Source organism: Phaseolus vulgaris, chromosome 9 (assembly GCF_000499845.2).
Source record: "Phaseolus vulgaris cultivar G19833 chromosome 9, P. vulgaris v2.0, whole genome shotgun sequence".
NCBI lineage: Eukaryota > Viridiplantae > Streptophyta > Magnoliopsida > Fabales > Fabaceae > Phaseolus > Phaseolus vulgaris.
In genome coordinates this window covers 7,300,912-7,361,859 of record NC_023751.2, presented here as the reverse complement: position 1 = coordinate 7,361,859, position 60,948 = coordinate 7,300,912, and the positions used below count along the sequence as shown (strand labels likewise).

Below are 60,948 nucleotides of genomic sequence, written 5' to 3'. Positions count from 1 at the left end.
GGCTATAAATATAGAGAAGAAAAAGGTAATTAAACCAAATTAATTTTAAAGACAAAATAATTAATTACTATATTAATTAAAATAAATACTATTTTATAAATTAAAATATTATTGGTATATAAATTAGTTTCTAAATTGTTATCTAATTAATTAATTGGTATCTAATTAGTTATCAATGTTTTAACTACTAATTTTAGAATCTAAAATAGTGATCAACTAAAACTTTTGTAACTTTCATTAATAATAAAAACAATTTTAGATATCAATAAATTTTTTAGTCACTTAGCCCAAGGATAATGACTTTTATATGGGCATCAATATCAATCAAAGGATACAATATTAATATGCTTTTCAGAATACAAAAGAGTAAGAATGAAGGGGAACTTTACTATAAATTATAAAACAAATTGGAATCAATAAAAAAGCTAATGACAGGTAATTGATGTGCTGAAGTCTCTTGCTCATTTACGGCTACAGACTATAGTACAGGAGAAGTTGAATATTTATTATCACCGACGCTCCGACGTACATTCCGGTTCCAAAAATATCTAAAGCAGCCAATGATCACGGAAAGCCTTTGTAATTGTTCAGTTCCCCCCACACTGCCAGTTCCACTTCTTCCCATGACTTTGCTGACCTCAGTTCTTCCCATAAGCTAAAAAGAGCTCCCAATACATTGTCATGATGCAAGATACAATAACACCTGCAATTCCAAGGAAATCAATAAATCCCAACCACCTACTTCAACAATTGCTAAATGTATTAAATCCACACACAAAGCAAAACATCTTTATTTGTCAAAAACATAATCCTTAATCAATAGGTAGAATAAAATGGTTAAAAGATAAAATACGGGATAACAATTCAATAAAATTAAGAAAATTCAATGCCCCTAGATTAATTGTTAACAAAATTCCTTAAAACAATCGTATCATTGTTTGAATTTTAAGACGCAGAGTAAAGTTTCTACGTCATTGTTTCAAAGAAAACGAAACTATGAGTAATAGCTTTACTAGTGTAGTTCCATCCCCTATAGACATGGGATTGAATGGGACAGAAGAGATTCTGCCATGATATGTTTCAGTTTACACTATTAAACAATCCAAACCGAAAACTAAAGTCATTTCATTTCCATTCCATTAATCTATTGCTTCCACAACTCTATTTTCGACTGTCAAATTTACAATTACCAATTTATCAACAAGTGTTTTTGTTTTAAACCGCTGTTACGCCTTTCAAAAGAATTAAATATATAAATATTCTTATGAAATTATGCAATGTCAAAAATTAGTAACAGTATAATAAGTACTAAAAAAATCCATCTTGACTGAGTAAGGCTATCCGTAAGGGAGCGTGGCTGATTTCATTGACTATAGGTAGACTATTTCATATTTCTAGATAAATTTGTACATTCAAATTGAAATACAAGTTGATAAGAAATTAATTATGTAAGAGAATTATGGAGACCGTTACTTACATGGCAAGGTATGAAAGTCGGCCAAACTTTTGATCACCCTCTGTTGACTCCCACCTTGATACCTCACTAACAAAGGGAAGTTTATAACTTTCTAAAAATTTCTTGAGGAGACGTGAATCACCTCTAAACACATCTAAATAAATTGGTATCAAGTCAACAAGAGGATCACCTGCAAATGAAAAAAAAACTGAAATAATTACCAATAGAAATAACATCAGAATATATCTACCACAGTGTTACTTTTGAACAAACACATCTTCCTGGAGTTAAAGAGTTGATGTAGAAAATGATGAGTCAATCATAAATAATTTTAGACTTAATTATAAATATACTAGACAGACAAATCAGAGGAAGGTAAAATAAGAACTAAACACCATCATCCTAACTGGGTGGGTAATGGCAGAAAATTGTGAAAACAGACAAAAAGGAAGAGGCATTCCACTGAAAGTTTAATGAAGAATGAAGTATGAAAACACAAAAAATTATTTCGGGAAATTGCTACAACAATAACAACATTAGAACAATAATTCTTATGGACAAAGCTAAAATCATAATGATTACTTCTTGCAGAAGAACATGCATTAACCTGAAAACCGTAAAAATAGTGCATGTATAAATGAAGTCATAAATAAATGAAAAATAAATTCTAAGGGGGTGTTAATAACATGTCCTTGTTCATGTATCATAGAAATCACATCAGTTCAACTGTACAGAGTAAAAAAGAGTTTCTTGTAGATTATGAAAGTACATGAACAATTATGATGCCATACGATCACAACATTCCAATATAAGTAGGATACAAATTTCTTGGAAGTAGGAAAGCAGAAGTACTGACCTATGGAAAGATCACTAAAGTCAAGAATGTGACTAGGACACCATGATTTTACTTCATAATTACTCAACAAACCATTGTCCACAATGGTGATATCTTCATTATTCCCAGCAGTGGTAGAGCAAACCATTGATGGTTTCATGCAAATATTATCATCCATAACGTCCGTGTGTATCCAGGAGCAGTGTTTACAAGCATAGTTTCCAAAATTCTGAAGTCAAATAAAAGTTATTTAGACTATAGAAACAAATCAGTCTAGCATATCCACACAAAAAAGTTGATATCAAAATGTGAATTTTAGTTTAGAAAAAACCTCCGCAAAATCAGGTGGGATATATTCATCAATCTTCTCTATCAGTTTGCAAGGAATTGGATCTCCCCTACAAAATAGAGACTAGTATGTTACAGGAGAACATAGGTAGGCAAAAAAAAAAAAAACATAATCATGAATAAAGTTCAAAGTAAGAAGGATTGAGTCAAAAGAAATCTTTAGATAGTTGTTAAACACCGCTACTGAAATTGGCAGTTTTCCTATCTATAAGAACTCCTTTTGAACTTCAAAGTGTTTGGAAGGTTATTAAATTTTCATTCCTATGCATAAAAAATCCCCTCGGTGCCTTTCTTATATATAAACTAATTCCAACTATACTGTTTAACAGGAAGTCATAGGGACAAATTGTACCACTTGGTCAAACGGCTTGACAGGTCTTTCCTCATCTTTGTTAAGGTTCTGGTGAAGAGCCACCATTCTGCTGTAACATTTGATTTACTGTTAACAGTTGCAATGCAACCATTAGCCCCAACCAAGCTTAATTCATGATCAATATCAGAGAAAGATGAGATATTTGGAGGTGGATATGACAAAAGATGAAGATAATTCAGTTGCTCGCCCAAGAATGAGGCCAAGTTTGTCGTATCTTCCCATGTCAGTTTATCTCTTCTGCAAAAACAAAATCCATAATATACGGTAATTATGTTACTTATAGAAATAAGAAACTTGAATTGCTACTAGTTAATACTAAACACCAATGATATGACTTACAATTCTGCAAATATATTCCCTTCACATCGTTTTGTTATCACATACGGCCATATGTTTGAGTTACCAGCTAAGCTACCTGATCCATCCACAGGTATCCCAGCATTCCTATACTCTAATTGTTTCCTGCCCCACACCCCAAATGAGAAATCATCAACACTGCATTTCCTACTGATGATATTGCTTTTCACAATGACATCAGGTACTCCTTTTCCATCCCAACTTAAATTGGTACAAGATCCATTTTCAAGATAAATAATTCCACTGGCCAAAACATCAGGTATATGTTTACTAAGTGGGGAGTTGGCTTCACGCAACCGACTCTGAAACTCTAGCTGTAAAATATACAAAAAATTATTAAAATTAGATATGTACGACAGAAGCAATGGAAACAGAATGCCAATAAAGTACCTCTGTGCCTAAACCATAAAGTGAAGCTTCCAGTCCTCCTTCAACAAAAATCTTAACAACAGAGTTTCCCACTAAATAAACCTGGTTAGATAGCGGAAATATTCCCAGTCAGAGAGCTATTGTATAGTCCAAAATTAATGTTACAAAATTAATGATCACACCAGAAATCATTCTCATGCCATAACTCAAGTACAGAAACTTAGGACCTATTTAGGATGCTCGTGAGTTTTCGTTTTTTAGTTTTTAAACAAAACAAAATGTGCTTGGCTAAAACGAAGTTGAATTGGTTTTTAATTCAATTTCGGAACACTTTGATATCAATTTTTAAAACAATAAAGGTACCTTTAGCCATTAAAATAAATTTAACTCTTCCATTTCTCCCAAAAGAACCAATATACATCACTACCACCATCCACCACAACACCAGACAATGACCATCACAGCCACTGCCACTACTACCTTCACTTGTTGTGGCCATCATGATCATTGTCACTACTAGCCAGCAAAATCATTGTATTGTCACCACCACCATTATCTTGTTGTGGTTGCTAACCACCACCAGTTCATCACCAAAAGTCCACTGCTACAACACCACCCCACTACTGACCCCACACCTAAACCCTAAACCCAAAGAACCTGAATTAGGAATTAGAGAATGATTTTCTATTAAAATTTGAAAACAAAACACAAAAGTTAGAAACTAAACACAAAAAACATGAGTGTTTTAAAAAATTTAAAATTTTCAAAATTCAATGACAACCATACCAAATAGAGCCTTAATAACACGCTAAATAATATATTGTAATTTATAGCAGTTCAACAACCATAGGACGATATTCATGATTACAAGAGGGAAAACTATGACACAAACTTAAAAACATCGTGAAAAGATCAGCCACTAAAATATCACTTGATCTGGTTGTTTACTGGTTTTCTTACTGCAGTCAAAGTGACAAGCTATTCACAAATTGCTGAGGCTAGGTGCTGGTCCTTGCCTATTGAAGATACCTTCTCCAGTGCCTAGCGGAGCACCTCAGGAGGTGCCAAAAGATGATTAAAAATCTGTTTTTGTGTTTTTTCCTCAGATAGCAATCATGGGAGAGAAAAAGGACCCAAACTAAGTACTTTAAGGCAGAATAAATAAAAGAACCCAAAACGCCTAGAGCAGAACATGAGATCAATGCAGTAGTTCATCAAAGATTTTTCTGGTTCATAGGCAGTGAAAGACAAGTCAATAGTGGAAGAGGCATATTGAAATGTGATTTTGTTCCATATGTTTCAAATGAGTATTAACTTCAAAGATTTGGACAAGGGTAACAAAGAAATGAAATGATATGGTTAATATTTCAACAAAGCCCAAACATTTCGATAGAACCAATAAAACCTTTAATGACTCCACTAAAATCTACAATAGTTCCAAGGCCATGGTGGGTTATTTTCAATTTATCAATTTTATTGTTACACTACGGAGTAAATGTTTTTATTGAAACCCAAGAAAAGTCATTGTATTTCAATCTTCAAGAAAATACAAGTTAAAATCATTAACAGAAAACAAAAAAACTCACAGGATTGCTACCCGTACCAACTGGAAGCCTTTCATCGTCAGTGGGAGGGGGCAAATTATGGAAGACACAAATTTTTGATAGGCATTCTAACCACTTGTTGGCGTTTAGTGCAATACATGCTCCCTAGACATGTATAAATAGAAAAAGGTCATAAAATCTGATAATGTAACAATGTGAGCTTAAAGAATGCACAAGTGTAGGAAGAAAATAACCTTCCATATTAGCTCTCTTAATTTTGGTTTTTGAATCCAGAGCTTGGATAGCCATTCTCTTAGTTCTCGTTGACCAATGCTGTTCCCTGAGCTCCACAGGGCACTGTAGTGGTCTCTGTCTTTATCCAAAAACATGGATAAGAAGTTTATATCATACGAAAATCCATCTTTCCATAAATTGTAACTTCTAGATACACCATTTATGGCTCTTTCATCATTTAGACCATCTGCATCTTTCTGAATTTTGGCTCTTTTTTCTTTCCTTAACAAATCATTGTAACTTGAGTTCTTTTCATTACATGGCATGTTCTGTCTGACATTTTCATAACCATCTTCATCAAGAGCAAGCAACCCAACACGGCAAACTCCTTTATGATGATAACCAGGTGCCATATCCAAGCATACAAATTCAAAATTGTTGGAATTCACAAAATTCTGCGTGACAGCAATAGTTGTTTCCAAATTTAGTACGCAGTGCCACCATCCACTCGGAACATAAATTGTTTCTCCAGGTAGCTGTGTACACTCAATTGGCTTGTCTTCTTCAGCAAGAAGAGGATAAAAATCTAGCCACCACTGCAAACAAACACATACGTCACTAACAATAATAACCACGTTGTTAGGAAAATGCTTCATTGAAACATGTCCACATTCAGCTTATGTTGCTTCTATTTATTGCTGTTTTCATTTTAATGTGTTTTGTTATTCCCGTGTGAGTTCATGGTTTATTCGTAAGACCATGTTTTAGTGGGTAGCTATTCTTTAAGCTTTTATAAATTGTAACCCTTCTAGAATAAAAAAATTGAGTTCAGTCTTCATAAATATACGTTTTGTTCTCTTGAGAATACTCTGATTTTCTTTTCACTTGAATAATTAAAACACACATCAATAGATAAGAATAAAAGTTACTATGGTTCACCACCAAAAAGAGGGTATATATCACTACAATTACAACATTGTAGTACCTGCAGTGATGATGGAGTCTCAACATTGACATCACCGTCTTCTTCATTAACATGAACTGTCACACCCAAAGGCACTTTTCCTGGAGGATATAATGCCCACCTATCAAATGTACGGGAAACATTACCACTTTAGCATTATTTATCTAGAACATAATCAAGAAGTAACACAGAAAATCTAAGTACCTCACATAAAATTTGTGTTATCAGTTAATGAATCAATAAAGAACAAGAATTCTAATTTAAGTTAAATAATCAAGCCCATACCAAATCGACATTTTGCTTATGCATTGCGATGACATTTACTTGCTGCATGCTTGGTTCAGTTTATTTAGAAAAACAACTGCTTAATTTTGCCAGCTTGCACAAAAAGTTTTGAAAAATAAGAAATTATTTTTCTAGATTTAAGTTGTACCAAACATGCTAATAGTAATCCACTGACTCCCATGTAAGAAGGATATCTACCAACAGCCCCTTTTCCCAACAAACACACGCACATATGGGTGGAGAGGGGGAGATAGGCAGAGAGAATTAGAGAGAGAGAAAAGACGCAAAGCTTAATTTTGGTTTATACAACATCTATCTACTACATCTAAGACCCAGGAGATTGATAAAACTGAAGTGTGTTTAGAGGATGTAGGTTTCCCGTTTCTAGGATTCTTGTTCAACCTTGGTCTATATAAAATTTTAAGAACCTAGTACTAGTAAAATATTAGATTACATAACAGGAATAGTACTCTACATCTAAAAATGACCAATCTTGATTCTTACATGCTATCTCAGTACACTATCTTGTAAATTCTAGCCAGAAAATTCTGCCATGTAGCCTTAGTTAAAAAACATTGAACTATAATTTATAATGCAGGAAATGGAGTAACTATTATTTTAAATATTATAATACAAACTAAATAATTTATACACCACATAATACTAAAAAATATAAATAAGTTCATGACCAATAATAGGTTAGTTTACACACACAATCACTATCAATTTAAGAGCAGTAAGAACAAAGTAACAAAGTCCAAAAAAATAAAAATGATGGTGAAATTAATACAAAAAGAACCTGACAAATTAAATAAAAATTAGTAGAACGTGAATTGGAGACACGAGGGAAAAGATGTCCTGTAAAGTGTGTAGAAACAAGATCAAAATGGGAGTAACTTTTTGTGGAATGGTCAGAGAAGAACTATATCCAATTATATTTCCGAAATAAATATAAAAAAAAAAACTTAAAAAAGGGAGAGAAGTAATAATTTTACCCAAACAACCTCTAAACAACATTTTTCCGTGATGTAGTGTTTAAAGCAGGTATGAAGTGCTAGCTGTAGCATGAAAAAATCTCTGCTGTTGCAGCTCAACAGGCGGCTATTGAAAACCACTTTGCTATTTCATTCCCATATCAGCTAGGGAACCCTCCCCTCCACTATAGCATGCTGTTGACTACTATGATTGAAAACCAAATGTGGAACTTGTAAACTAAACAATATCTTCGCTCACAACCATTGGGTAGGGATGCATTAGTAGCTAATAAAAAAGTAATATTAATAAGCTAGAACAATGGCTCATCAGCTTAATAGCACCTAGTTTCCTGAAGAAAAAAACAGATGCCAAGTTTAACCCCTAACAAGTCTGACCACTCTCATTTAATCCATTTTTCCTCATTCCTAGCCTCCTATGTAACTTCAAAAAACAAAAAAGAAAGAATTCTAATAAGCTGGAGGACCAATTTATTATTTTCCGGATTAAACTCAGAAACGGACCATGCATATATAGCTTCCTCAAACGCCATGTAAACAGTCACAGACTATGCTACAAGCTACACAGCCAAAATGGAGGCAAAATTTACATGTCTAGAGGCTTAGATCTTTACCTTTTACGCCCACAAAGAAGAGTATTCCATGCGCTGGTAAGAGCTGGATCAACATGCCAAGAGGCACCAGATCTCTCTGGTCCAATTATGAACCACCTATAGGATGGTCTTTTATCTGTATCTAAGATATCAAAGAAGTCTTCTTCAAAAAGATGAGGCACACAATAATCCTTCAATAAGCTAGGTGCAGTTTCACCAAACTGAATGAGAGGTAAAAAAAATGTTAAAAGAACTTGCAAACTCTCAAATACTGCAGAACAAGAAATAGGAAAGGAAATAGTGCAGGGAGGTGGAACGGCGCATAATGAAACATAAATATCTCAAAAGAAGTACCTTTTCATCAAAAATATACAAGGGATCTTCATCATGCTGAACTTTCATGTAAGAGACATAATCCTTGAACTTCATGGAGACCTTTCGGGCACCCCGTTGAGAAATTTTAAATGCTACATCTCCATAGTTTAGCAACAGCTGATCAGTTGTCCATTTATGCCTGGCGGGCCATGTATCAGCCAATCCACTGAGCATAACCTGGACGCGTAATTCATTAAAATTAAACTTTAGTAAAAAAAAAAAACTAAAAATAATTGGAAATTCAAGATTGATGAATTTCAATATATCTAGAACACATAGCATGACCTACAGCCAAAATACTATTATCTGCAAAGGACCCTTATTTAAAAAGATAACGGGTTCTCATCTCTCACTTTCCATCTTACAAGAACAAAAAAACAGGAGTAAAACAACATCACTACTCAAATAGTTCAGATATTAATAGCAAATGTGAATACATGCATAGATAGATATAAACTAACTAACTAACTAACTAATGTACAGCGGTGCTAGAAGGCTCCTATGCAAAGGTATGGGAGAAGGTTATTGTACACAAAACTCACGCTTGCATATGCAAAGAGTCTGTTAATATTAAAACCCAAGACCAATCAAATACATATGTACATATGATGTCAGAAAAAGAAGCTCATTCCTATTCTTCCAAAAAATATAAAAAAAAAAATAAGGAAAGACCGGAGTGATAGAGCTCCAAGATAGCCTTTTCATTGGTAAGACTGCAAGTGAGTCCAAAGATAAGAAGTTGTAAATTAAAATAGAACCATCTTAATTCTCAAAGAATAAAAAATAATAGGGTTCACTATTAAAATTATTTTATCCCAGTACCGGTTTCTTTGCATCATACTCATTATAGAATTCCTTCAATGAGATGTCTTTTATTCTTTGCACATTTCCAGTATCTGCATGAAATGCACCCAATGTGGTATGACAGCGGTATAATCTCCTGTACAAAAATAAAGAGTTGAACCCTGCAGAAAGGTGAGTATTAGTGGTCTATAGAAAAGTCTTCCATATGATTTTCTAAGAGCATATATCCTAAATTTCACCAGAAAATAGAAGATACATAAGAGACTAGTAGTGTTAGAACTCTCACCATCAAAATATAAAGGTCCTCGATGGTATTCTTTGTATTTGTCGGGCAGATTCAAACTGCATTAAAATGCCCAATTCGAAACAAGTTAAAAACGCTAAACAGAAACTAAAATTAAGTGCCCGAAAAGAATAGTAATTCGATTTCAGAACGAGCAATTGCATATGAGGAGAGGCATACTTATGCAGAACAGTTTTCTTCCAAGAGCCTTTGTATTGAAGCGAACCAGACGTTCCTTTTAGGCATAGACTCATCCACAGAGGTTCTTCGTTGCACAGTGTGTACATCACACTGCCAAAATTTAATTTACCACGCTTAGAAAACATTATACCACATGACTCATGAACTATACGGTTTATTTACAATAATAGTGTTGGTCAATGAATCACTGTCACACGAAAAACAAAACATCAAAAGTACAAATGAATGACGAAGCACAATCCATTTCCATCCAGATTCATATAAAAAGCGAATGATAAAGGAGACTTATCGTTGAAACTTCAAATAAATAAGAATCAAAAGTTGTGGGAAAATGAAACGAGAAAAATATAGAACTAGAAAACAGAGAAAGGGAGTAGTGGTAGATAGCATTACCTGCTAACACAAGCAACGCGAGCAACATCTCGCGGAGTGAAACGTTCCAGAATAGCGCAGAGGATTTCATCGGAAAGGACTCGAAGGTCTCCAAGAGCTTCTGTCCTGCGATCTCTCTGAGACTCCATCCAATGTCAAATTCAACTTCACAACAAACCGATGACTATCTTTTCTCTTCACAATTGATTCATTCCTGCGCTGAACCGCGTCTTCTAAAACAAACAAATACACGGTAGGAAGAAGACGAGAAAGAGGCTAAAGCGGGTTATAAGATTGATTTAAGTATTATAATTAAAAAAAATTAATTTTAAAATTCATACCTTAATTTTTAACCATTTTTTATTTATATACACAACACGTTTTAATAAAATTTCATTTAATGAGAATATATTAGAACTTAACTTTTAAGAAACTTGGGTGCTATTTGTGCACTTTCCGTTGTTTCTAAGCCACTGGGTCGGAAAAAAAAAAGGGCAAAAAAAGTGATTTTGTTACCGTAAATTAGTATATGAAAGTAAGAAAATTTAAAGAATCTCAAGAAACAAAATTAAAAAATAAATTGAATGTGCAATTAATGAATTATACTGGTCCAAAATTTTACTTGCATAATACACTTAGATTCATAATATCAAAATATATTATTATTATTATTGATCTGTTAGTTTCCTTTAGCAACAACTAATCTTTATATAAATCAATATTTGTTGACCACTAGTTTTGTACTAGGATTTGCATGGCTAACAAATTATTTCTATAATTAATTACATTGTTGATTATTATTTTATTTATTTATTATGCCTAGACGGTTTATATTTTTTTTAAGGTGCATTCGTTCGTTATGCAGAAAGGACAGAAAGGCGCAAAAACACTGTTTAAAGTAAAATAATAATGAATCCACGTAATAAAAACAAAAGATACACACAAATTGAAAAAAAAAATTCCTACCAAAACTTTCTTTGCAAATGTGCGAAGAAAGTTTATATTTATATATATTTTAATTAATTAACCTTAATTTACTTTTTTACCCTTTTAATTTTAAATTTAAATTATTATTATTTTATTTAATATATAATTCAAATTTAAATATAAAAAATAATTATTATAAAAACATAATTAATCATATTATATATAATAAATTATAAATATAAATAATAATAATAAAAATAAATTTATATAATAATTATATTAATTAAGAAAAGGAAAGATAAAAATAATAACATTATTTAATATAAAAATAAATTTTTATTAAATATTTATAATTATAAATATTTAAATGATATTTTAATTAAAATAATTATAATTTATAAATAAATATTTCACATTAATTTTTAACCATTTTTAAATATAAGGATAAATATGTAAACTTATATTTTTATCAATTAAAAAATATATGATTTCTGTCACATCCATTACATCATTCACAAATTTTTATAAATTTTTCTCACACTTTTCACTTTATTTACCTTAATCCAAACACCCTAACTTTCTTTACACTTTCCTCTGATATCATCTCAAATTCACTTTCTCTTTTCCACTCTCTGATCCAAACAAAGCATTAGTGTATTCATTAGTTATTTTTTATTCTCTTCGGTTAAAATCTCTCTTAAACTATTACCTGTGGTTGATGTTATTTTTTACATTTTTGGAGTAATTAAAATCCCTCTTGAACGGGTTGATGTTTATTTTTCATATGTTATGAATTTGTTCAATTAGTTTTTATACATTTCATTGTTAAAAACCTACAATGTGAATATACTATATTAGAAATGTGAAAATTATATTATGAAATATAAAAGTAGTTCGTTAAAATTTTCAATATTACTGGGGAAAGAATGAAACATAGCTAACTTGAACCAATTGTTCTTGTTATTGATATCTCAAAAGATGAAGGGATGCCCTAGTCAAAAGCCTTCACAGTATTTATATCTCTATATTCTTTTCATATTTATTTTGTATACAATGTTTAATTTTTTCTTAAATTCTTCTTCAATCCTCCTTTTCATCACCTCAATATCTTGCAATTCCAAAATTATTTATTAATTTAATTTTGTCACTTATAATCGTTTTTCTTTTTATATATGTCTATACACAGTGGAACTTGCACTTCTAAATTTAGTTATTAATTTAATGTTGTCACTTATAATTACTTTTGTTTACATACACGCATAGTACATTAATGCACCGTATATATAGTCATGTAAGGAAAACCTTTGATGATAAATTTATTCTGTGACAGTTTTATCTCCATAAATAATTAAAACCTTCCATGTATACACACACGATCACAAGGTTTATCTACTTTAAAATTTCAATTACGAAGAAAAGTCCAAGTGAAAAAAAATTGCATACCTTGAACTGTCTTTCTAGTAACAAAGCACTTGGATCTATTGAGTTGTTAAGAATTATCGTTGCAAATTCATTGAAGAAGATCATAATTGTCATCTACCTTTTTCTTCCAAAATTATTTAATATTATTATTATATGAATGGTAATCTAAGATTTAACAAAGACACAGTGGGTTAACAATATGATAAGATTTAAGTAAAACTGAGAAAATAATACTTTTAATAAAAGAAACTTTTGATCATCTATTCTTATTGAGGCAAATACCAAACAATTTAAAAAGTAAAAACTAGGTAGACAATACCTTTTTTCTTTCTTTCAAGGCAAAACATGAATAGTATAAGATAAATCATAAAATAAACTAATGCAATTTTAGTTGAACAAAGCATTTTCTATTTGTAACCTTAAATCTTAATTATAATGAAAGCACAAAACTCATTTAAGTAAAATAAAAGAAAGATGAGAGTCAACAACGAAAATCGATAAGGTTCATAAACAAAAAGAATATAAATAAGTAGATGTACCATTCGTTTTCATTACCGAATACTCTCACAATATAATTAAAACTATATATATACATAATCGAGAAGCACTCTCCTAAGTAATTATGTAATTATTAACGTAATTACTGTATGGAATAACTGTCTAATATCAATATTAACTCATACTAAACTAAGTCCAATAACATACCCACGTTGAAGCTATAAATATACACTCCAAGACAATGCAAATGTATACATTTATTATTTTCAATTAACGGAATTGAGATCTAACTTAAGCATTGGATAACCTTTCCAAAATACTCTCCTCTCCTTGATCGAAGTCGCAGAGTGGGACCTATTAGACACAGACATTGAGGAGTATTGACCATTATCAAGACAATATCTTTCTAACCTATACAAGAACATATGAATATAGGTCTTGATAAAAAAAATACATAAATTAGATAAGTTAAAGATGAATAAAAGGGAGAGGAAATGGTTAGGGAAAACACCTCTTTTGGAATGGAAGAGTAACTCAAGGTAGTTTTCAAAAGGTAATGATTAGAAAACCTTTGATAATGCTTTGTAAACCAGAAATAGTGAACAATCAGCTATAAAAAAAAACCTCTCATAAGTCCTAAACCCTAAACCCTAAAGCTATAAAAAAAACCTCTGATAATGTTTTGTAAACAAGAAATAGTGAACAATCGGCTACAAAGTATGAACTGAAAACAAAGAGAAAGTAGGATGTAAGATGTAATTAATACGATGAATAAACATGAAATGAATGATAAAATAAATTCATTTTAAAATTACTTGTACAAAACAAAATAAAAAATATTCTTATCCCATCTATTTTCTAGGATTTGGCTCAAACATTACAAATTTACCTGAAATTAAAAAAAAAAAACTCTACAAACTTAATCAACAGTGAAACCCTTCTTAAATATATTCATGACTGGTGGTTGTATGAATAGCCTCCATTAAATTCCAAATTTCCTACAATGATATCATTATTTTTGTAAGGTTGGTCCAACCACAATTAATGATTATGTTGTATCATAGTTTCTCATACCATGAAAATTACATGTCTTTCTTCTTTTATTACCTCCATTATTATTTTTCTTTGTTAGATTTATTGTTTTTCTTTAGGTACGACCACCTATTTGTTGGAATCAAACTCCATTAATCACATTGTTACTAATTTTGCATTAAGGTCCGCATGGTTGATTTATTTTCCGAGTGTCTTCTTTTATCATTGGTTAAGTCCAGCAATTTCATCAATTGTATCAGCTCCTTCTTACTTTCATAAAACTTCATCACATGAACATAATAGCCATATATCTTTTATAGCACACGCAAACTTTTAAATTCCACATTAAAGTAGTGATCACTGAACCATAATATTTCTGTTCTGAACTAATCAAGGTGATTTTCACTCACGCTATATTTTTTTATAAAAAAAAATAGTGACATGCTAAACATGTTCTACCCTGGAAAATAAAATAAAAAAATTATAAAAATCATTTTATAGTTAGTAAACCAAAATTAGGCAAACCAATTTTGTTTCTGTTAAAACTTTCTATGATTACAATCCGATGAAGTGTCTATCCAAATCTAAAGTTAACTAATTTGTCAGGTATTTCCTTCCATATATGTCAGACATATCCACATTGATTAGTTTTCCAAATTATCGAGAAGAATATTAAAAGGACATTTTTATTCCATATACTTAAAAATGAATCAAAAATCAAAATTTATACAATCTAACATTAGATTAAATAATATAAGAGATTCATAAACGAATATAGTCATCATCCTTGACTATCCACTATTTTTTTTCTTAGCCAAGCCAAATTAATTTCACCAAGAAAAAATCACTTCTCACGTGTCCTACGTCAATACCTCATAACGTCTCCGAATAGACTTTTGTTGATCTTTCACCACACACACACACAAAAAGATCAATATAGCATGGCTTTAACCTTTCACCCTCCACATGCTCAATCTTCAAAAGAATTCTACCAATTAAATTCACGTGATCAATAATTCTATATGTTTTTTTAATATTAGTATATATTTACTAGTAAAATATTAAAAGTGTATTATATGTGTTGTAATATTAAAATGATAATAATAATAAGGAATAAATTGATAAATAAATAAATTTACGTAAATATTATTACTGAAGTTTAAATAAACTTAATTCGAAAATGAATATTAAAAGACACATATCTATGAATACTCACATAATAAATAAAGTAAAATATTACTTTAACAAAGACATTGGTTTATAATTTTAGTTTGGCCAATGCAATTTTAGAGTTGTTTCATTTCAATTAAAAGTTATTTTTCTCTTCAATTCTAATCTGGTTCAGAATAATTAACATATCATAACTGAAAAAAGAAAGTGCAGAATAATCTAAATGTTGCACGTCGAAGTTTAATAGCATTATTCAAGGATACTTACTTGATATACACTTACTGATATTTCTTATTTCTCAGTCCTTGAGAGAGTGGCTATTATATATCTCCTTTACTCTCCTAAATATATTCTGTTCTGACAAGTTTTGTTGGTCCATATAATAGAATTTAAGGAAAAGGGAGCAAAACCAGTTTGTAGGCATGGAATAATCCTAGAGAGAAAAGATACTGGCGCCATCCGATCCGATCCTACGCTTCCGGAGGCGTTCAGAAATGATGAAAGCAAGCTCAAGAGATTGTGAAGCATTAAGCCTGGGATCACAGTGTGTGTGGTAACGTGAACCCAGATCATCAAAGGTGACAGTTCTTGATCCACCAATGCACTCAGTCACATTCTGGCCCGTCATCTCTAGATGAACCCCACCTGGGTGGCTTCCTTCCTGTTCATTCACGTCGAAGAATGCTTTCACCTCCGCCTGTTCAATTAGGTGAAAATATACACATAATCAGGTACCAACTATCAAGGTTGTTGCTTTCTCTAACTTGGTTTTGAATGGTTAGAGACCAAAATAGAGGCATCCATAATCAGACATCAAGGTTGGCAGTCTTATGTTGCTTTCTCTGAAGTTGGTAAGACTTCAAATTCAAAACCAGTCAAGGTTGGTTCAATTACCTATTGAAAAAACAAAACCTTACTTGTAATTTCTGTAACCAGCTATAGGAATTCGCTGTACTACTATGAGAGTTTTCATCTCTTTTACTCTCTTGTGCTTTTTATACTCCCCCACTCCTCCCTCCAAAAAAAATATAGACAATAGTGTGTTTAAACTTGAAATTATATAGATTAAAAGTATAATTGTATCTCAAATGACTTGATTGAATACTAAATTAATTTAAGTTATAGAAATTTAATTGGAGATTATAAAGACATTTAAAAAATAGCTAACTATATATTTTGTATGGAGGCCTCTCTCCACATGGATTCTAGAGATTGATTAAGAAATGCAACCCAACTCTGCAATATGATTACTTTAGTTGATCAAATAACCAAATATCAGCTTTCATTATACTTTACTTCGGGACCGCTACTAGCAAATCTTTTCAGACCTATCAATCCAGCTTCGAAATATTATGTAACCTTCAGGTTTGGTAGCCAACCTCTGAACTAGTTCAGACATCAAATCTTCTACTATTGCCACTACCATGCATTAAAGCCACTGAAAATACGCCTACTTCATCAATTACAGACACTGATGTTAATTGTTTCCCAATCTTCTTTATAAAGCCTTTCAGATGATCAGATTTAAGTTTAAAGAAAAACATGATGACTTTACAAAGTGATAATTTTATGCTAACTAAAACGGCAATAACTAACATGATTTCTAAACCAAGCATATCTACGTTTCTAATAGCACCCGAAAGCTTTCTTGTGCAAGATAACCAATCAAATTATAGTGGCAAGAAGATTACCCTGATGGCATCAAATGGACGAGTTTTGAGTCCACACGGAGCCTTTATGGTGTTTCCATGCATAGGATCACTGACCCAAGTTACAGTATGTCCAGCTCTGCGTACTGCCCTGATCAGATGTGGAAGCTTGACCCTCATATTTTCAGCTCCCATCCTCGTGATCACAGATATTCTCCCTGGTTTGTTTTGGGGGTTCAAGATGTTGATCAGTCTAACAAGCTCATTTGGATCCATCTTATCACTTACCTGCCATACGATGCCATTTTATTTCATCAATCATCAATTATCCAACTTCAACGAAGCAAATTAAGACTAAATATACTTCAAAATACCAATAGAATGAAATAGGTTTGCATGCATGTACAAGTTCATAAGATGAAAGGGTACTTGGTTTTAGAAGAAACGTGTCCAAACCTTGATTCCAAGAGGATTGGCAACTCCTCTTAGAAACTCGACATGAGCACCATCCAGCTGCCTGGTCCGTTCCCCAACCCATAGCATATGCGCGGAGCAGTCATAGTAGAGACCAGAAGTTGAATCCAACCTAGTGAGTGATTGTTCGTATGGCAACAACAGACATTCATGTGAGGTCCAGAACTCAGTTGTTTTCATTATAGGATGCTCCACCGTGAGGCCTGCAGCAGCCATGAAACCAAGGGTCTCATCGACTCTGTGTGCAAAGTCTAGGTACCTGCCATACCAAACAAACATAAAGTTAAAATATTAAAACTTTTTAAAAATACATTATTTAAAAAGAATAATTATATATTAGCTATAATTATTACTACTATTAAGAAAAATAATAAATATTATTAATACTAATAATTTGCATTAACAAAATGAATTGCTAATTTTAATTTATTATTATAGTTACTATTAATTATTATAGTTAATACATAATTATTTTTAGGATTCTCAAATGAAAGTATTTTAGTGTTGAGGGTGTCAAGAAAAACTTTTCCTATCATATAACATATATGCCCAAAAGTATTGTGTAAGACGTAAGGTTTAAAACTAAAAGTGTTGAAACTTCAACAACTAAGAAGACTAATTCGTAAACACTGTTTTATGCGAAGGCATTAAGAATATCTTTTCATACACAAACTTCAAAAAAAAAAAAAAAATAAGAACAGGGACTATTTGTTGTGATTTAACAACTTTTTTCCCTTTACTCTTTAGAGAAACCAACAAAAAGATGGGCAGTGCAGATCTTCCCAAATATAAACCGGAAACTGCTGAAGAGGACGTGATTTGGGAAAGGGCAGTAAAACACATTAATCATGGAAAGGGAACATTAACTTAAAAATTGAATGTGACGTAACACTGACATTTAATAATATTTAATAACTTTACCACATTATTTAAATATTTTATAAGGCATGACAATAATGTCTGATGATTTTTTTATTAGAAAAAAAGGAAAAGCAATAAAGTACTTGTATATTTTATTAGTTCATCTATATTTTAGACCAAAAAATTATTTATATTTAAGAATATTTTAAAATAAAAATTATATATTTAAATGGTACTAATAAAGTACAATTAATTATAAATATGAATATTAAAAAAAATAATAAACTCGCAATTAAAATTAAAAGTTCCAAATTGTTTTGGCGAGGACACAAAACTGCTGTATTTCAGTTTAAGGAAGAATAAGTAATTGGAAAGAGGAAGGGAAAGGAAAACGTGGTAGGGTGCGTTTGGTACTTGACAACGTAGATACAATAAAAATTAAAAGAAGAAGAAGACAAGAAGTAAGTTGAGAATAAGTTGCTGGAAAAAAAGGTACAGAAACACCGATTGAAGAAAGAAAAAAAAGTTGTTTTTGGTGGGACGCACCTGTCTCCTTGTTCGCTGTGCTCTGTGAAGTCCAAATTCCATTGACCAACCCTTTGCATAGCGGCGTAGCCTCCCGTTGCGAATGCCCTGAGAAGATTCAGAGTGGCAGCGGATTGGCTATACGCTCTAATCATCCTTTCAGGATCAGGAATTCTGGCTTTCTCCTCGAACGCATCTCCGTTCACGTTATCGCCTCTGTAGCTGGGGAGTTTTACCCCGTTCTTCTCCTCCAACTGCTCCGATCTCGGTTTCGCGAACTGACCCGCCATTCGTCCCACCTAACACAAACACTCAAACGCAACGTCATAACTCTCGTCATTTTATATTTTGAGAGAGTGGAGGAGGTGCGGTGGTACCTTAATAACGGGCATCTGACCACCGAACATCATAACCACACTCATCTGGAGGATGATTCTGAAGGTGTCGCGGATGTTGTTGGCGTGAAACTCCTTGAAGCTCTCGGCGCAGTCTCCGCCCTGGAGGAGGAACGCATTCCCCACGGCGGCATCGGCGAGGCGCTCCTCCAGATTGCGAGCCTCTCCGGCGAAGACGATAGGAGGGAACGTTTCGAGGCTCTTGAGCACCTCCTGGAGCTTCTCTTGGTTCGGGTATTCCGGGAGCTGCTGGGCCTTTTTGGACTTCCAGCTGTCCACGGCCCACTTGGCCTCATGCCTCGGTTGCTGCTGTTTGCCGTCGGTTACTACACTTACGGGCTTGTCGGCCGCGTGAACGGATTGGATGGGCCTGGGCTTGGGCCCGGGAACGGAGTAGCATTGGGTAGTGGAGGAATGCGTGAGAGGGTGGGTTGGAAGAATGGATTTGGTTGGAAGGAGAGAGTTGTAAGCGGTGGTGGCCATTGCGGTTGTGTGTATAGGATCTCTCACGGTGACAGATAGAGACACACACACAGGGTCTAGTCGCAGACCTAGAGAGAGAAAGAGAGAGATGATGGTTTTCTCATATACACTTCCATAAGAGGAGCAGGGCTTTTATAAAGGAGAGAGAGGGGTTGTTGGGAAAGGGTATTTTCGTCTAAAATTTATCAGGGTAGTAGCTGGGCAACTGGTAAGTCAGAGGCTTTGCTACCTGGGTTAGACTGCGGCTTCCATGGTTTTGGATTCAATTATTGTACTCAATTAATTAACCATGGTTTAACACAATGGATACTCATGAAATGTTTAATCCAGAAAAACATTTTTATTGGAAATAAAATTAAATATATGTGTTTTAAGACAAATGTTTTCTTCCTTTTTATTTCTTTAATTTTAAATTTTTTATTCTGATATTTGACAAATAGCGTTTTACAGATAAAAAAAAAATATTTAGATGATGTTTAAGTGAGAAAAATTCTATATTTAAAGGAAACTAAAAATAGCTGCAAGATTTGTACGTAATTAATTTATCTCAAAAGAGAAAAAAGAAGAAGAAAGTAATTACATGATGAAATGATCTATTAATTTGCTTTGTTTTGTACATACATTTAAAAACAGGGTCCCATTCTTATAAAAGAAATATAGAAAGACAAAGTTTGATACTTATAGTTATAGCAATGCAATTAAATAATTTTCAAACAATAATGATTTCTTCTTTTAAGTTTGAATTTATCTTTGATTGTTTGTATTTTACAAAAATATTAATTTGAAAACAGTGTTGAAATTAATCTCCAATAGGGGAATATTGTTCTCAACATACCATTCACGTTTTTTTTTTCTCGGCAACATACAACTCACCTTAACTTGTGGAATCTCAATATCATCCTTCAATAAACTATCACCAACACAACTACATTCTAATTAAAATGTAATGAACTAATAAATTACAATGTAATGAACTAATAAATTACAATAATTATTTATTGTGAGTCTTAAAGTCTCTGGTCACATGTTAAATTCTTACTATGCTCTATTCATGTTTTAAAATTTCAACAACATAACACCTGGAATAATAACTTCCTAAAAATTACACAATATACTTTACTGGAATTATACCCCTAAATATCAGAATGTTTAATAGAATAATCAATGAAAGGAGATAAATATTTAAATAATATTACATACTATAATTATAAATATTAAAGTTCTCAGTCTTCTGTTTTTCCACAAAGCAAATTAACGTAAAATTAATATAAAACTGAAACAAAATTTGTATGTATAAAGAAAGATTATAAATCTCTAAGGTCTCGTTGGTTTATGAGATAAGTAAATCTTTTTACTGTGTACAATGAAAATGTGAAAACCAATGTAAGAAACTTTAAAAAACATGAAAATAAAAAAAAATTGCATTCAAAACTTTCTTAGAAAAATTGTGAAGAAATATTTATTTAATTAATTAGTTATAATCTACTTTTTACCTTTTTATTTTAAACTTAAATTATTATAATTTATATTTAAAATAGAATTACAATTTAAATATAAAAAATATAATCAAAATTATAAAAAATAATTATTACAAAATAACATAATTAATAATAATATATATAATAAATTATAAATAAAAAATAAATTTATTTTTTAATAATAAAGAATTATATTTATATAATAATTATATTAATTGCAAAAAAGTAAAGATAAAAATAATAATATTATTTAATATAAAAATAAATTTTTATCAAATATTTATAATTATAAATATTTTAATTAAAATTACTTATAATTTATAAATAAATAAATAAAATTAATTTTTTAACAATTTTTAAAAGTAAATTTGTAAAGTTACATTTTTATCAATTAAAAATATAATTTCAATCTACTCATCACATTACTCATAAACTTTTCTTATACTTTTCACTTTATTTACCTTAATCCAATCACCTTAATTTTCTTTACACTTCCCTTTCAAATTTTCTCAAATTTACTAAAATATAAAAAGAAAAACAACTAATTGTATTATATGAAGTTTGACCTCGAGCTCAACCATAAATTTTGTGAATTAATTAGTGTTTAAATAAATGGTTGCAAAAATATTGTACTTACAAATATACCCAAGACATTTTGTATAAGTAAAAGGAAAATGACAATTCTAGAATAGCTATAGTTAAAAAATGGCACTTGTATTATATTGTAGTGAAATAAATATAAATATATTCAAAAGAAAAATATTCTTTTAACTGCATGTTTAAAAAGACATCAATTTATAAATCTAATTTAATCTATAAAATACTAAAATATTACTTAATTTTAATAAAATATTATCTTTTTAATTGTAACATAGTACAAAATTATCAATATATCAACATTTATTATATAATTATTAATATATTTTTCAATATTTAGTGTCTAATATATTATCGAAGAAAATCATAAAATACATATTTTATATTAATGTAAATATTATATAATTAATTGCATCTAAAATGTAAAGACCAACGAATTTAGATTAATTTCATTTTAAAGCGTAATTATTTTATTTTATATTTAAGTATAGTAGTTTTAAAAGCTTTCATGCATCAATTTATAGAAAAATGTTTACATAGGGTTTTTTTTTTCAACAATAGCGTAATACATTTAATGGCAATAATAATGATTATAATAATAATAGTGTACAAACAATGATTCCGTGGCCCAACAATTTATGGAGCCCATATTATAAACTAAGGAGGTTACTATTGGTACTGCCATCTATGCTATTTGAACCTCCAACCTATGAAAATTACCTCCCTTGTCCCTACTGCTCTCTCTTCTTAAAGAAGATCTTATTCACGCTGCAATAAAAACGTACTATTCTATGTATTAGGTGTAAATTAAATATGTAAGCAAACATATTTTCACAAGGTATTTTGGTAAATGAATATTTCATGAAAAAATGAGGGTTTTTTTTCCTTGCACCCGTCAAAGTTCTTCCTACACTTCATCATATAGGTAAAATGACCAAAATGTACCTTCAGTCTCGTTTCGAAATATTATACACATTTCAGAATTCCTTTCAAAAAGTGTACCGGTCTGCAGCGGACGACCGAAGGGTGCACATTAAATAATTTAATTAAATAATGAACATGGTTACACGTGAAAAATAAACGGTTACAACTTTTGTTGAATAAGTCAAACACATTTTGTAAAACACTTCCTTGATTTCAGAAAACCACCAGGCACGACCCAGAGACCACTAAACATGTCTCTAGTAATCGGTTACTTGGTCCACACAGTCAAGACCCAAGTCAACCTACTAAAGGAACTTCTGAAAGGGGGAAAAGGTACATTTTCATAATATCAGAGAAACCTAACTAAACACTAGCACTGACTTGAGCGTCGGAGTGCAATCACAGGTACCCCGCCGACCGATCGAAGCACACAAAGAGGAAGAGAGATTTGAAAAATTGGACAGCTAAGTACACGACAACCCTGACATCCATACAAGTAAAAAAAAAAACTTTTTGAAAATTTCAGAAAACGTTTTTCAGAGAATATATTTATAAATTCCAAAAATAAATGTCTGGAATTTTTTGAAATAAGTCGTTTTTTAAAAGGGATAAAGTTGTTTTTTAAGATTGATAGGATGCATAAAGAATTTTGATGGAGTACAGGAAGAAACATAAAAAAAAATTAGTAAAAATTAGTTGTGAATTTAGGTTGGGAATATCAATGGGTCCTAGTAGTTGGAGTAGTGTATCTCATGCAGCCCAAATTACCACTTTTAGCAATTGTTAAAAGGCTATTTCTTTCTACAATTCCATAACTTCTCCTTATACTCCGTAGATTAGGAATAAAAAGACCATTTTATCCTTTAAAAATACATTCTGAATTCTATAATCTAGAAATGTATTTTTTTCTGTTTATACCTCTAAGATTGTAAAATTAAAAAATTATTTTTAGATCTGAAAATATTTTTATATAATATAACAAAAAAAAAAATTCTTCAAAAAATACATTTCTGATTATAGAATTTAGAATGGATTCTCATATTTATCTTTTAGATTCTATAATTTATATATTTTTTTTAAAGGAACCTTCATTTCCAAAATAAAAAAATATCAATAAATAAAATGTATTTTTAGTATTTTAAGAAGTATGGTAATGCCACAAAAAACTTTGGAGGTGCAGGTAGAAAGGGTCTTGCTAAAACCCAGTTTAATTGAAAAGCCACAAGGCTTTATATTATAAGCCCATACTATGTTTACCCAAAAGCAATAAACCCATATGGTGTTTGTACCTATTGTCCATCCCCATTAATATAGATGAATTAACATGTTAAAAACAAGACTGTTTTTTCCTTTTTCTTCCTGCACATTCTTATGTTTTTCTGTCATCCATATAAAATGTGAAAATACATTTTTATCCTTTTCTGTACCATTTTTATAAAGTAGTTTCCGAATTATGTAATCTGAACATGTATTTGAAAAAAAACTTCTGAATTACGTAATTTAAAAGTTAATTTTTTTTTCAGATTATACAATATAGAAACTAATCATACATATAAACAAGATTATATTCTAATTATATAATCCGAAAGCTAATTATGAATTTGAAAGAAAACTTTCAAATTATTATGTAATTCAAAAATATTACATAGATATTAGGTAGGCGCAGAAAAAACAAATGTTTTACATCGCAATTTCATTATGTTTTTTTTTTTTTGGTAGTATTTACACCTTAGGATAAATTATCCATTCTAATTTTATAGTTTAAAACCCATCTCTCTTTTAGACCACTAATTTATATTGGATTGGAACATGAAAACAATTAATATCAATCATCATATAAAGCTTAAAAACAATAAAACTTTTGAGATTAAAATATTAGTCAAATGTTCTATTGAACTTGATTTTCTCCCAGTCAATTGTTTAATGATTATATTTTTATTTTAATACTTCAATCTCAATAGTTTATTGTTCACACACATAATGGTTGAACTCTTTAATATAAGAAAACTTGATCGCGCAACATTAGAAAAGTTGATTTGATGATTATTATCAAACTTTTACACATAAATTAGTTTCTCTTTAATGTCTATTTGCATAGAGAGTAAAGATAAAACTATATTAAGTTAGAATACCTTTTTGAACTCATAAAAATCTATGATGTACAATAATTAAAAAATATCAAAATAGAAAATTAAAAATTATTATAGTAAAACAACATCTATTTTTCATGTTAATTTTTCAAATAGATGGTGTTAATTTATTGACGTGGCATTAATAAGTTAACTTTCACTTTATAATCAGTGTAACATGATGCGTGATTGATACATATGTAAAAAATAATATGAAAACAGGGGAATAGGGACAAATTCTTTCACCTCCTCGTGTGCATTTCTTACCTTTTAAAAATGGTTGGAAAATATGTTATTTTTTTTCTTACTCCTTTCACTTTGTTTAGTCATTTTGATTATTGGTAGAGATTGAAGGATTGTTTATATATTTATTTATTAAAGTTAGGATTCTTATAAAGCACAGAAACGGAGATGGAAGTGTGAGGAATTGCATTATTAATGGGGGTAGATAATTTGTATTGAATTAGGAAAATGATGCAGATGATAAAGAAGGAACATGAACTGGTTCATGGAATTGCAAATAGACATGTCCAATACCAACAATCCAAATAAAAGGAAATGTATTTTGAATTTTAAAACTCTTTTGCATCTCAAATTCAAAACCCATAAATAAATAAAAAAATCAGTTTTCACATGTATAGTACTTAAAAAATTAAATACTGATATCCCGAAAAGGAAAATAATAACAATCCTAAGGTTTAAAATTTCTAAAGCTTCAATTTGAAACCCCAGGAACCAAAACCCCAAAATTTCCATATAAATTTGAAATCAAACCTTTTGAGACCAAAAATTCCCTCTCCAAATTGAAATTAATGTGACAAGAACTGGAAAAAGCTAAAAGTAACAACTAAGATTGGATTTGAATTTGAACCAAGTTAAACAAAAGAAGACGGAATTAATGGTGTGAGCAAGCAAACAAGGATATATTTATTGGTGGTTGGAGAAATTAATATTGAGAATTTAGACTCAAATTAGTTCTCACTCTAATTCTAATTATCATGCTAAGTTGTCCCTTAATTAGAGTAGAAAATGCATTTTATAAACCACTTACTCTCTCTCTTAATTTCAAGGCTTACAATCATTGAAGCTTATTCCACAATCTTCTTCTATTTTATCTGATGAACAATAAGAGTATAAATGACAATAATAATTTAAGGGAGATAAATGCTATATATGATTATTCCTCGCGATAAAAAAGGAGCCCATAAACCCATTATGACATTAGTGTACTTGAATTTGTGGGGGCTCTTTCCAATTTAAATTGATTTGGATGTGATTTTTTTCCTGCTTCAATTTTTTTTTTTTTTTCTGTGATGGCGACAGAAGGAGAAGAATGGCGAAGAGAAGGGAACACGTGGAAATGGAAAAGAAGGGTAGTTTGGGAAAAGGAAGGAGGGAAAACAAGGAAGAAAAACAAAATGTCACCTGTTGGAAAATTTCCACCATGAGAGACATGTCAGGTCTCACACCCTATCATCTACCCTTCAATCATATCTTTCATTTTCATCTCATATAACCTTTACATTACTTGAAGATGAAAAGAGTAATTTGATATATGTTTGGTGTAAGTGTGTTTACAAGTGTTTGAAGGTGTTATGTTATGCATGTTATGTGAGTTTAAGTGGAAAAGAAAGTGGGACCACTGGCTATTTGATGATGAGCATTATGCAGCAGCACCTCATATTCGATGGAAAAGTTGTATATTCCAGAGGATCTAATCTGTGATGAAGCAACAGGCACCAGATATGTGAAACTGAGGACTCTGCATTTGGTGGTCCTGGAAACCCTGGCTTCACAATTGGACAATCAGGACAAACAAAACCTCCTCCTTGTAATTCACAACCAGGAAAACTCAGAAATCGAATTTATTAAAGCTGCTAGCCATCAAAAAATAACCACTTCCAATTATAATCACCATCTTTTTCAGCTAGCTTTTGCACCCAAACCACAAACTGTGCCATAACAAATACCCTCATTAGTTAATTAATTCTCAACTTCTTAAGCACGTGCTGCACCAACTTTAATGGCATTATCTGAAGTCTCCAAAATAATGGTCGGACACAAGTTTCAAAGGATAAATTGAAATCACAATAGTCTCTGCAAGATCCAAAAACATTATCACATGTAATCATGTGACTACTAGCTACCGTGTAGCACACAAGTTAATTAATTCAACCTAGGGAGAACTAATACTTTAATTATGTGGATGGATGGTAAACAAATACTAAAGAATGTAACAGCATATTAATAATATGAAGTATGAACAAAGATCCACTGGGGACATTCCCGGAATCATCACACAACATTAAAAGTGCATGAATCATACAGATATTCACGGTCCCTCTTTTTTCTACTCGATTGCCGTGAGAAATGAGAACATGAGAAACGCTTCACCAAAAACCTTTTTAAACTCTTGGCAATCATTTGGTTCATAACAATTACACTAATTTGATTCACTGAGTAAACCACACACGGTTAAGGAAGCTATCTAGTGAGTTTATGATTTTGCTTTGGTCTGGCACATTCTGAGAAAGTATGATATCATTGTTTCTTACCTGGATGCTGAAATTTTGTGTGATTATTTGTTTGGGAAAAACTGATGTGCTATTTTTATACATCAGAAACTTAGAAATCTGACTTAAAAAACAGCATCAAGCCTCTCATAATAAATAAATAGATAAATACTGTAAGTATTCTCAACTAGGGTGTTACTTCTTTGTAAAAATAAATAGAGAAATAAATATGAAAAGCATATGAATGAGTATATGTAGTTGTGTATTCTACAGTGCAATGAATTCTATTCTATGGGCCCAGAGAATAAAGTACGGCAACTGATACACATGTTGTTTCAGTTTACCAAACCCAGTAAAAAAATCATCTTTTTCACTGCAATGCTATCCTCTATCATTTGAATTTTGAAGGTTAAAAAAAAGGTAACAAAGCAAACAGTCACGGCAACTCCTTCTTCTGCCATGGAAGTACCTTTCAGCATGTTTCTCTTATATTTTGGTGTTCACGAATCTCGATTCTATTCTATTCTATTTTTCATAACCGCAGAGAATGAAATTCTATTTTAACGGCATGTAAATTATATATTATGAGTGATTCTCTGCAACACTACCTATATATATACCAGAATAATTAATAAAATGTTTAAGATAATATCAAACTAGGTTATCATTTTACTATATTTAAAATCTTTCATTATAATTATGTCTGTTAAATGTTGTCCTCAGCTCATCATCTGTTTATTAACAACTAGTTTAGTTAAGCATAGTTTTGGGGATATTTTGCAAAGGGAGAGAAGCATATGTGTTTGAACACACCGACTCAATCTTTTGTATGTTTTTTCAAGTACCAAGTAATACGCATAACTAAAATATGTCAAAAAAGTCTTACCTTAAAATGCGAGGAGATAAAATAGAAAATGTCATGAGACCCATGTATATGTTATTGTCTCTAAACTATGAAGAAAAACAAGGAGACTGAAAGAGAAGATAAAATTTTATTATACTGACTAAACTGTCTTTACTTTTTATCATATAAGAATCAAATATGAGTATAAGAAAATATTTCCTCTTCTTTATACTTTTTTATTTTTCTTCATATAAACAACTTGGAAATTTTTATATATATTTCACTAGTTTATACAGTGTTTACTCACTTCCTCTTTATCTTTTTTTATCCCACCTTTCCTCACAATTTAGAGAGTTTATTATAGACACCATTTTTAACACATTCACACAACTGGTATATCAAAATTATTGAATAAAAATGGACAACTTAAATTTTGATCTCCCAAATAAAACTTCAAATAAGCAGCATGTTGTACACCCCGCCCCCCAAAAAGTGTGTATTTGGTTTTGTATCTTGCGAGTTAGACGCATCGGTTCTATACAAAGGAAAATAGCTTCTGCCTTTTCCATTCATTTAATAGTATGGTAAACGTGAGAACCAAACACACATCAAGTTTAGAAACGAACAAGGAACATAAACAAAAGCTACCAGTTCCTGTTTTCACGCAAGGCATTCATTTGTTACCTGACCTGATTCAATGACTCCGATTTGATGAATACGTGAATGCATGAATTTGATGACAGCACCAGCTTAGTAAGACAGGTGTGGTGTTGACTCATACAGACGCAACAATGCAAGTCCACGGAAAAAAGTCCTCCTTTTCCATGCTTAATTAAATCCATGAAGTGAAAACAGCAAAATCACGAATCACCAAAATTTATTCAAGGGTCGTTTTCGAAGAAGGTTGGAAATTTGATAATTAATCGTACAAGTATAGCACGGGATCTCAGCAAGTGTTTCTCAAATCCAAAAACTTATCCACTTCAAGGTTATTTTATATATTTTTAACTTCATTACAACATTGAAAAACTACATCAAACACCATTTAACCAGGGTATTATATATTTTCAGCAGTTAATTTATTAGAATAAAAAATCGAAATCCAATTGGGCAACCTCATGAAACAGATAATTTCAAGAAGGTACAATATGGTTATAAGGCAGATGTTCCAATTACATGTAGATCTCTAACATGGGAAACCAGGGAGCTCTCTCTTCCCTTTCCTTTGCCTACTTAAACAAGAAATCTAAGGTAGGTCAATAACAATACCACTCAGTTATGCATATGCTAGGCAGAGCAAGCCAAACTTACTTCAATTCTCAAGGAAAAACACATCATTCATAGGGCACCACATAAAAGTAAAGTAGAAGGAAGCATTAGTTACAAGAGTAGAAAAAAGCATACAATTGATCACAAGTAATGCAGCTAGCTTTATGGAGATGGAGGCCAATACATTCCTGCATCTTCTATCCCTTCATAAAACCCGAACTGAAGCTCATCTAGCCTGCCTTCATCATCCCACATTCCATCATAACTGTCACTATCATCAACATAGTATTCACCCATGCCACCGGCCACAAAGTCCCAAGCCAAGTACTCAGAACCATCTGACACATCTGAGAAATCATCCCAGCCATCACTCTCATAAGTGTCAAGAACAAAAGGCCCCAAAACCTTCAGTTTTGGGAATTTCTGCTTTAAGAACATGTTGTCCAATGTGACACCCCAACATCCCCTTTGATCCAAAAATTCAAGCTTTGGGCAGTTCGCAAGTATTTGGAGGACACCTGAAGTGCTGATAAGATGATAGGCCATTTCGAGATGTTTGAGCTTAGGCATTGTGGAGGAAATTGCATATGCTTCATCATCTTGATAAGGCTTGCCCGCAGTATCCAACGGATGCATGTTTCGACACAACCCTTCTAGCAGTTTGCAGTTCTTTCCAATCATCTCAAGCGCGTAGGGGCCGATTTTAATACAGTAGCTCACATCCAAGAACGAAATCATAGAAAGCCTTCCAGCAATCTGTTCCACAATGGAATCACTCATACTGCTCCTTGGCAGTCGCAAAGTCTGGAGGGAACAGGCACTTGCAAAAGAGTAGAAGGATTTTGTGTAAGAAAGATGGCTAATTGGATCCAGCTAAATCGTTAATTTCACTTTGTTCCACCCAATAGATATATACACAATGAGGATATCAGCTTAACTAACTGAAGACTATCTAATGTGAACTAGCAATAGCAGCATTAGAACAACATAAAATGTGCCAAATTTATATTCTAATGCTAGACTTGTAATCAATTAGAACAGTGATCAGAAAACTATCCTTATCTAAAGCTTAAACTACTTGTAATTAATTAAAATTGAACAGTTCTGCTTACTTTTCAGCAATAATAGTGAAGATGCTCTCAGTTTGGAGACCAGAAACACTGAGTTTGCGGAGGGATCCACAACTTCTTCTGATAAGCATCTCAAGCAGCCGATCGAGTTGGTCGGGCTGGCATCGGCTGCTCCAATCCTTAATGTCTATCTCTTGCCAACAGTAGGGTCCAGTTACCGCATTAGCCCATGATTTACACACTCTGGGGATCACCGTCACCCTGTCCTGAAGAGAAAGATTGGTGAAGATCACCCCTAGGGCATCAGGAATCAATTCTGCCCAACTTCGAAATTCGCACGCTTCTTCCATCCAATCTATAAAAGAACAAAAATTACAACTTATATGGTTTATGGCTGTGGTTCAAGCATCAAATACAAAAGATGTATATATTAATGAAAAAGTATTAACAAAAAAATGGAACTCTCCACAGAAAAGGCCAAAAATAAAAAAACATATTGAATAACCAGATTCAGTGACTCACACACATACACCAAAATATCTGCCACAAGCATGTGAATGAATAGTTTAATTTCAGATATTCTCTGAATAACCAGTAAAAGGAAGCATCTTTCGGAAAGGGTTAGAGAGATCGAAAACTGGAAGACAAAGGGAATTTCGATAGCAAAAAATCAAACTTCCCTGATTGAAGATAATTGAAAAGATCTCAACTTTACATGTTCATCTCACCGACTCTCCAACAAGAAGAAGTTGGGGAAAAAATAACATGTCACAAATTTCCCTCACTAGAAAAAATAAAAAATGCGAGAACATTTCCCTAAACAGAACTGAAATTGAAGTACATTTTTTTCTTTTCCGAAACAAAGACTCCGCAGGCTTGGGAGAATGCTAAAAATCACACAGTCCAAGCCATGGACAGAGGGTCGGACACCCCACCAGGCTTTTGCTAAGAAAACCCAGAAGAAAGAGATTGCAGGAGGGAAAAAACAAGAATTTTAGTTTTAAAGGTATCAAATCTTGAGTAAAGAAACAAATTAATTTTCTTTCTTTTGTCTGGGAAAGTGAGGGGAGGATTCTTAGTTTTCTGAGTGAATAAACAAAAGGGTAGGTGAGAAAGAGAGAAAGAAAGAAAGAAAGAGAGAGAGAAACAAAAATAAAAAAGAGTCACATGCAACAAAAAGGTATGAGATTTAGAGTTACCAGAGGAAATCTTAGATGAGGAGACAGTGTTCCTTGGAGAAGCTGAATTATGGAAGCAGTGAGCGTCTAATCCGCCACATGCGCCGGGAAAAAGAGAGGAAAGGGAAAGCTACAGAAGAAGACACGTCTTCCCACCTACCCTCCGATTCAATGCAACCACCAGCTGCAACAAGAACAAGAGTAAAGCCACAGTAGAATAGCAAACAAAGGTACATGTGTAATGTGTGTGTGAAGTGTGTAGAGTAGAGAGTTGGGATGAAGTAGCAAACCGATGGATAGATAGAGTCCTTTCAACCAAAAAGGACTAGAGAGTATTGTATTTGCGTATAGCTGGAGGCTAAATAAAAGAGAACACACACAAGAAGCAAGATAAATACCAATGAATGTTTTGTTACTGCAATACTCAAACTGTCAATTTTGTCTTGGCCCAGAAGATTTTAAAACAGCAAGAAAAGAAAAAAACATTAAATTGTTATTAAAAGGTCAATTTTGGCAAGAAAACATGACAGATATTTAATGACATCGTCATCCCCACGGTACCACCTTTTTAATGTCAAATAAAATTACTAGTAGTATTTAATACCCCCATGTAAAAAAATTAAATATTTTAATTTCATAAAACTTATTCATGAAAGAGATTATTGGGAGACACAGTAAATGAGTAAATGTAGAGAGAGAAGGAACAGAACACAACAGAAGAGAAGTCACTCACGAGTTATTAGAGTTAGAAGTGGGATTGGGAAAAGGGTTACACCGACACGAGTCGGTAGTAACTGAGGAGCATGACTGGAACTGGTGTTGTGTTTGTGTTTGTGTTGTGTTGTGTGTGAGAGAATGTGTATGCATCTCTATCTAACCAATGTCCTTAAAGAAGAGGCTATATACTGTGGGCATGTGAAAATAGCACGGGCCAGTGGTGAAGATTGAAGTTGACTAGAGGACAAGTTGTTGAATTTAAAACCCAACAAGTTTCGATGGGACTCTCTGGGTTATCAATTCTCAGTCACTTATATTACAGGTGTACTATCTTAAATGCGCCACTAAAACCATTTTCAGGGCTTTCAAAACTCAAACAAATTTACATTTCACCACTCCACACAATTTTCCCTTTTTCACACCATATTTATTACTCAACAAATTCTCACTTTCACACCATATTTCGCATCACTTGTATAAAACTAATTAAGATTGAGAAATATTAGTAGATGAAACCAACAAATCCAGTTACACTGCTATATATGGAGAAATGTCGGTCAAATGTGATCATAATGACTCTTTATAGCATTTCACGTAACAAAAGTTTAACTTATACGATATAATATTCATTGTTTTTAAGTGTGTTTAATACTTCAATAGAATCTGGTCAAATGAATTTAAATTGTCAAAACATTTGCTTCAAACCATGCCAATGATGTTTATTGATATTTGGTACTCTTTTTTTTTTGTCAGCTTGATATTTTGTACTTATCATGCTATAACTAATAAAACACTGCAAAATGTAACGTCTCGTGAATGAAATATTTGATAGTCGAAAAATATAATAAAAAAGAACAAACTGCTTAATATTGGAAAATGTCTTATGTTTCAGTGTATTTTGCATTTTTCTCCGTTAAAACTAGTTTCAGAACCATGCAGAGTTCCTCGAGAAAAAACATAAGAATGTGAGGTATGTGTATACAAAACAAGTGTCTCTACATGAAAAAAAATAAAACGTTGATTAATTTATTTATTTTGTGTTACATGAAGAAGAAAAAATATCCTATAAATACGCATAAATAAAAAAAAAACAAAACATAATAGAGAAAAACAAAAACTCAACAATCCTCTCAAACTTCACAATATATATTCGTCATTTCAAGGTTTGAGACAATGGTGTTGAAATTTCCAACAGGTTTAGTAGAGATATATGTGTCTTATTGAATACACAATTTAAAAAGTAATTGAAATATTTTTGTTTGAATTTTTTTCTATTTCAATGTGTTTTGCACGTTCTCATAAGTTAGGATTGTAACCTATATGCCTTGATGATAGATTATAAATAGATGAAAGTTGAGTTTCAGTCTCACACTTTTATTTGCAAGTAATGTCAACAAGTGTCTAATACTGTGCTTCCAATGATAAACGTGATGTGGTGGATTGCTTCTTTGATTTTTAATATATAAGGGGTCATTCAAGAAATAAAATAAAATAAGAAACAATTTGTTAAGGTTGGTAGCCTTTTCATGCAACTCTAGATATAACTTTCTTATGTGTATTTCCTTTCACTACTCTTTTACCTCAAATTTAACCTCCTTCTACCTTCTTTATTATTAATGGTATTTACCCCTTACTACAAGAATATGTTATTTTGTTGTTGTGAAAGGTATAATCTAGTGGATTAAAGTATAAGAAATGGATTCTCCGACTTATTCCAGATTTTTTTATAAACTACTTTCTATTTTTTAGCTGTTAGTGACATCAAGCTAAATTAACTGCTTCTTAAAAAAAAGAATATTAAAATAATATTCGAACATATAAGTTCAGTAGTTTTGGTCTTGCATGTCATAATCTAATTTGGTGAATGCAACTCAATATCAATTTTTGACAACTCTAACATTTGAGATTTAAAATTAAAATCAATACATTTTAAAGAAGACTTCGTATTGTGTTTCAAGTTGTTCCAATTTTGTTTTATTTTACCCTATATTATCTTTCAAAATATATATATTTTTTAATTTGCGTACTGATAACAATAAATATTTTATATTTTATATAACATGACATTATATTTTTAATAAAAATATTTGCTTTGAAATATATATTATAAAATATTTATTTATTTAAATTTTATGCTTCTATTATTTTTCATTTTAACTATAATATTAAAGATTGATATTTTACCAAATATATCTATTCTTAGATATTTCATGTGTTTATTTTTCTTAAATTTTATCTTATAGCTCCGAAACACGAAAAGGAGCCACCCACTTTGTACACCCCACAATTAATATGCCCTCTCCTACTTATTTTGGAATTAACTAATTCTAAAAAAAATCCATGCAAAAACTAACGAGAGGTGACAAGAAATTTGCGGGAGTGTAAAAAGAAACACTCCTTCAATAAAGCCCCATGGCATACCCAGAAGTCTTAGAACAGGCCACAAGAGGCCCAAAACAAAAGAAAAACGGTAATAGGAAGTCTATTTTTGTATCAACAAAATCTCTTTTAAAACGTTAAGTCGTGTTGGTGTTGGGAATGAAACATTTAGGTATTTCTACTCTCTAAACCTACAACATTAACACTCTTTACCATTTCTGAAAATAATTTTTTAAACAACAATGTCAAATTTAATTGTATTCAAGTCACCCACCTAAAATGTATATTTTCAAAATCGGAATTATTTTTGGGGCTCCCCTCATGTATTTCTTAAATTAGTTAGAATTTTAAAATAATGAGATTGTAAAGGAAGAAATTAATTATCATGATAAAATTTAAAATAGAATTATAAAAAAAAATTATGCAATAGATAATAATTAAAGCGAGTAAAAGTACACACATGGGGTCCACGAAGAGGTCCCCACGGAAACCAGAGGTGCTTTTTGGGCCCCTTGAAGTAGCAATTTCTAAGGGTTGACCACGTGGAGGCCCACGTGGTTGTTTGGTGCAACCAGAAAAGGGCTCTGGGTCGTAAATGGGCTGGTGAAAGGGGAACGAACGGTGAGTCTCATGTAGAAAAAGAACTGTAAAACAAAAAGGTTAAAACATTAATTTTATCATTCATAATAATATTATTCAGTTTATAAAAGATATTTGTTATCTATACCGCACAAAGAAAACATAAACAAATATATGAAAACTTCATAATATTTTTTGCTCGATTATTTAACAGATTCTATTTTGAAAACTTCAGAATATGATGAAATTTTTTGTATAAATCTCATCCAAAAAGAATAAGCATAACTTTAGGAAAAAAAAACTTCTCTCATCCAAAAAGCAGAAACAAAGTTACGGAAATAGGCGAAAAAGGACAAAATGTATGTGTGATGCGGCAGCAAACAAAGGGCAGGGACCTACTTGAACAAAGAAAGCATGTTTCAGAACATTCTTAATTTCTACGATAGATGAGATATTTGTCCAGAAAGGTGGATGTGGGACAAGCCCATCAAAGATAATTGGTTCCTTTCCAGGGTTCATATGCTCTCCAATGCTTTGCTGGAACCCATGCAAATCACATTTTTGTGTGTCCACACAACATTATTTCTGGAATTGGACAATACTTCTTATTCAGTGTTCCATTATTTTCATCATCATATTTTTATAACTACAGCATAGTTTTTTTTTTCTTCTTCTGAAAAATAGCATTGGATTTCTTGTTAATGATGTGGATCAGGTTTAGCTATTACTAGAAAGACTCAGATATGTGTCTAAATTGTTTGTAGATCTTAACAATGAGGTTACTTTTATATAAAAGAAAATGAAACACATTATGCCTAAATTTTATATTTACAAAACAGATATAATATGACACTCTCTCTGTAGATAGAGAACACACAAAAATTGTGTTTTTCAATAAATTTGAGCCAATAATAAAAAAGAGTACTAAAACTAAAGTATTGGAAAAAGTCTCTTTTCAACAAATATATTTACTGCTAAAAACTATGTCTAGAAATTTTAAAAAAGAGTCATAAATGCAACATGCTCTTTTTAATTTATCTACTAATTTTAGTTACTAATCTTTTAATTGAAAAAAGTAACTTGAACATTGTGAGTTGAAAATTTATGCGTAAAGTTTTAAGTTGGTCATGATTTAATTTTGCCAAGTATAGGCAAATGAAAAAGAAGTTTTGGGTAGAACGATAAACTAAAATTGGGGTAGTGGTCAACACTTGAATTAATTAATAATGTCACAATCAGTGGCTCCTACACCTACCAGTTTCAATTGCAATCTAAAATCAAGCATCTTATTTGCATTCTCTTCCCTCCATTGGGTGAGAGTATCTTATTCAGAACCACTTTACTTCCCCTTCATGGCTAATCTCGTTTCTCTAAACCCTCTTTTTCTTTTACCAAAAAATGCATTAGATTTGTTCTTTTGCGCCCTTTCAGATAACCCATTTAGCCTCTCAATAACTATGGCTCCTCTTCACTCCTACGTCCCCTAGGTACCCACCAGTAAATATTAAATATTCATACAATTCACAACTACGCCCTATTTAAACGCAGTTTCTGCAAATGATTCTTTGATTGATTACAAAATGTTCATAAGTTACCTAAATAGAAGTTTACAAGTTAATTTGCACAAATGGTTCAGATCTTAGGGAAGGGCTGCGACTGAAATGGTAGAAAGAAAGTGCAAAGAAGAAGGTTTAGGGTTTAGGTCCGAAGCAATATTTTAATTTTATCATTAAAAAAAGCAAACGGAAGAACATTTGCTTCTACTACATAGTGGGCGTACATATCCAGAAGATATAAACAAATAAATGAAATAGTCCTAAAATTGTTTATTTGAAAATTTGTACAACCTCCTAATCCGTGTTTCTAGTATGGTAGAAGTGGCAGCGATAGATCATCATCAACAAAATCCTCACACAGGCGTGGAGCAAGATGATGTTGAAGGATCATACAGAGCAGGAACAAGGTACTTCCTCTCATTAACACCATTCACATTGTAGCTGGCACCAGTGGTAGCATCAACAAGCAAGTTCCCGGCATAGCCAGGGTAAGCCCCTTTCCCATAAACCCCAGGACAAGCGGAGGCAGCTTCCAGCGGCGCCTCCGCGGGACCCTGGAAGTAGCCATTTCCAAATGGGTTGGTGGCGGTTCCAGCCAAGAGGCTAGCGAGGCTGATGACCATACCGTCAACTCCCACATCGTTGTTGGGAGCAACCAAGGGTGGAGTCTGGGGGCCATAAATTGGCTGGTGGAAGGGCCACGCGCATTGGCCCGGGCATTGAGTTTCGGAGTTTCCGACCCATATGTAAGCGAACTTATAGTTCTTGCCAGCCTTCACGTGAGCTGCAGAAGAGGCAGAGCCGTGAGTGCCACATCGGCTCAAACAGAAACCTTGAACCGCCACGTCAGCGGACGTGAGAACAACGTTGATAGCGTTCCTCTGTCCCCCTTTGGAAGCCAGCTCGAGAAGATTCTTGCTGGTCAGAGACTTTCCCAGCGAGTAAGTTTCATCCAGGATCTGATCACCAAGTGACAGGGAGAGAGAAGAAGCCTTCCTGGGGCTCAGGCGGTAGTAGCTGTCCGTGGTTTTCCACCACGTGGCAACAGATGGGTGGTTGTTTGAGGCGAGTGGCGATGAAAGTGAGGTAATGAAATCGGCTATAATGGCTTTTTGGGAGGGTTTGAAGCGGCCATACCAGATGAGGTTGACGGCGATTTTGCCATAAAGCAAAGGACCGTTGTGGTAATGGAGGAGCTGAGAGTGGCCCTGAAGCTGGTGGTTGAGGTTCCTGGCCGCTGAGGAAAGGTGAAAGAGGGAGATAAGGAAGGAAAGTGTAAGAAAGCAGTGAAGAGAGAGGAAAGTTGGCATTTCTGGGATGGGAACGGGGTTTTGTTTGGAAGGGAAATGTGATGTGGATGAAGTGGTGAGAGGGAAGAGTGTGTGTATATATAGGTGGCAGTAACGGGCATATTTAGAATGAAAGAAGTGTGGGATTGTGGCGAGGGGGGTGGAACTTGCGGAGAAAGATTAAAGAGCGGTTAGGTTAGGGGGTGTGGCATTTACGAGGCAGGGCTTGGTGAGTAAGTAAGGTGAGGGACCCTGAATAAAGTAGCGTTTGTATTAGCAGGAGGAGAGATAATCCGAGTTGAGTGGTTGTGAAGTGTGGTGCACGCGCGGGAGGAGAATGTGGAGAGTTGGAGGCGTGAGAATGAAGGCAGTGGGAAGCGGTTGGATAGGATTGAAAAAAAGAAGGGGTTGTGGGAATGAGTGATGTGGGGATGGCTAGGTGACAAAACCTATACAGCTTGGGCCAGTTAGATTATTTGAAGGAGAGAGAATTCTTGTAATTGACCTCGGGAACGGATAAGGCTGAAGAGGGATTTGGTGGAAGGGGGAGGGTAGAATGGTAAAGATAGAGGTGGAATTATGATAGAGACGTTGAGTTGACAGAGTGGATGATGGATCCAACTGGCACTCACCCAATCTCACCTTATCAATGCCTCTGGCGGCATCCGAGGAACCACGTGATCTAACCATTAACACCTTCATTTTAAGATTCGGATATAAAAACATCACAACAATTACTCAACTCAAACACAACTATTATTAATCAGCATTTTACAAAACCAACCAAAAATTTTCTCAAATCAGGTCGGTCGAAATCTAGATGAGTAAGGCTCTTTGAAAACGAGAAGAGTTTTTCCTGCGATAACACTCCAACTTTCAAGTTAATAAAAACATAAATATAATGGGTATAATATAAAATAGGAGTTGAGAATATTTCTTGTGTTGTTTATGAGATGTTTAAAAAATGTCTTTTTCTAGAACACAATCATATATATATATATATATATACTGAATTGTAATCTCTCCACCTTTAATCATGATTATGTCTTAATTTAGTCATTAAGGATGATTAAGTCTGATTGATTGAGATCCATTGACTTGTGCTCCCTCATAATATTAGATACACAGGTCGGGAAACAACCCATAAATAACCAAACATCGGACCAGGCTAATAACCTAACACAACTACATATTGTATTTTTCAAAATAATCAATTTCAAAATAAACACTTAAAATTAATCCCCAAACAATTATATCAGATTTTATAAATTAATGTATTTTGAATATTGCTTAACACAATTAATTCATATAGTTTGTTATGCATGTAGGTTATTATTTTATTTGGAGAGGGATAAGGTGAAAGTCGCTCTCTATTTTTGTTTTCATTTTCATTTAAAGTGACTTAATTCTACCTTTCATAAATAGCTGTAGAAAATTAAAATATGCTTTACTCTTACATTCATGAACTACAATAAACTATGCGAGAATCTTGCCCTTTGCCCCTTTTCACTCATGATTGAGCTTCCACAGTCTAGTCCTTTTTCTTTTTAAGAATGTATTTTTAGTTTTGGACCTTAGATGTGTCAGAAAATGTTTTCGATCTTAAAAAAAATTACATTCCTTCTAAATATAATTATCTTATGCTTTTAATATCAATGAATGTAATTAAATCTTATTTAAATTTCAAAATTTACAAATTAATTGACAGACCCTCACAACAAGAATTATTCATTTTAATTTTTTAAATTTATTTTATTATAAATTTTAGTTTTTAATTTTCATCTAATAAAATAAAATTAATCATTACATATTTTTTTTTTTTAAAATAAGTCCTTAAACTAAAATTATTTATGAGTAGGTCCTTTCTGTTGTAAAATGTATAAATCTGTGACGGTTTTAAAAATCATCAAAATTCAATTAAAAATAATAAAATCTAAAGTATATATGATATTCGTTTGAGAACCCAGTTATTTTTTAAAACAGTGTATAGATCTAGTAATTAATCTAATTTAATAAAATTAAATGATATTATTTTCATCCATTTTAAATTATGAATTTGACATAAATTTCAAATCCGCGTACGATAGAAATCTTGCAAGTATAAAATGCAGGTTAAACTGTGAAGATTAATTATATTATGACTCGATTAATGGCATAAAACCTACTGTATTAAACTGTGTGCCGCCATTTATAACAATGAGGGGCAGTTTTAAAATAAAATACATAAAAATATAAATTTCAAAATTTTACGAATATAAACAATTTTTATTTTAAAAGAGTTTATATTAAAAAATCGAATTTCAAAACATAATTATATATATAAAAATCAAAGAAGACACATTAAAAACGCAACTTTAATTTTTTTGAAATTATATTTATATTCGATAGTTCAATTTTTAAATTGAAATTGTTTTATTAAATATAATTTGTGTACTTTATTTTTCTACCGTCACAATGTACGGCACATATTTTTCTATGACATATTATAATATTTTTAGTATATTATACATATACAAAAGATTTATTTTCGACTAAGATATTCATAGAGTTTATATCGAGTTCATTTTAAAGTGTATTGTATATGGTTGAGAAGACCTATATGTGATTAAAATGGTTGATCGAAATCATACTAAGATCATTCCACGAGTGTAATGTACATGGTGAGAAGATATTGGATATTCCACGTCAACTAAAGATACAAATATTTTATAGTCAATAAATGAATGCAAACTTAATTTTATGAGTAAGTTTTATAATATTAAGTTAAACTTAAAGTTCAATTCATAATATGATATCATAGTAATTTAGAGTTTTTCCTAACAGAGTTTGTTGGCTAATGAGGTCATCCACTATCAAACTGTTATTTGATCATCCATTGTATAGTTCTACGCATGAGTTGATAGATCTCAACAGGAATTGGAGATCTCACTTTAACTAAAAATAAAGACATTTCATAATATGTAAGTGAGAACAAACTTCAACTTATGAATTAACTGTTGGTTATTAATCCAAATTTTATTATTATTAATTCTGATTTTATTACCCTTAAACTAATTTTAGCGTTATATTGCATTAATGGTCAGTTTGCAAGCCTTGTTAGTAGTATTTCTATTTTATTTTATAGCTTCCAGTAATTAATTTTATTATATATATATATATATATATATATGATTGAGTAAATCAGAATGAATAAGACCAGTTTACAATTTTGTGCAATTACGTTCATTTAGTTGCTACAACCTTTTGTCTTCTCTTATTTCCTTTAATCCTTCAATTAGTTCCTACAACTGGTATTAAGAACTAGTATGTTATCATGAACTCTACCCAATTACCAGTCTCTATCCTTGATGGAAAAAAATTATAATCGATGGTGTGTGCAAATGAGAGTTTTGTTTGATCATAATGAGTTATGAGATGTCGTTGAGAGTGGGGTGTCTGTATTAGTTGCTAATGCAACTGAGGCGCAACGAGTAGCGCATCGTGATCAAAAGAAGAAGGACAATAAGGCTTCGTATCTCATCCATCAAGGGATGAATGACGAGACGTTTGAGCAGCAAATAGAAGGAGCAACGATTGTCAGTGAGGCTTGGACAATTTTGTCAACCAATAAAGGTGATGATAAGATCAAAAGGCTGCGTCTTCAAACCCTAAGACGCCAATATGAAATGCTGTTGATGTTTATATAAATAAAGTAATAATAAAATCTGAATTAATAACCAACATCCTCCCTTAATTTTGATTTGGAACAACATTCCAAATTTGAGTCATGATATTGTTTTTTTCAATCGCCATTTGGGGTGTTGAATGACATCGACAAGTCTCACAGGTCCTGATTCTGCAAGAAAAGCAAAGTGAACCAAATCTCCATTATCATCAACTTCATCATCAAGATTTACTTCGCAAATCTTGAAGATGTACAGGTTGTCGTTGCTGCCTTCTTGGTCGCACCGTCATAGTTGCAATTGGAGTTGCAACTTTAGATTAAACTGCAGCTTCAGATTGAACTGCAGGTGCTTCAAGAGTGACTCCATCTTCCATATCATCGTTCAAAACATAAATATATTGTTTTTTCGAATCTATTTCAGCTGCTGCATTCCATTGCCATTCCTCATCTTCGGCAAATGTAACATCACGACTAACAATCACCTTCTTTGTCATTGGATTGTACAGTTTATATCCCCATGCTTATATCCAATGAAAATGGTCTTCTCTGCCTTATCATCCAACTTCGATCTTGCTGCCTTGGGGACATGAGCATAAGTAATTGACCCAAATACCTTCAAGTGTTGCACATTGGGTTTGAATCCACTCCATGCCTCAATCGAAGTTGTGTTAGGAACACTCCGAGTGATCTGTTTATCAAATATACCGCACATGTTACAGCCTCAGCCCAAAAATAATTTGGCATACCTTTCGCTTTAAACATGCTTCTCGCCATGTCCATGATTGTTCTATTCTTTCTCTCAGCAACTCCGTTGTGTTGAGGTGTGTAGGGACAGGTTATGTTATGCTGCACAAGTTTTTCACAATGCCTCTTGAACTCATTAGACTTGTACTCACCCCCTCCACCACTATGCACCATCTTAATTTGTCTGCCACTCTGTCTTTCAACAAATTCTTTAAATATTTTAAAGCAGTGGAATACCTCATCCTTGCTTTTCAATACATAAATTCAGGTTTTCCTTGAAAAATGATCAATAAAGGATCAATAAAGGTTAAAAAATACTTATTACCTCCAATTGATGATATGTTCATTGGGCCACAAACATCTGTATGAACAAACTCCAAAGGAAATTTTGCACGCCAAGGCTCCTTAACAAATGGTATCCGAGTCATTTCAATCCTATCCTAGCGAGTATTTGTTGGGTTTATCAGGTCACCACCCATAATATGTTATCCCACGCACGAGGTTCTATCTATCACTCTCAGCGTGAGGGTGTGTTGGAGATCCCACATCGACTAGAGATTAGAGTCTTTTATTATATATAAATGGGTGCAAACCTCACCTCATTGAACCGGTTTTATGGGATTGAGTTAGGATTAAAGTACACTTCGTAACATTAACTAAGATAATCTACATGTCATTGTGATGAATCACCAATATCATATTGAGACCATAAAAAAAATGTGAAATTCTAGTTAGTTTCTATAAAATTCTTTTATAAAATTAGTGGCATAAAAAGTGAGAAGCAATGTTTAATATTAAATTTAGGTTTGTTTAAATCATTTATTAGTTTTTTTGTTTAATCAACTTCTCAAACACTGGAATAGCAGTGTTTATAATTAAAGAATGTATCTTTTATTTTATTTTTATCATATCTCAATACACTAAACAATAAATTGTAATAGAAGAATACGAAAATATTAATGAACGATTTAACATAAATAATTTCATTCCAATTTGATATAAGAACGATTCGTAAAAAAAAAACATTCTAATGGTAAAATGCACGTGATGAAAATGGATAAAAAAATGAATAACAGTGGTGTTTTGTCTAAAGTTAGATACATTTCACCTAGGAAGTAGATAATCTAAAATCACGAGAATGGAACTGTTATATAATTTAAAAGAGTAAGCATAAAGCTTGATTCACGAGGCAATATTAGTCTTAAGATAAGTTAGTTTTAAATATAATATAGAAAATAAAGATTTGTTTGATGTCCTCCTACAATGTTCTAAATTCCCGATGGTCGTAAAGATAACCACAATATTCTTTGGACAAAACTTGGGTTGATAAAAGTTTTTGAGACACAAATATAAGTATTTGACGATCTGAATTATTTAAAAATGAATAATTGATTTACATGTCCGTGATGGAGAAAAGTAATAGGTGTGTAGTGGTAGATGTAACCTAAGATATTAATGAATTAGATTTGGATGCTGGTGTTGTTCCTTTGAATGTTTGGTGGAATTTATGAGAGTTTTAATTTGGGGGTGGTAGATCAAAGGGAACTGTTACTTACCTTCACCAAACAACTTCGGTGTGTTAACTCTTCCCACCTTACCTTTTGCCTTTCAACTCTTTCAAATTACTTTTTAATATTCTAATTTACTATCAAATTAATCCTCAACAATTCTTCACAGACTTAATAATGACATGCAATTATACAACTTTTTCCAACATTCAAAGATTCAAGTAAATTAATACCATCTTATACCCTTGAGAACCACAGTATTTGTTTTCCCCTAATTAAATAGTAAAGGTGAATGAGTGAAAAAAGTTTTATACATTTTTAATACTATTTAAAATAATATAATAATATTTTCAATTAAAAAATAAAATATTAATTTATTATAGCATAAGGCGTATGTTTTTCTGTTCACAGGAATAACCCTCGGTGAATAAGGAAAAGAAGGACAAAAGAACTTGTGTTTGAAAAATATAAAATATACTAAAAATCTTCAAATTTGGACAGACGCAACTTTTCTTATTCCGACCAAAAAGGAGTGGAGAAAAGAATAAACAAATAGAAAATAAGCACAGTGTGCAGCATAATAAATTAGATTTTTTTTATATTTATTATGATTTTTTTTTCTCAAACACTTGCAATGATGAATTATGAAGTTGTTATAGATTTTTTATTCAAATTTTAATATTTCATAATATGAATAGAATAAAATAATGTCATAATAAAAATACATTTGTTTTCTGTACTGGTATGGGCGAGACCGATTCCTGATCTCCCTGTCTGAGACCCACTTGGTTGACCGAGACCTGGTGAGAAAATCTGGTCGAGACCCAGGAGACTCGGCCGAGACGACGAGGCCGACGGTCTACCTGGTCGAGACCTTGGAAGACTTGGCCGAAACGATCGAGACCGGGAAAACCTGGCTGGTGGCCAACCCATATTACCGTTAATGCTAAAACCAAGGTCAGTGAAGTTAATCCGTCATTAAGAATTAGGTAATACAACCCTAAGCGGTATCCACTCTGATAAACGGGCCCAGATAGGCCTATTAGAATAATATAAATAGCACACATCCCAAGGAGTAAGATATGTCATTTATTATTGTTCACATACCTGATAGCTGACCACCCGCTTTACTGACTTGAGCGTCGGAGTGCCTTCGCAGGTACCCCACCATCCGGTGTTCACCCGAGACCGAGCGCCGAAGGAGTAGGAGAAGGACGAGAAAAATCTCAGTTCACTATCCATCAACCTGACCGACCAAAGGAAGGAGAAGAAGACTTCAATAGTTTTCTAGGTCTCATATCCCCTAGTAGGTACATTTTCAATCGTTAAACAATTTTTCTTTTTATTATTGTATTTTTTCCTTATTTATTTTCTCTAAGTTCAAACGGGCATAAAATGCGACAAGGAATTAAAATAAAAAACTAAAAATATGTTTTTCTTAAATTTCATTCTCTGGATCATCTCTTCTTCTTTTACATGTCAAATGACATCGACATTCGTGTATTTTAAATTTTATCGATCACTACATATGTATGGTTCCTCTTGATTTGGGCTTACTGGATCTGTTCCCATAAGTGTTAGACAAATATTTTTTTACCATATTTCCAGACTAGTATATGGAAGTTCTAAAATACTATTTGTAATACAATTTTTTAAATCTCTTTAGGTTATTGAAATCTTAGTCGAAAACTAAAAATAAATAAATCATATGGTTGAAGTTACTTTATCGAATTCACTAACTACAAAACAATGATATTATTGTTTTCTAAGAGTAAATAAACGATTTAATGTGGACATAGAAGGACGGAAATGATGTATACGTTCTGACTTTTTGAAAAGGGGTTAGAAAATAAATATTTTTTTAAAATTTGTTATAGAGTTTCTATCCTTATTTTTCTTTTCATTATTATATTTTTCTTTTTTAGTTTTATGTTAGTAACAACAAATCAAAATTAGTGATTCACAAGAATGATGACGTAATTTATTTAAGGTACAAGGTTAACTTGACATAATTGTTGATGTGGGCATCGACGGAGAGGATGAATGCGTTGTGAACATTTTTGCGAAGAAGAAAAAAAAGGATTAGAAAATAAATATTTTCTTTAGGTTTGTTACGGAGTTTCTTATCTTATTATTCTTTTTTTTTCTTTTCATTATTATATTTCTCTTTTTTAGTTTTATGTTAGTAACAACAAATCAAAATTAGTGATTCACCGGAATCATGACGTAATTGTTTTAAGGTACGAAGTTATCTTGACGTCATTGTTGATGTGGGCATCTACGGAGACACGATGAATGTGTTTTGAATACAACAATCTTGCGCAGAGGAAGAAAAAAATTAGAAAATAAATATTTTCTTAAGGTTTGTTATGGAGTTTCTCATCTTATTCTTCTTCTTCTTCCTTTTCATTATTATATTTCTCTTTTTTAGTTTTATGTTAGTAACAACAAATCAAAACTGGTTATGTTTACTGTGTTATAAATTTAAATTTGTTTAATATATTTTTTACTGCAACTTAATTATTAAAATAATAGGTTGAAACTCATAAATGACGAGAGAAAATATTTCTATCTTATTTTTACATAATAATATACAATATAGTAATAATAATAAAAAATGCAGATGCATAGACTTTTTAGCGCATGTGTCTCCGCTAGTATTAATAATAACAATATTAATATTAATATTAATGATAATACTAATATTAATATTAATAATAATGTTATTAATATTTATAGTATTTAATAATATTAATAATAATAATAAGTATAATAAAAATTATAATATGACAAAAGAACTTGTCTAGTGTAGTGGTTAAAGTTTTTAAAATATATAATAATTATGATAACATATATAATAATTATAATAAATAATAATTGTAGATAATAATTGAAAATAATAAAAAAATATAAAAAATAATAATGAAATTTTTAAAAAATAAAATTTGCTGCATACAGATTTATAGTCTTAGATACAAATTTGGGTTGTATGTAATTCCAATTTTTCTTGTAGTGTCAAGTAACTTAACCAATTCATACGTTAAAAAAACAGAACAACTCGACCATTTAAAAAAATAAGGCAAGGATGCCAATAAAATCGAACATACAAAAACTTATGTTGTTTGGTGTTCTTATTCTTTTTGTTGGAAATATAATTTGAATCATTATAAGATTTATTAATGATATATCAAATAGTTTAAAGGTTGTAAAAATTACGTGCTTGATATATTCAATGAAATTTTTAGTTTAATAATTATATCATTGAAATTTTATATATAGAGTTCATTAAATAAACTAACATTATCAAGAATCACTCTTAAGATGATCATGATTAATAGCATCACTATGCTACTTGACATCTTAGTTAGGCTGACACCTAAAGTAACAATAATAATTCGCCATCACATAAAAGAAGTATATTTAAAAATAAAAATAAAATACAAAAATATGGGGTGATTAGACCAAAACCCATATGTTAATAAAAACGATACATATGTAGACTATAACTATTAATAAAAAATTCTAAGAACATAATAGATGGAAACCTATTATACCAATGAAAGGATTCTCTATAAATAAATCATAAATTAGTCAATTTATCAACACACGCATTCCCTTAACAAAAAATAAGACATGTTTATATGAATTTAAAATACTATTTTTTTTTGTTACTTATTGAAGAGATTACAAAGATAGAAAAAAGACGTTGACACTCATAAAAAAAATACTCCCAACTAACAACCAACTTTAATAATATATTAAGATTTTAAATTAAAAAATAAATGAATGTTTTTGTATGTCAAATGAACGTATTTTTGTGTATATGAGAATAGGAAAAAGTTGTTATCACTGCACACAGTAAAAACATTTACTGTGTACAGTGTCAAGGTATCAGGGTCCACGAGAATATCGCCACTCTTACAAAGAGGAGGAAGGGAGAACGCCTTGCGTTGCATGAATATTTAAAATAATAAAAACAACTAAATGTCTTGAGCAGAAAATATACTTAGTCACCATGTTAATTGATATTCTAGACACTTTCCATAGTAAAATTTCAGTATCCACTGTTTAATTTTCAAATTTAATGTTTTAAATAAAGGTTCTTTCATCGATGAGATATTCTGTTGTTGTGTAATTAAGCTGAGTTCATTAATTGTTTGAAGCTCCATACACGAGAGAACAGAAAGCACCAGCAGTTCAATTCTTATTGGAAAATGATTATTTGACACCTCCAAACCGTTTGCTCCAATTTACACCTGTGTGACGTGGAGGAATGGATGATGTGGCATGAGCACTTTTGGTATTTTTGGTAAAAGCAACGTGGCATGTGATCTGAAAAGGGGGAAGAGTGTATTAGGGTTTGAAATTCAAATTTCCCGCAAGCATAGGAACGTGTAGAGATAGACGAACGGTGACTTCGGTGACGAAGTTGTGTACGGTGACGGTGGAGAGGGAAAAGGTGCGAACTGACGGTGACGGCGGAGTAGTGCGAACTGACGGCGGAGTAGTGCGAAGTGACGGTGGTGTGCGAAACGCTGCGAGGAAGGAGGAGAAGGTGGTTTGCGAAACGCTACGAGGAAGGAGGAGAAGGTAAGTGTGTTTATTTTGGTGTAGTGATTGACCAAATTTGACTGCTATAGTGGATGTATTTGAGATTGTGCATGCATAACAAGAACCTGTTAAAAAAGCATCATCTGTTTATCCAGAAATTTAAAGTTAAAAATTCAATGTGTAGGTAATTTCTTCTTTTTTTTCATAGACAAGATGATAGGTAATCCTGGGAACTGAATCTGTATAGGGTGTGTGACTGTGAAGGATTTTGGATTGATGTTCTATTTCGTTGGCTGACGTTCGAAATTGATATACTGATATAGCATGATGTGGTGTTCATTGGAACCCTGGTAGTGAAAGTGGGGACCCATGTGTTAATTAGTGGGGACCCATGAGTAACTTTGTGCTTGCTCATTGGCTTCAATTATTATTTTTTATTCCTGGAACTAGAACTGAATATTGTGTGTAGTTGAGACAAAGTTGGATGATATAAATGTTAATTGGCTGGGTTTTAGCATGATGTGGTGGTCATTGGAACCCTTATAATGTAAGTGGGGACCCATGTGTTAATAAGTGGAGACCCATGAGTAATTTTCTGCATGTTCATTGTCTTCAAATATTTTTTTGGATTCCTGTAAATGGAAGTGAATGTTGTGTGTAAGTGAGACATAGTTGCAGTGTATGAATGTTAATTGGGTGGGTTTTACCATGATGTGGTGGTCATAGAAATCCTAATACTGTAAGTGGGGACCCATGTGTTAATAAGTGGGGACCCGTGAATAACTTTCTGCATGGTTATGGCTTTCATGTTGCTTTTTCTCACTGCAACTGCATGCATGCAGGGGTGGAGATTACAATAATTTCATGACCAACCTAATTGTCATTCAATTCTACGAAATTCAATGCAACAAATTTAAAATGATTATATTTTGAAGACATCATGGTTATCATTTTGTTCAATACCCAAGGTACAACCAAGTGGTGCAAGAATGGTTTTTATATAACCATCTATTCAAACAAAGAAGACATGAAATTGATTGTAACTTAAACTTGCAATACAACAAATATTATCAATACATATAGGAATGTATCCCATGTACGATGTTCAAATAGTGAGGAGTTGTGATGCACCAAAAATGCCAAAAATGATAAAGGTTCTCTTCTATGTCATATAAAACACTTCCTTGTGTGCAAAAAGTTGTGGTTCCTTCATTACAACCTGCAACCAAAGAATGAATTTAACTTATATGAACAAATTGATATCTATAGAACATTTGTTGGGTTTAAGGTCACAAACCTAAACAACTCTGATGCATTTGATTCTTGAGATATTGGTAAATTAGTTTGGACTGAGTTCAACAGTGAAAGAAAGCCAACAGACCCCGTACTTGACACCTACAATTTAATTCGTACTAATTAAACAAAACAAGAAGTTCCAAACGTGAAAATAGTGAAGAAGTACAACAACAATTTTGATGATTCAGAATTTTCCACATAAACCATTTTGATTTTTTTTACACTTTGCTTCTATTAGTAAAGTGAATAGCTATAAACAAAACCTTATATTAATAGCAAATAAGCATATCCACTCATCCATTCATTCTTGAAAAGATTACAAAATGATCGTTTGATAACGGAAATCAACCAAACCAAAATAAGGCAAACCCTAAACCAAACCAAAATACATACCTAACGGCAACGCTCGTCTTTAAAGCTTTTGTCTCCCTTCAATAATCGCCACGCTTGTTTACCGGCCAATCAAAAACCCTATCCGTCGCGCCCAATCCAAAATCCTACCAATCGAAAACCCTAGCAATCGAAAACGCAAATTCGAACCTGTTTTTTCGCAATGAAGAGCAAAGGCAACAAAGTCCCTTCGCAATCCACAACACTACCTTTCAAATGCACAACTCAATGGAAGAACAAATCCTTTTTTCGAACGCACTCCCTCTCCCTTTCAAAAACCCTTTTTCGAACTCACTCCTTCTCCCTTTCAGAAACTCACACACCTTCCAAATGGGATTTATTTTGGTTTTTTTTTCCAACTCAGCAACTGGACCCACACACTCTTTCCTTAATATTAAAAGTGCCACGTCAGCCGGATGTAATTTGGAGCAACCTCAACAGAGGTGTCAAAATATTGGTACTCATTCTTATTTCCTATCTCCTAAAAAGGTGCAAACCTAACACCAGTCCACCATCACTCCTCCATGAATCGGTTATAAATTTTAGCATGCAGAAGTAAGGGTATGAGCAGAAAATGACTTGTTTGAGTATACAGTTCAGAAGCCTCATGCAGTTTGTATTGCGTACCCAGCTCAAGGCCACAACTCCAATGCTCAAGCTAGCAAAACTTCTCCATTTCAGTGGTTTTCACATAACTATCGTTATTTTACTTTGAAACCATCCCATGATAGCATACCAGAGTCTGCTGTGGACGCCACACAGGATTACACCGGGTGATTCCCTTCGAAGAACATGTTTGTTCCAGTTAAGAACCTCCCTGCAATACTTAACAACTCCAAACATGTCCCTGGCATAGTTTCTAACTGTGCCACGACCTTCACCTTAATTGCTGTCAGGGAACCAGGCATCCCATGATGTCCTTTTTTTGACTATAAAAGCTTGTAGGTTCATGTGTTTCCTTCGCTCTGGTCAACTTGATCAACAGAAGGGGCATGTCACTATATTAATTTTTGTTCCTGTAGGATACGTACTTGATATATGTTATTAGGTTTATGTTTGAAAGAGGGTTTTTAGAATCGATTTTTATTAAAATAATTTTGAAGTGAAATGATTTATATACATTTTTATTTTGAACATAGGTTGATCTGGAAGTATAATTTAAAACTTAGAATCGATTCCTTAAAGTGGGAGCAACACATGTGAATAATTGTTTTATATAACGAGAGTACAGACATGCACTCAATACATTACATTCCTTTGCTTGCAGACATGAGTTATATAGCAAATGAGTATTTGGAGACCACCATTAATTGGGTACCTGGCATCAAAGAAATTTTATTGAGAGATTTTCCCCAGTTTCTTCAGAACCCACACGACATTATCCTGCAGTTTTGCAGGAGGAGTGTGGGAGAGCTAAGCATGCTTCTGCAATCATTTTGAACACATTGAAGTTTTAGAGTATGATGTTTTGGAGGTACTTTCGTCCATTATTCCTCCTCAGTGGTCCCTTAACTTTACTCATGAAACCTGTCAGAAATGAGGACCTGATCACAATTGGGTCGAACCTTCGGAAGGAAGATAGAGTGTCGAGAATGGCTTGACGCCAATGAAGCCAAGTCAGTATTACGTGAACTTTGGGAGCATAACAGTCATGACGAGTAATCAATTGATTGAGTTTGGTTGGGGACTTGTTAACAGTGGCAAAACCTTTTTTTTTTTTTGCGTCATTATACCTCTTGTGGCAGGTGAAAACGCGGTTCTTCATGGTGAGTTTGTGTCAGAGACAAAAAATAGAGGCCTATAATCAGGTTGGTGGCCAAGAGAAATGGTGGCTCACCCCGTAGTTGGAGGGTTCTTAACACAGTGGTTGGAATTCAAATATTGAGAGTTTGTGCAATAGAGTGCCAATGATATGTGGCCCTTCTTTGCGGAGCAACCAACAAATTTGTGGATGAATGAGATGTTGGATTGCAGATAGAAGGTGATTAAGAGGGTAATTGAGAGGGTTGTGAGGGAGTTCAGGGAGGGACAGAAGGGGAAAGAGTTGACCAAGAAAGCCTTGGAATGGAAGGAACTGGCAGAAGGTGCATCCATTCACAAAGATGGCTCTTCATTTATGAATTGTTGGAAACATGGTTCATCAGTTCTTTTGAGTGTATTAAGTTTCGTGCTATTGGGTCGGGCCTTTATCCTCTTGTTTCTTTTTCTTCATTATGTTTTTTCCTGGGCAAATTCTTCTCCATGCACCTCCACTGCTTCTTCTTGTACCTCCATATAATTTGTAAATATAAATGTACCCTCCTTTTTTTAAATGAATACTAGATGGTCACTCCGAAGATATAACTTTGTAGATTAATGAAAGTTAGTAAATATAATTTTAGTTTTTTAAAACTCATATTTTCAATTTCTCATTATTACGCATGTAAAAAAATTAATATTAATTCTTCATTTATTTTACTTTAGTTTTGAAATCTTTCTAATTTATCATCCTTATCAATAGTCTTTTTTCTCTCTTACAATATTCTGCATTTGGATACTAGGGTGGTCATGTATGGAAAAAAATATTAGATTTAAAATTTATATCCATTTTAATTAGATGAAATTTGTTTGGATTTTTTTAAAATCCATTTAAAGAGAATTAAATCTAGATTAAATTTATTTATTTTATTAGATTAAATTTAATTTGTCAATTACATTAAATCCATTTCGATAAGGATACAAACTAATTTGACTTGACTGGGACTAAGCCGACTCAACCTGGACGCGGATGAACTCGGCTCAACATCAACCTGGGTCCGGACGGCTCGACATCGGCCCAGACCCGAATGACTCGACATCGGTTCGGGCTGAGACGACTCGACATCAGTCCGGACCCGGACGACTCGATATCGGCCTGGACCTGAATGACTCAACATCGGCCCAGACCCGAAGAACTCCACGTCGACCCAGGTTCGCTCGACTCGACATCGGTTTGGGCCCGGACAACTCGACATCTGCCTGAGCCCGAACGACTCAACATCGGCCCAGCCCCGGACGACTCAACATCAGCCAGGCCCGAAGAACTTGACATTGACCTGGGCCTGCTCGACTCAACATCGACCTGGGTCTGCTCGACTCAACATCGGCCTGGGCCTGCTCAACTCGACATCGACCCATGACAGACGATTTAACATCGGCTTGGGCCCAGACGACTCGACATCAGCATGGGCTCGCATGACTCAACATAGGCCCGGGTCTAGACGACACGACATCGTCTAGGGCCCGAACGACTCGACATCGATCCAAGCTCGGGTCTGGACGACTCGACATCGTCCCAAGCCCGAACGACTCAACATCGGTCCGGGCCTGGACGGCTCAACATCGGCCTGGGCCCGCTCGTCTCGACATCGGCCCGAGCTCGCTCAACTCAGATAGGTCTGGGCTCGGACGAATCGACATCAACTTGAGCCCGAACGACTTGACATCGCTGGGCCGCTCGGCTCGACATCGGTTTGGGACCGCTCAACTAGACATCGGCCCAGGCCCAAACAACTCGACATTGGCCTGGCTTGCTAGGCTCGACTTCGACCCATGCCTACTCGGCTCGACATCGACCCAAGATTGCCCGACTCAACATAGGCCCATGCTCGGGCCCGCTCGACTTGACATCGGTCTGGGTCCACTTGGCTCGACATGGGCCCTGATCTGCTCGACTAGATATCGACCCTATTCCGCTTGGCTCAATATTGGCCGGGCCTGCGCGGCTCGACATTGGCCCGGGCCTGCTTGGCTTGACATTGGCCCGGGCCCGCTCGGCTCGACATTGGCCCGGACCCGCTCGGCTCGACATTGGCCCGGGCCCGCTCTGCTCGACATCGACCCAAACCTGCTCGGCTCGACATCAACCCTAGCCCGATCGTCTAGATATCTACCTGAGCTCGCTCGAATCAATATCGAAATCGAAAGACTCAGCTCGACATGGGCTGGACCGGCTCGACTAGACATGGGCATGGGCCAACTCGACTCAATATCGGACCCAGCCGACTTGGGTCAACTAAATATCGGCGAGTCAGCTCGGCTTAGCTTAGGGTTGACTTGGCTCGACTTTGGCTCAAAATGATTTGGCTCGAATTTGGCCCATACCGACACAATTTGACTTGGGCCCGGACGAGTCAGGTCGACGTGGACTTGGGCTGACTTTGCTCAACCTGGGCCCGAATCGTCTTGACTCAACCTGGATCGGACCAAGTCAAAATCTAACCCAAAATACAATTTAAATAATCCAAAAATGTATCCAATCTATATCTAATCCATATTCATTCCATATCCATTCAATTAAATGGATTGGATTTAAAATCCAAAAATATAAATTTAGATTTAAGATAAATTCATTGAATTTTGTAATTTAGATTTTTTTCCCATTGGTAATCCATCGATACTAAAGCTTTTTAAATCTGAAGAAAAATAAATTCAAAGTGATGAAGGACTGTATCACTTTTAACATATCTTGAAATAATTTGTCTCTTCTCTATATTTGAATTTTTTAATTAATTATAAAATAAAAATATAATGCCATGCAACACCATAATAAATATTGACAGCGTAAACAATGCCGAAAAATAGGCAAAAAAATATATTCCAAGATCAGTAATATTGGTTTATTTATCCTGATATTTTTCCAATTGTAAACAACAACCCAATTTTACGTCCAACAGTTCCAAAATCACGTTATTTGTTGGATTTCAGAATACACATTCACTGCTCCAGAATTCGTACAAAGCATCATGAAGTCACTCTCATTCAATCAACAATAGTATTAAAATAATTTTACAAAAGCAGACGAATGTAAATTGGAGAAACAATTGACGCACAAAATACAGTGAACCAGAGGAATTTAACAGCACTAATTCTTATTCACTCAAAAAAAATTGCTTTAAAATGAAACATTTTCACAAACAAGTTCGGTGCAGGTTCAAGCAACATCACCAAGTCAATGTAATTTTCCAATCACCAACAAAATTTAGAAATTAGAGAGACACATAACCTGTTCGAGGAATTATCTCAACCTTATGCAAAGTGCTGCATCGGCTCACATGTGCTCCAAATTCGCTACACATTGATTCTGAATTCAAGAACAATTGCACCGAAAAATGTTCTTCGCACAGTCTTCAACTATTAATGACGAAAATTGCAAAACTTGAACTGATTCTAATTGGAGTGTAGTGGATGCTTTGAAGATTACCGAATGCACTGTTGTTAGAGTCACATGCTGAAATTACAATCACAAGCTCACCGTAAACCTCCCTGTTCTGCGTTTTGAGAAGATAAAACTAAGCGTGCCATTTTCCATTCACCTATCTTGCCGGAAATCGCACAACCTTCGTTCTCCTTTCAACACCGCACCGCGGTAAGGTTTTCCGATCACATGAATTCAATAAAGATCAAGAAATTGAGGAAGCAGTTACACAACGGAATGCTGAATCGGAAAAGAGAATAACAAAAATCACTTACAAAATCGATTTAAGTCGCCGGAAAAAGCTAACCTCTGTTCGCAATCTACAAGAAAATCGATTCTGATTTTCCGATTGACACCGCATGTTCCTCCGATTACACTTCGCCAACTCGCTCCAAGAAAACGAAGCAATGTTAACGCACGCACGGAAAACACCAACAATAGATGCCCACAGATGATCCGGTCACCTATCTCATCGAAAAACACCTTTTCGATCGTCGGTCAACACCGTTTCAGTCGCTGATCAACATTGCACCATTCCGCTCTCTCCAATAAATGAAGCACAAAAATGCAGTTGTTTGATTCGTAAAATGAAAATTCCAAAACAGATTGAAATTGCTATTTACACTACCAGATGACAGCTATCATTAGTTAGAATATACTTTCATCATATTTACATGTATACCGCCAAGTTATTTTTTTTTATGATGAATGGATAAAAATATAACTATCATAAAATAAGATATTAGGTTTGTTAACTCAAATAAAAAAATATTTTTATATTTACAAATTTTTGAATTAGAATCATTTCAATAAATGTTATTTTTTCATTAATATGATCTATAAGATTGTAATTTTATTTATTTTTAATATTTATATTTATTTAAATTAGCATCGATTTAAAGATGATAAATCATCACACAATTTTTCTCTTTCAAAATTTATATAAATTTCGTCATACTCATCTCATTCATCCACATTTATATCTTCATCCATATCTCTATCATCCACACATGTTTCCTTCGTCTTCATTTTTTTTTTAATTCTTTCATTCACACTCATCTGTTTCATCTATACTTATCTCTTTCATGAAAAGCAATATCCTTCATCCACTATAATTTTTTTTTCTATATTATTTTTAAAATTATTGTTATTATCATCAACTAAATTGATATAGTTTAATTACTATTAAAAATATATTTTATTTAATTGATGTTAAATTAAACAAGTTTTAAAATAAAAAAATATTTTTACACTAAATTATTTTAATTAAAAATTAATATTAAATAAGTGTCAAATCACTTTTAAAGTTGATTTTCAAAAAGATGATAATAATTTTTAAATTGATATTTAATTATTAATTTATTAATAAAGTTTTAGTTACTAATTATTTATATTTAAAATTATTCTAAATTAATTATTGACCATTTAAATATTAATAATATTTTAATATAATAATATTTAATTTAATTAATATAATAATTAATTATTTTTAGTATCTAAATTTAGTTATTACTACATTATTTTTTCTATAATGAACTCTTATTTTTAAAAGGTACTAAAGAAACTTAAAAGAGATAGAGTTTATAGGTGTAGGTTTGTTGGAAATGTACGTGGAAAGAGGGAATAAAAGATGTGATAGAGGACGTATAAATATCTAAATGCATGAATTTTAACATTCTAGTGGTTTCTGATAGATTGCTAAATATTAGAGGCTGAGATATACGAAAGTGGACCTCGAAGAATTGGAAGTGACCATGGACAGGAATAATGCAGTGGAATGAAAGGACTTTCGTGGACGCGTTCGTGTGAAACAAAATAGACAAAAGTAAGTAGATTAAAAAAATTGTCTACAAAATAAATAAAAAGTAAAAAATGAATTATTTTTTAAATTATTTAATTTCAAAATAGATATTATTGTTAATACTTTCGTTAGTAATGTTTTTAATTTTATTATTATAAGAAAATAAAAACTCTGAAAAAGAAAAAGAGAAAAAAAAGCAGCAAGAAGCTATCAACTACGGCTAGGGCTTCTCACAATTCAATATGGAACAAATTATAAATTAAAACAAAGTTTTTTCATAACATAATCAATGACAATTTCAGGGTTAATTCTGTCACTCTTTGCATCATTACTGATCTAAATTAATGTAAATTTTAATTTTTAAGTTTTAATAGAGTAAAAAAATGATATTGTCAATTAATAACTACTGTAAAAAAAATATTAACTTTGTTATATATAATAGTTATTATGATTATACGACGGCAAAAAAAAATATCCTTCACATCACCGCTCATAAAAGATTTTCTTAAAAAAAATATACTTTCTACATTTTAAAAAGATGAAATTACAAGTTCATTCTTTTCTACATCAAAGAATTGGCCAATTATATTAAAGAAGTTGATAAAAAAAATGTTATTAAAAACATATTTTTTATAATTGATAGCTGAAAATGATATGAATTCAATGGAAACAGTAGTAAAAAAACCATTAAAATGTGGTCTAGAAGTTACAATATGGGCAAATAGTTTTTCTCGAAACTATAACTCATTTAACTACTATTACATAGGGTTATTTTAATAAAAATGGAGCAATTTTAAAAGTTTTTTACTGAATCTAGACGCATTTTTTTTTAAATTATTGAAATGATAAAGTAGTGATAACATGAGATTACTTTGTTTGTGACCATGAGGGTTACACAAATATATTTTCTTAGTATATTTCCACACTAGCGTATGGAAGGTATAGAATACCCTTTGCAAGACAATTTTTTAAATCTCATTATGTTATTGAAATTTTACTCGAAAGCTAAATATAAATAAATTACACATGGTTAAAGTTACTTTGTTATAAATTCATTAACTAGAAAACAATGATATTATTATTTTTTACCAATAAACAATAATATTATTGAGATCATCAAGTCACGGTGACACAATTTTGATTAGAGGAGAATGAAGTTATATCAAAATGACACGGTGAAAAAAAAATATGATATAATATTGAAGTAAATAAAAGTTGTGTTAATATAACACAACAATAACGATTTAAACTGAAGTCTTTATTTCATTCAATTTTTTAACAAAATTTTGATAAATTGACACAACTTCTTCATCTTAGTAATTTTAAAAAAATCTGTCTCATTTTTCTATAATTTTTTTTAAAAAAATGATCTCAGTTTAGTAAAAAAAAGTCATTACATTGACGTTTCCCTTATTTATAAATACTGTAAAAAAAACAATGGAGAAATTCACATCCTAATAAACAATTAAAATGCGTGTTTGATTTCTCATCCAATATAAACCAATAATCATATTTTTGAAGTAATATATACTAAGTTATGCGTATTGAGCTTGGAAATTCACACGAACGTGCGTTATGAAAGCGGAATAAACACACTAACAGCGAGTGTAAATATCTACACGAAATACGTGATAAAATGGAAAATGAATGAAAAATACTAAAAAGAAGTTATATTTGAGTATGGTTTTATTATGGATTCTCCCTTGTTTCATTTTATACACATATGTTGTAGAACATGAGTAGTTGATTGACCAAGACTGAATAGATGGCAAAGATTCATTAATTAATTCCACTTTTCACACTTTTGAGTTGTACGACCAACATGTGTGTGGATGTAATCTTTAATATAAAATTGAAAATCCTTAAAGAAAAGGAAAAGAGAATGAAGATAATATGAATGAAGAAGTTGTTTAGTCCATGTTTCGAAAATGCCACAGGTGTGGAGAACACCGGTAATCAGCTAAGCCATTATTTCCTAAAGCAAAAGCTATTGTGGACTAAAAAAATTATGATATAATGTGGAAAAAGATGAAGAATTAATGTGATGAAAATTAACTTGAAGATTAAACAGTTGAAACTTAGTAGGTATATATATTTATTAGTTCTTCCCTTGGGTATTTGAACTTTCTGAAGTGGCTGCTGTTTCAGAGGAGATACGCTGCTGACTCTGTGAATCTGATCATGATCACCACATAATTAATAAACAACAATTGAATTTATGCTAAAAATAGAGATCATAAGCAGATACATAAATGATAGCTACCAATCTCATTTTTGTCAATTATTTTATTATTACTGTATAATATTTTGGCACACAGGCAAAGAAAGAATAGCAAACGAAAGAAGACTGTAAAAAAAAAGGCAAACAAAGTAAGACCACGGCTATTCACTCCTATCTCACTTGCCATTAAGCCAATTGTTTAGTTCCATAGGAAAGACACATTTGACAGGATCTTCCATACACATGTACCTTTTGTTGGTAGGTGTATGAAAATTGAGTGAAATGGAAAAACTGTTTTTCATTGTTATCAGTAGATAAAAAGGGTGAAAAAAAAGTAAGTACTTCAAATGGTTACTAGCTTCTCTAAAATAATGAGATGTGTGTAAGGTAAACAAATAAAATCACATATTTATTCTGTAACTTGCTTTATTTAAATTTAATATTGATTGCATCTTTACTTAATCTTTATACATATTTTCTCATGCATGTCAGAGAAGCTAGCCAAATGCGTTTTAATCATCACTTTCATACAATCAGAATGATCCAAATCTGCACTACGAAGTGCAAAAAGATGTACGACTAGCCCATCACATTTTTACGTTTCAATTGAATGAAGTAAGATGTCTTTTCAGTTCTGTAAAATACAGAAATTTTAGAAGTTGATCCAGCAGAAATTGTACTCACAGAGGGGGTGAAAAAAAGGTTGTGTTTGCTTTGATCTGTGATGGTCTCATTGATTCAAAAATAAAAGTTATATATATTATCTAACATGCATGTGGACCAACACATGAATGCCAGAAGATTTGGCTGCTTTGAAGAATTAACTAGTTATATATATAAAAGAATTAACCACTCCATTTTATTTTTGCTTCTGAAACCACATGTATCCACTGTTACTTTACACGATGACCCTCTCTCCCTCTGTCACGACTTTCCACATTGACCCATTGATTCATGGAACAACCGAGACAGCTCATTCACATGGCTCTGTGGTTGCCCATGTGGACCCCATGCCCATATATTGCAGCCAAATCATAATATACAGTGTGTCAGTAAGTGCATCATAATTCATCTCTCTCTCTCTCTCTCTGTGCATCTCTGCCTCTCTCACTCGCGCACCATCTCTGTGGTACGTGTGTGAATGAAATATGTTTTTGAAAGAAAGAATAAGATGATCAAAAGTAACTAAACTAAATAAAGAGTATAAGGGATCAA

At 32.6% G+C, this 60,948-nt stretch overlaps 5 protein-coding genes, 1 long non-coding RNA gene and 1 pseudogene across 10 annotated transcripts in view; 1 reads left to right on the top strand and 6 right to left on the bottom strand.

The window, feature by feature from the left end:
• Window positions 1–253: 253 nt before the first annotated feature.
• LOC137820468 (lysine-specific demethylase JMJ21) lies at window positions 254–10,658 on the bottom strand. The gene is made up of 16 exons (XM_068624580.1): window positions 10,407–10,658; window positions 9,993–10,103; window positions 9,816–9,871; window positions 9,548–9,690; window positions 8,705–8,902; window positions 8,372–8,571; window positions 6,502–6,601; window positions 5,537–6,112; window positions 5,325–5,447; window positions 3,760–3,840; window positions 3,352–3,683; window positions 2,992–3,249; window positions 2,623–2,689; window positions 2,313–2,520; window positions 1,478–1,646; window positions 254–703 (listed from the first exon to the last, which is right to left on the bottom strand). Exons 1-16 carry the CDS (start codon window positions 10,532–10,534, stop codon window positions 565–567), a joined length of 2,889 nt encoding a protein of 962 aa, XP_068480681.1. The 5' UTR covers window positions 10,535–10,658; the 3' UTR covers window positions 254–564.
• Window positions 10,659–15,660: 5,002 nt separating this feature from the next.
• On the bottom strand, window positions 15,661–19,937 carry LOC137821701 (phospho-2-dehydro-3-deoxyheptonate aldolase 1, chloroplastic-like). The gene is made up of 5 exons (XM_068626416.1): window positions 19,321–19,937; window positions 18,965–19,242; window positions 17,540–17,816; window positions 17,126–17,371; window positions 15,661–16,131 (listed from the first exon to the last, which is right to left on the bottom strand). The coding sequence occupies exons 1-5, from the start codon at window positions 19,819–19,821 to the stop codon at window positions 15,868–15,870; spliced, it is 1,566 nt and encodes a 521-aa protein (XP_068482517.1). The 5' UTR covers window positions 19,822–19,937; the 3' UTR covers window positions 15,661–15,867.
• A 9,500-nt stretch (window positions 19,938–29,437) lies between these two features.
• Window positions 29,438–32,698, bottom strand: LOC137820726 (F-box protein FBW2). 4 transcript variants are annotated; one of them, XM_068624945.1, is made up of 5 exons: window positions 32,557–32,698; window positions 32,114–32,181; window positions 31,845–32,007; window positions 30,688–31,000; window positions 29,438–30,395 (listed from the first exon to the last, which is right to left on the bottom strand). In XM_068624945.1, the coding sequence occupies exons 4-5, from the start codon at window positions 30,993–30,995 to the stop codon at window positions 29,738–29,740; spliced, it is 966 nt and encodes a 321-aa protein (XP_068481046.1). In that variant the 5' UTR covers window positions 30,996–31,000; window positions 31,845–32,007; window positions 32,114–32,181; window positions 32,557–32,698; the 3' UTR covers window positions 29,438–29,737. The 4 variants fall into 4 exon arrangements, with proteins under 4 accessions (XP_068481046.1, XP_068481045.1, XP_068481047.1 ...); XM_068624944.1 differs by lacking the exon at window positions 32,557–32,698 and having other exon boundaries at window positions 32,114–32,199; XM_068624946.1 differs by lacking the exons at window positions 31,845–32,007; window positions 32,114–32,181; window positions 32,557–32,698 and adding an exon at window positions 31,487–31,842.
• Window positions 32,699–37,195: 4,497 nt separating this feature from the next.
• Window positions 37,196–38,601, bottom strand: LOC137820885 (protein PHOSPHATE-INDUCED 1-like). Its single transcript, XM_068625192.1, has one exon. The coding sequence runs from the start codon at window positions 38,362–38,364 to the stop codon at window positions 37,408–37,410; it is 957 nt and encodes a 318-aa protein (XP_068481293.1). The 5' UTR covers window positions 38,365–38,601; the 3' UTR covers window positions 37,196–37,407.
• A 13,164-nt stretch (window positions 38,602–51,765) lies between these two features.
• On the top strand, window positions 51,766–52,819 carry LOC137822515 (7-deoxyloganetin glucosyltransferase-like; annotated as a pseudogene).
• Window positions 52,820–55,364: 2,545 nt separating this feature from the next.
• LOC137822516 (uncharacterized) lies at window positions 55,365–56,342 on the bottom strand. 2 transcript variants are annotated; one of them, XR_011082931.1, is made up of 2 exons: window positions 55,987–56,342; window positions 55,365–55,863 (listed from the first exon to the last, which is right to left on the bottom strand). It is a non-coding gene; the product is annotated as an uncharacterized lncRNA (long non-coding RNA). The 2 variants fall into 2 exon arrangements; XR_011082932.1 differs by having other exon boundaries at window positions 56,019–56,300.
• Window positions 56,343–59,406: 3,064 nt separating this feature from the next.
• Window positions 59,407–60,948, bottom strand: part of LOC137821787 (uncharacterized) — a 4,859-nt gene continuing 3,317 nt past the window's right edge. The window contains exon 6 of the mRNA XM_068626539.1: window positions 59,407–59,687. Coding sequence (XP_068482640.1) covers window positions 59,611–59,687 — 77 coding nt within the window. The 3' untranslated portion in view covers window positions 59,407–59,610. The remainder of the gene's footprint in view (window positions 59,688–60,948) is intronic.

Excerpts from the sequence above, each read along its gene's own strand:
- LOC137820468 (XM_068624580.1), bottom strand. The coding sequence starts at position 10,534 with ATGGAGTCTCAGAGAGATCGCAGGACAGAAGCTCTTGGAGACCTTCGA. Across the intron at positions 8,572-8,704 it reads TGTATATTTTTGATGAAAAG|TTTGGTGAAACTGCACCTAG; the intron begins GTACTTCTTTTG and ends CCTCTCATTCAG. Across the intron at positions 5,448-5,536 it reads TAAGAGAGCTAATATGGAAG|GGAGCATGTATTGCACTAAA; the intron begins GTTATTTTCTTC and ends ATACATGTCTAG.
- LOC137820885 (XM_068625192.1), bottom strand. The coding sequence starts at position 38,364 with ATGCCAACTTTCCTCTCTCTTCACTGCTTTCTTACACTTTCCTTCCTT.
- LOC137821701 (XM_068626416.1), bottom strand. The coding sequence starts at position 19,821 with ATGGCCACCACCGCTTACAACTCTCTCCTTCCAACCAAATCCATTCTT. Across the intron at positions 17,817-18,964 it reads CACAGCGAACAAGGAGACAG|GTACCTAGACTTTGCACACA; the intron begins GTGCGTCCCACC and ends TTGGTATGGCAG. Across the intron at positions 16,132-17,125 it reads GTCCATTTGATGCCATCAGG|GCGGAGGTGAAAGCATTCTT; the intron begins GTAATCTTCTTG and ends CTAATTGAACAG.
- LOC137820726 (XM_068624943.1), bottom strand. The coding sequence starts at position 31,198 with ATGCTTGTGGCAGATATTTTGGTGTATGTGT. Across the intron at positions 31,001-31,167 it reads AGATATTTTGGTGTATGTGT|ATTGGATGGAAGAAGCGTGC; the intron begins GTGAGTCACTGA and ends GTTCTTTTATAG. Across the intron at positions 30,396-30,687 it reads TTCACTATTATTGCTGAAAA|TGCCTGTTCCCTCCAGACTT; the intron begins GTAAGCAGAACT and ends CTCTTTTGCAAG.